Raw genomic sequence first — 72,089 nt, 5'->3', positions numbered from 1 at the left:
GTATAAGTGTATTGTTATGCTACATATTGTTTTGCTTTGATGATATCTTCATGTTCATAATGAGAAGTACACATGTTATTAAAAACCAAAAAATTAGGGGGGAATATAGCTCCTCCAGAATTTTACACTAAAAATTTTTTTTTGAAAGCAGATCAAATAGCATTAAATTGGATCCCTTACCCTCCTGAAACATCATTGGTGGAACCCCAAGAATTAGAATTCCCGGGTTCTGTGAAATTGGATTTTTGTGTTAATTTTATATACATGGGAAGGAATCAGTCTAAAAATGTTTCTACCTATCACCCTGTGTATAAGAATCAAAACTTTTGGTACAGTTACACTTCTGGCAGCCTTTCTAAATCCAGTCATGTGGCTACCATCAGGAATGTTTTTAGTTTATAAAGATCAAGCCTAAACCTTTTAGAGGCTAGAGTTTTTAGCTAAAAGATTCTTTTTGGGATAGGTATGTATTTGGTAATTTTGATAATAATTGTATTAATCATGATACCTTTCAATGTGTGCAGAGATTAATTATTAAAGCCATCAAAAGAGTATTTTTGGTCGAAAGGAAAGGGGGACATCTTGGAATGTTGGGGGACACAAGACAGATGATGGACTTTGGACCTGGTTAACGTAACAGATTTGATTACAGGATGCCTTGGCATAAACAAACGGAACTTTGAAAATTAGACCTAGATTGCAAGAAGATTAAATCAGACAGGTTTACCAGAAAAAGAAAATCCCATTAAACTCTGCAAGCAAGAGATATTGTTACATGCATAAGTTTGTGTATGTGATTTTAACCTAATCATTGTAGTACACATTACTGGTCTCCCTAAAATAGTATATAAGTGCTTGTCTAAAATAGTATATAAGTGCTCGTATCCCACAGTAAAATTGGATTCTGATCACCAAGTCAGTCTCCCCGTCTCTCTCCATCGCTGACAGTTTCCATCTCCAGACCTGTCCCGAGGTGATGAGGGCACAGGAACAGGGGGGTAGGAACACAATAACTGGGAACAGAACTTTTAGTTTTCTCAGAACCCTCTCCCAAACCCTGAATCACCTCACAGATAAAATGAAAAAGTGGATAGAACTTCCCACCCTGAAAATCCCCTTCAATTTGGAGATGAAGCAAGTTTTTCCCAACATCATCCCAAAACTTAACAGACAAAACTACCTCACATGTAACACTCGGAAAGAATTTGAAGACCCAAAGAAAAAGAACCTTTAAATCCCTATTAGAGAACCTAACATTATTTTTAACAAGGGCATTAGAAACTTGGGAATAAACTTCTTTCAGCTCAGTGGTTAGTTTAGAACCCATGAGCCCTCTCCCTCCTACAAGATAAAAAGAGGAAAAAATACCTAAAAAGCTGACCTTCACTAGAGTTCACTTACCACACTAGTGGATCAAAAGAAAAATCTCAGAGGAGTCTGACTGATTCGACCGGCCCTCAAGGGTTATCGGTCAGCCCCTGAGAAATTCCCCAGAAAATTGGGTTTTTTTTTCTAGAGGAACTGGAATACTTGACTTAAAATCCAGTGGCTGGCCAGTGGAGACGCTTTCAAAGGGCTAACTGGAAGCCCTACAGTCAAGGCCCTGTTGGTGCACCAATTGTAGCAGTGTGGGGTTTTAGATGGTGGTTGCTGCTACCTATTTCCCAATAAGCATCTGTGGAAATACTGCTTGGGTAAACATTCAGGCAAGGCAGTCAAGTCCACACACCACACTCACCACGGCAAGCTCAGCAAGGAGAGGCAGAAGGGCCTTTTATGCGGTCAGTTCCAGCAAGGTTTATTTGAACACACCAAAAGGGAACTAGAGACAAAAGACACACCACGTGCTCTGCACAAGGGTTAAGTAGGGGAGGCTATGGGGGAAGTACCAAGGGGCAGGGCAAAGGGGATTGGCTTTCAGGGAAGAAGGGACTGGCTACCAGGGGTACCACAACCAATGATGAAACAGGGAAAGGAGAAACCAGGGGAAGCTGGGACATATGGGGAAAGTGTGACCATGGTCACAAGGGTTTTCAGGATGAAGAAGAGACGAGAATGTTGACTCCATGATCAGAAGGCTTGATTTATTATTTTATGATATATGTTACATTAAGACTATACTAAAAAGAAATAGAAAGGAAAAGGTTTCTTCAGAAGATAGCTAAGCTAAGAATAGAAAAGAATGAATAACAAAGATCTGTGTCTCAGACAGAGAGCAAGAGCCAGCTCTGCCATGAGTGGTCAGGAAATCCAAACATCCACAGGAGACCAATCACAGGTCTACCTGTTGCATTCCACAGCAGCAGATAACCATTGTTTACTTTTGGTTGCTGAAACTGCAGCTTCTCACAAGGAAAAATCCTAAGAAAGGATTTTTCATGAAAGATGTCTGCGACAGGAAAGGAACTGGGATGGATCACTGTTATGCAAGAGTCCATGAGGAAGACCTTTCTGTCTGCCCAGGTGGGGAAAATTCTATGGTGGGTCTCTCCAGGGAAGGGCTCTGGGGAATTCCCTGAGAGGGAAAGATCCTGAGGATTCTCCATATTGCCACTATCCAGTTGCACGCCTGTACCCGTAAGGTCCCAAACCCGAAATAACCAGATTGCACAAGCCTTGTGCCTCCGTCACACAATGTCTTTTCACAGATTACGGAGAGTGTCGTACAACGGGGACTTGGTGATGATTTCAGGCTCCAGCTCCCCTGCTGGTGTTGAGGGCCCTGGTTCCCCCTCATCATTAACTGAGTACACTGATTTGGTTTTATACTTCCTCCTCTGCACAGGGGCCACTGCTGCTGGCTGTGACTGCCCTTGTGGTTCAGCTGGAACACGGATGGTTGTAACATCCATGGGTTCCACTGCTGCACCATCAGACTCTCCCTCTTTGAGGCAGGGACAGGGTTTGCCACCAGCTAGGGAGGTGCATTCCTCAACATATGGCTCATCTTCTCCACCAATACCTCCATCCAGTCTGGATGGTTCATTTCTGAATTGGGCTGTTGGGCAGGGTCAAGAAGTGGGGCAAGGTCAGGTTCTGGGGCAGCATCCCCAGTCTCTGGGCAGGGTCAGGCTCTGGGGCAACATCCCTAGTCTCTGGGGTAGGTGTCTGGGAGGTTATCCGAGTCGACCTCACCTTATCTCTGAATGCTAAATAGACTAGGCCTATCAGCAACACTTGGTTAGTATCTAGAGGAAATTTAAACCCTCCAAAAGCTGGTGGAGTAGGCTCAAAGAAGTGGTTGAAGGGTTGGGAGAAAACTTCCCCTGGTGTTATTTCCTTACAAAAGGTACCATTGCTAACGTAACACCAAAAACATACAGTTAGTATGTGATAGCCCTGTATCCATGTGCCTGCCTTCCAGAGGAAGTTAAAATTCCACAAATTCCTCACCTTAATGACCCATGGTGCAAATTGGTTAACAGCCACAGTAGCTTTAGTCATAGGACCCATGTTTAGATAAAGAGCTGCAAATGGGAGAAATATAGCTGTGAACAGGTGCCACCTGAACCAGGGTAAGTTAGACCTCATGGTGCTGCCTAACGAGGTTTCTATATTCAGCACACAAAAGTTACGTTACCCAGGAACCGTTATTCCTTTTTCACCCTTTTCTCTAGATGCCCTCAGGTCCCATATTGGGCACCAAAACCTGTCTTGGTTTGAAAAGACAGGTGTCTGCTAAGGAAGGCAGGAACCTCCCTTGGAATGGAAAATGTAACCCCCTTCACTCTGAATTATTATAATTATTTTGAAATTAAGGGGCTTTCAGGCAAAAATATGAGAATAGGAATAACAGTTCTTTTCTAGTATATATAACAAGGCAAACAAACAACAATAACTATGGCAGCAACAACAAACAGAACTAGAAATCCAGTAATGGCCTTCTTGGCTGAAGGCACTTTCCCCTTTGGTTTAGTTATGGTAACAGCCAGCAGGGGTGCTGGCGGGCTCCTGCTGGGCAGGTCTGGTTCAATGATTCCTGCAGGGCTGCAGGGGTGCTCTGGTGCGAGCTTGAGGACTGCATGGTAATGGCAGACTTGACCAAGATGGGAAGGAACGGGAGAAAGGCTTGCTTTACAAACCCCCCAGGGGCTGCTGATCCTGGTGCCCCAGTAGGACTCTCGAAAGCAGGAAGCTGCAATGGCAGGAATGAGCAAAATACAAAAATCCCAGGGTGGTGGATGAGATGTATCAGACGCTCTGCAGCTGTAGCAGGCAGGGGGTGCAGGGCTAGAGTGTAGTGAAAACCCAGAGCAGTGCTGAAGAAGCAGCAGCGGCAGGGCAGTGGCAGCTCGGATCCGAGCAGGGCAGGCAAAGGCGGGCTCGGGCTCCCCGGGACCCAAGCAGGTGGTGAAAAGTCCCTCTTAATGAGGTAGGGTGTTAATAAGGTCACAGTTCAGTGGCTGCTCTCACAAGCAGAGGCTCACCGCACAGCAGAAGAAGCAGGACCAGGTTGGGCTACGGTGGTGACAGTGAATTCCCTCCCCCAATGTGATAAACACATATTATAGTTTTGGCTTTTGCAAATATTAAAGTAGATGCTGTTATAAATGATCAATCGAAAAGCCAAATTATCAAAATGCGAAAAGTTTTTATTTTTCTGCGACCAAAATACGGTCCTCAAAAACCCACAGCCAAAGAAACAGTGTTGAGCCTGTCATCAGCGCTGGGTGAACCTAGATCTGACCTCTATCACACCGGATCTCCCTCTGTTCATGAATGCCGTTTTCCAGCGAGGCTAATTTATACAGTTTTTTATGCCTGAGGCAGAGGCGCCACAATTTCTTTTGTAACTCTGCATATGCATGAAAGTTTCTTTCACTGTGCAGGGCTGGACAATCGCTGTTTCCTGAGCAGTGGCCGGTGTTGATCTCGTCAGGGGAAGTCACGTATTCAGATGTATTTTTCTGGCGACTACTATCTCGATCGATGGTATCAGTTGGGCGATGATCGCTCTTGGGCGTCTTCCGATCACTCCAGAGAGTGACAATCATCACGCTGGCCATGTCTATTCCTTCAGGAATTTTGAAATTCCGAAGTAGACATCTGCCTCTGGGCTGCTTGTGGTCAGAGACTGGTTTGGATTTTACAATCTTATAAAATACATTCTCTCTATAAGCATGAATTATTTCATAACATGTATTACAATGCTATGTGTTGTGCATTATAATATAATGTTAACTTTTGCAGAAGTAGCTATAGTTGTGAAATAATAACTAATGCTTTTATTTTTGTACCTAACTGGCAATAATTAAAATAACTCAGACATATTTGTGAAGTAGCTGATGTTTATTTGGAGTACTTGTGGTTAACTTGCAATAACTGAAATACTGAAATAGCTAAAACATCTGCATGGTCAGATAACATTAGGACCCCTGCTACTGACACTTTGACTATCAACAACTGTCACCTGCTGAAACCACAGAACAGGGGGCCGATGGGGGGGGGGGGGGGGGGGGGTGACACATGACCCTCAAAACCACAACCAAGATAACTGCACATGCTCTAAAAAGGTGGATCAGATGAGGGGCCATGCTAAAAAGTTCCTGGAATATGCAAACAAGTTAAAAGAAATGTTTCGATATGTATAATTGTTTATGAATATGTATTTGACCGATGCAATAGAAAGGGTATATAAGAAGGGTTGCTATTTTTAGCTGGCGTGCCTCTGGCTACGGCTATGCACCCAGCGCTGTTACTTTTGCTTTATTGATTTTGTCCCCTATTGTCTGATAAAAACGAGAGCAGGCTCCCAGTACTAAAGTGATTTCAGCATTTATTATAAGAAAAAGAAAGGCCTAAAGCAAGTGGGCCCGCAGGCCGAGCAGGAGCGTTCCCATCGAGGATGCTGCAACACCGGCGCTGGGTCTTCTTTTCAGCAGTGATGTAGCAATGTCCCCGATGTCCCAGATGAAGCGGCACAGATTCAGTGGGTCAGAAGCCCCTTTTTATCCTTTCTTTTGTTCCTTTGGATTGGTTTCATTTTGGATCTTTCATTTGCATGATGGTTTAAGGTGCTTGATTTCCCCATAACAGTTCTGTCCAGGCTGGCTAGTTTTGCTTCGGGGGTGGTGCGCTTTACTTAGGTGTGTTATGGTACGTTGAGTACCATATTTCTTATAACTACCCTTTTAACCCCTTTTACAATAACCAAACTAACAGTACATGCTTAACGATCTATCAACTATTTTCCAACAGTTTCTAACCTATTTTTAACATTGTCCTTTATTCAATTTTTAAAAATTCAACTAAGGAGTGGGCTTCACTTCTCACACCCAAGCAGCAGATCCAACCGTCCTCCTCCAAAGCCGAAAGAGAGAGAGAGCGCTTGCAGCTGCCCCAGCCCCATCTTTTACCAGACAAAATCTCGCGGTATCTCTGCCCCTCCAAGAGAAACTCTCACATAAGAGAAGCGCAGCCAGATGCCCTCCTCCCCTGAGCTTGACCACTTCTTTTGTCACTCTTAAGTACCCACTCGATACTGTTTCCTAGAAATTTATGGGACAAAATTCCGTGAGGAAAAAGAAACAAAAGGAAAGATCCTAACCCACAAGAGTTCTCCTCGATGTTAAGACGTTTGCATCGAGTTACTTCCCTGGGATTGAGAGAAATTAAGGAGATTCTCTGCACATGGCTATAATTCTTTGGTAATTGACATTGATTCCTAATCCTAATCTATACTATTTCTTTGCTAGCTGTAACACAGGTACCGCTATAATCATGCACTGTATCTTTATCTACTAGTAGTTATTTTTGTTTTTCCTGTGTAGTGTCTGTTTAAGTCTTATGTCTGTTTTCCTTGATCTCCTCAATAAATAATTCATGTTGTAGTAGGCCTGATTGGTCATTATTAAGAACTCACGAGTGAGAGTGGGTATTGGGGTTGTGGCTACCTCAATAAAACTGCTATCTACTTCCAGAAACCTGGAAATGCAAGGATTTGTCTAAGGTCTTCCCTCTTCCATTTGTAACAGCGAGGGAGGGTTTTGAGAGCTCAGTGGGACAAATAAATTGGGGAGTACCATTCCTAAACCACTGCAAATGGATAGTGGTTTTTCAGGTGCATTCTGGGAAGGAATTTCAGGTAAAGAAGGTAGATGAAAGGGTGTCCTGGTTTAGGGCAAATTTGGAAGAGAATTTCCAAAGGATGGCCCCTCCAGTAAGCAAACCCACACAGCCCCTCCCCCCAACCGGTTCGCAAAGGATTCCTCAGAGACAAGTGGAAAGAACCTGTTTATTTAACAGGCACAGCACCCCCCAGCACACAAAATGAACAATACCGGATGACACCGCTCTGAAAAAGATGACAAATTCAGAAAGTCTCTCTTGGGGGGGTGGTCGCTCTGTTCTCAGTCCCTCCGGCACTGGGGCAGCTGCTGCAGGCCACGAGGTGCAAACTCTTGGTATTCCCAGGTCCCAGTCCGGAGCAGGTTCAAAATGGTCAGAAAAAGGAAAGGAGAAACAGTCCAGGAAGAAATTTGGACAGTTTAGCTAAACTAGCTAATGAGCAAAAGCAAAAGCAAGCAGAAGCGAAGCAAGCAAGAGCGAGAGAGAGCAAAAAGCGAAAAGCAAAAGCAGCAAAAGCAAAAGCTGCAGTCTCTGTGTCCTGCCAGGCTGATAAGAAAACCAAAACAAAACTTTCACTCTTCAGAGCCAGTCTTAAAGGTACAGAACATAATATCCAACATTAACAGAACACATGAATGGGGATACAAGCATCATAACGTCACCCTAGGACAAAGGGGTTTGTTGGAGGAAAACAAGCTTTATATTTGGCATTGCTGGTGGTATAAGATATAAAAGGAAATACAAACACAAAGGAAGTAGGATGTTTTTGAGCATTAAAAAGTTTGAATAAGATATTAAACAAAAGAAACATAGTTGGACTGGGTGAACTTCCTTCATAACAGCATGTACGATGCTGTGCTTTGCATTTGTGCCAAAAACAGTGTTGATAACACACCAATGTTTTGGCTACTGCTGAACAGTGCTCCTGCAGTCTCAAGGTTTTTCTCTTCCCCCTGCCCTGGCTAGGCTAGGGATGGGCCAGAGATTAGTAGGGGGAATAGCCAGGATTGCTGACCCAAACTGACCAAAGTGATATTCCATTCCATATGATGTGCCCAGCAATAAAAGCTCAGTGAAAGGAGGAGGAAGGAAGGATGTTCACGATTGTGGTGTTTGTCTTCCCATGCAACAACTATATGTGCTGTGGTTCTGCTGCCCAGGCAGTGGCTGGACATCTGCCTGCTGTTGGGAAATAGAGAATGAATTGCTCTTTTTGCTTTCCTTGCCCAGGGAGCTTTTGCTTTACACATTAAATTGTCATTAACTCGATCCATTAATCTTTTTGCCTTCCTTCTACTTCTTTCATCCCCCAGGAGAGAGGAGTGAGTGAGAGGTAGGGTGGATGTTTGGCTGCTGGCTGGGGTCAACCCACCACAACAGTGAAGGGATTAAGGGAAGATTGTTACCTTCTTTGAATTACTTTGAATTATAAAGGGGAAAAGAGGAAAAAAAATTGAAAGTAGAAAAGTAAACACAGTGATGTGATTTGAAAGTTCATTTCATTATATTGGTTTACTTCTGCATTGACCAGGTATTGTTTTCTTCATTTGCTTTCTTTCAGATGATAGCCTTATGTGGTACAACCAATTAATCACTATATTGCTTTAGAGGTATGAAAGTCTGTCACAATATATGGTGTCTGATGGATTAAAAAAGGGCCGTAGTAAAATTGTCTTTCCTGTCTTAAGTTACTAAGACTGATAAGAAGGCCATTTATATTTAGACAAAGCAACCAGAGAAGAAACATTACTGGATCTGGTGCTCACCAGTGCAGATGAGCTCATCAGAGAAATTAAGACTGGAAGCAGACTGGGATGTAGCAACCATGCCCTGGTTGAGTTCGTGATCTCAAAGAGCCTGGTGAGGACTAACTAGGACCCTGAGCTTTGGTAGAACTAACTCTCAGATGTTTAAGGAGTTGGTGAATGAGAACCCCTGGGTAACTGTCCTTAGGGACAGAGTTGCTGACCAGAGCTGGCAACTCTTTAAGGCCACTTTTGTTAGAGTGCAAGAGCTCTCCATCCCAGTGTGTAGGAAATCAAGCAGGGCAGGATGGAAACCAGCATGGTTGAGCAAGGATCTGCTCCTCAAACTGAGGAGTAAGAAGGAAATGCACAGCCAGTGGAAGCAGGGACCAGTGACCTGGGGAGAATATTGGGATATAGTTCAGATGTGTAGGAAGGTGGTTAGGAAAGCCGGATGGAACAGGACTTGGAAAGGCATGTGAAAGAATAACAAGAAGGGGATCTGTAAGTACATAGGTCAGAAAAGAAAGGCCAAGGCAAGTGTATCCCTGTGGAAGGGGCTGACAGCTGGTCTGTTAGCCAGAGAAAGTTAGTTGAAGAAGAGAAGCTCATAAGAGTCATCTTTGCCCCTGAAAGGAGTTCTACCAAGGTCGTCGGCATGGAAACAGAGGAGAAGAAAAGATAAACAAGGGGCCTGCAGTCCCCTCCTTGGCAGAAAACAGTGCTGGAGACCGCCTTGCACCAATGAACATTATGTTGATCTATTGTAGCCAATGAATAGGTATAAACTTTGTGAGAAGGTATAAAAGACAGCATGCTGCTAAATTAAACAGAGAGAAGCCTTCTCAAATACATGGTGTTCTTCTGTTTGTTATGACTGTCTCAACAGCAACATACCCCCTCTGATAAATGAGAAGGGAGAACTGGTATCAAAAGATACGGAGAAGACTGAGATACTCAATGAGTTCTTGTCCTCAGTCTTCACTGGCAATCAGTCTTCCCACTTCTCTCAAATCCCTGAACCTCCAGGTGGGGGCTGGAGGAGCAAAGTCCTTCCCACTGTAAGGGAAGGGATGGTTTGAGACCACTTTTCTATAGGGCCTGATGACATGCATCCCAGGGTCCTGAGGGAACTGGATGATATTGTTGCCAAGCCACTCTCCATCATATTTAAAAAGCCATGATGGTCAGGCGAAGTCCCTAGTGACTGGGAAAAGGGAAACATCACTCTTATTTTAGAAAGGGTAGAAAAGAAGAACTGGGGAACTACAGACTGGTGTCTCATCTCTGTGCCTGGGAAGATCATGGAGCAGACCCTCATGGAAGCAATGTTAAGGCACATGCAAGACAATGAGGTGATCGGAGACAGCCAGCATAGCTTACTAAGGACAAATTGTGCCTGACCAGTCTGGTGGCCTTCTATGATTGAGTGCCTGCAACAGTCAACAAGGAAAGAATGACCCATGTCACCTACCTAGACTTTTGTAAGGCCTGTAATACAGTCTCATATGACATCCCTATTTCCAAATTGGAGACACATGGATTCGAAGGGTGGACTATTTGGTGGATGTATGTTATGACCCATCCCAGGAGATGAGAATAACCCAGGTTCTTGTTAATAGATCCCTTGTGGTGGATTAGAGTGAAACAATACTGGATGATTGATGTGTGTGTAAATATATGTATATAGGGTCTATTTTATAGGGTTTATATGGTTGCAAAGGAAAGCAGGTATGTAGCCATTTTGATGATTATGATGATGATGATGATTATTGTCTATAACAATATGAAAGCATTACAATATGAAAGCACAAAAATATTACCCATGGACACATATAAGGGAAAAGAAAGAGAGATAGAACAAGAGTGTGAAAACTTCATCACCCTGTTGACCTTTGATGAGTCTCGATTGTTGCAGATTAGATGTCCTGTGATCGAAGTGATGGTCTGTCACAAGGGGGGAGGGGGGGGTGAGAAGTCTACAAAACACAAAGTCCGATGGGTTAAAATACACTGAGGCTAGGTGTACACTAGGTGACGCTAGGGAACACTCAGGTACCTCCCATCAGGTGGGGAACTTTCAGTCCTCTGGTGAAAGGCCTCAGAAATTAGTCAGGGGCCACTTTGAAAGTCTTTGATTGTTTATGACACCTTCTAAGACATGACAGCTGTCTCTGAGGCATTTGAGCCAGGGATGCCCCATCAGACCTTGGTGGGGGGGGGAAAGAAAGGGAGTTTTATAACCCAGTGGTTTGTACAAGGGAGGGCAATTTAGCATGACAAGAGGTTTCATCCTGTCTCCAGAGGTTCTTCTCTTATCTCACCCATAGCCCATGTTCACCCTCTGTCTTGGATGTTTAGCCATTACACACCCAAAAGCTTGGCTGCCTCACCTCCAAACACAGCTCCACAAAGCACCCTGGCTCCTTCACCAACTAAGGAATGTTTTGAGTCATTAACCCATAAAAGTCCAGTCTCTCACAATGAGGAATTGGCATCCAAAGCCAGAGACTTGTGGTTAATGGTTCTATGTCCAGGTGGAGGCCAGTGATAAATGGTGTCCCTCAGAGCTCTGTCTTAGGACTGGTGCTCTTTAATACCTTGATCAGTGACATAAACAGTGGAATTGAGTGCACCCTCAGCAAGTTTGCACATGACACGAAGCTGAGCGGTGCACCTGGCACAACAGAAGGAAAGGATGCCAGCCAGAGGCACCTGGTTAAACTTGAGAAGTGGGCCCATGGGAACCTCACTAAGTTCAACAAGTGCAAGGTGCTGCACTGGGGTTGGGGCAATCCCAGACATTAGTACAGACAGGGAGATGAACTCCTTTGGAGCAGCCCTGTGGAGAAGGACTTTGGGGGTCCTTGTGGATGAAAAGCTGGACATGAGCCACCAGTGTGCACTTGCAGCCCAGAAAGCTAACCATATCTTGGGCTGCACCAAAAGAGGCCCGGCCAGCAGGTCGAGGGAGGTGATTCTCCCTCTCTACTCTGCCCTTGTGAGACACCACCTGGAGTACCACGTACAGCTCTGGTGTCCTCAGCACAAGAAAGATGTAGACTTGTGTCTTGGGTAACCCAAAATGTTATTGTATTCCATATCTATCTGTGAAGGCTAACAGCTGGCCTGAAGGCCTCACAGATGCAAGTAACCTTGACCTTGACTTGATCAGCCTGTATCGGTGAGAAAAGGAAGTAAACATCTTTAAGGAAGAAAGCACTGAAAAGTGGAAGGACTTAACTGCAAGGAATGGATGCTGGCCAATCTTTGGCAAGTACATATGCAGGCAGCTATTGGCCAGTGAACTGGGTGGCAACAAGTTACTAGACAATTGGGATCGACTATGCAGTTTTTGAAAACCATATAAATATGATCTGTGAACCTTAAATATCACTATTGCCACTTGAAACTTGGAGTGTCATGTCCATCTCTGCTGCAACATATATCTGTGCCCAAAATTATTACTGTCTCTTTGAGACCCTGCTGCCAGAAAACGGACAGAGCGAGGGGTGCCCAGGTGTCAGGAAAATTAATCCACCAAGACCAGAGGTTTATGTCCAAAAAGGAGACAGAGGAGTCCTGTAACTTCATTCTAATAAAGGGAGAGGTCATGGGCATTTCCCCTGGGGTCTCTCAAATTGTTAGATGACGCAGACTCCTTTTTATCTTAATTTCCCAGCTGCGTGTCCCTCTCTCTTTCCCCATTGGCTGAGGTACTTGAGAGGTACAGACTTCACAAATTGCTTAATACAGACCTCTTTCTAATGTGTAACCCCCCCCCCCCCCTTTCTTTTTCCTTGGGTCTCTGTTCTTTTTCTCTAAATCAAGAGATTTAGCACAGTCTTGAGTAAGTAACAGTCTGTGTCAATTAGTGGAATTCCTATGGAATTTATGGTTCCCCCTACTGCTTCATTCACGTCTCAGTATCTGGCCTTATCTACCATCAGGCCCACAGTTTGTTCGTAAAGACACCTTCTTCTCATTCCTTTCAGTCTCTCTTCTTATTTTCTCAATAATTGTCTTTACAAACTTCAATTATCATTGACTTAATTTCTTGTTCCTGGGTCCTTTTTGGTTTTGCAATTATTTGCAGTGACATAATTTTTCTGTCCTTTTGTAGCTATTTCTGGATCTGTAAGCATGGCTACTACCTGCCTCCCCTGGATCACATGTTGAATAAGTTGCACTAAGCAAGGAATCATACATGGTAAAAAGATGAGAGTTGCTACAGCACATAAGAGGAAAAAAAGCATTCGTTTAATGTGACAGTGGTCACAGGGGTTTTCAGGATGAGGGAAGAGACGAGAATGTTGACTCCATGTTTCAGAAGGCTTGATTTATTATTTTATGATATATATATTACATTATAACTATACTAAAGAATAGAAGGAAAAGCTTCATCTCAGAAGGCTAGCTAAGCTAAGAATAGAATAGAAAAGAATGATAACAAAAGGCAGCTGTCTTGGACTCTCTCCGAGACTGCTCGGGCCTTGATTGGCCATTAATTATAAACATCCAAGATGGGCCAATCAAAAATCCACCTGATGCATTCCACAGCAGCAGATAACCATTGTTTACATTTTGTTCCTGGAGCCTCTCAGCTTCTCAGGAAGAAAAAATCCTAAGAAAGGATTTTCATAAAAAGATGTCTGTGACAGTTTAACTCATAGTCCACCAGGTAACCATGGAAACATGTCCCATTCCAATTATTTCCGCGTTTGGACTGGTACATGAGCTAACTTTCTTATTCCCTTTGTTCTTTGTTTCACTACTTTTCCATTGTCATCTATTTGCAAACAGCGGAGCAAATTAATTTTCCACACACTCCCCCTTCTTCTGCTAATAGATAATCTAATACCATCTGATGTTGAAATATTGCATTCCTCATCTGAGTGGATTGGTCAGCAAGAAGGTCAAGAGCTGTAGCTGTCTGGTTGGTTATTATTTCAAAGACAGCTTGTAACCTAATTATCTGATTGAAATTGTAAATGGGTTCTCTGGTACCTGATATCAATTATTTTGGATTCCCAGGAGCTGGTCCATACTGGTGCATGATTTGCTCAGGATTCACCTTTTCCCCACTTTTGGGAGCTCCCTCCATCCAGAGATCTATCAATTGACCACTTTTCTCTAATTAGATGGTCATATACCTTGATTCCTAACTGATTTCCCTGAAGTTGTGGTAGCAAAAAGAACAGTATAATATACCCTCCATAACATATTCCTGACCAGTTTGGCGGTGACCTGTGATAAGCATGTTGGCCACAAATCAAATAATGCCCTTTAAAGGCCCAGGTCCTGTTACCAAAGGGGCCTTCCTAATTTTCATCATCAATTGGTGAGTCAAAACACAGTTTACTTCCTGGGCCTAACGGTCCTCCAACAATAGTTGCCCCATCATAAGAATCACAGTACTTGTATTTCCAAGCTCCCACATGAGGTTTCCACCTAGAGTTACATCCCACAACTGTTTTGTTGGATCTGGACCAGAACCTATTAAAAAGGGTTCGAGTTCCATTCCAGTGTTGCCACTTCCACTGATAGTCATGGACAACTGTCACTCTAGGACACGAAACAGAAAGACGCGGACACTGGATTTTCCAAGGCAAAAAAGAGTGAAGTTTAATTCTGACTCCAACATTTATAGATTTCCAAAAGTGACAGTGGATTGGAGGGTGAGGAGGGTGAAAGTGCCACCTCTCCAATGACACTGGACAAACCAACAGTCCATCAAATTTCTCCTCCTCCATAAAAGAATGCAAAACAATAAGTTATTTACATAAAGTGTGTGAGAAAGTTCGTTACAAAAATGTAAACATCACAAGGCTTAGAAAAACTTAAAAAAATGGGGCAACAGACAACATGTGTCCTACTTGTGGAATTATCTCGGGAGCAGCTTAAAAATAAGTGGTCAAAAAACCTGCCCTTCCCCACTGCTTTACAGCTTTCAAAATCCCTTCAGTAATTATGGTAGGAACACCTTACCCAGCTACCATTAGAGAGCTTAACATGTGTTTGATTCCATCTGCCTTGATATTTGGAACAGTCGTAAGGAGGGCAGTTGGGGGTCCAACAATCTAAACCCAAAGACAAAATCCACTCACAAACACTTTTCCCCACGTATACACCTCCTGTTCTATTTAGACAATAAATGCCTCTTTCAGAAGAATGAACCTGCCATGGACTTCCTTCCTCATCCCAAAATCCTGATCCATTATGGACCTCACTCAGAATGCTGACCCATCATTTAGGTTCGACTGGGCTGGCCATCCATGGCCAGTCTTCAGATCTTCCTGGCCCTCCGCAGACCCAACAATTGCTAAGGTTAAAGGCTTTTGCTACTTCTTCTCCTAGGAGTAAAGAATGATTGTCCCACCTCTGGCCCAAACCTAACTGACAATATAAAGGTATGATTATTAAGAAAAACATTCTAATGGTGTAATCTAATCACTTAATCTAATTCTCACAGTCTTCCATACCACCTGTGGCAAGTGAAGGCACAGAAACAACTTAAAATAAAGAAAACAATGACAGCAAGGATCAGCCCCCCAGTGACTAGAGATGTGAAAGGAGGGATGCACATTCAGACTATTTCAGCAGGCAGTCTGTGGGTAGGCACACAGGGCTTCCCCCAATGTCCACACACTGGCTACTGCTCTGGTGCACTCCTGTGGAGTGTCATTCACGGTCTCCTGTCCTTCTCCTCCAGCTGAGATGTCCAAATCTCCGGGGCTTCAGACACCTTGACCTGAGTGTGATGGGTCTACCCATGTTCAGCTGTCTTGATGGCTGTTTCTGTGATCAGTAGCACTTCCAAAGGTCCACGCCACTTCACCATCAGTGGTGCTTCTTTCCAATCCTTAACTAGAACCCAGTCTCCTGGTTGGATGTTATGAACAGCAAAGTCCAAACACAGGGTCTGTGCCAGCTGAGCTTCCTGTCGAGAAGATTTCACAAGACACAGTATCCTGACCACGTATTGTTTTGAATATGCATCACTTATTTCTACCCAACTACTGATTGAGAATTACAAGGGTAAGGAATTCCAAACAGCAATTCAAAGGGAGATAGTTTGTTTTCTCGGTCTGGCCCTTATTCTTGCTAAAGCCAGTGGCAAGAGCCGTACCCATGGCATGTTAGCTTCTATCACCAGCTTCAAAAGGTGTTTCTTTATTTCTCCATTCATTCTTTCAACCCGGCCTGAGCTCTGGGGGTGCCAGGGGGTATTGAGGTTCCATTATATTCCTAAAGCAGTCATAACCCCTTGAAGAATTTTTCCTGTAGAATGAGTTTCCCTCTCTGTAGTAGTAAGGGACAGGCGTTCAGAAGATTTCGGGCTGTGACGGAAAATTACAGGAATCCTTCTGCCCCCCTCCCCATAGATAAAGATCACCCTTGGAATGTAGCCAAAGAGGTAGCCCCCCTAACCTATGGATGCCAGTAACTTTCCACTCCATACTAACACTAGAAAGTATAGCCAAACCCCCGTCTGACGTAGAGAAACCCCTTAGTCCATAAATACCCTCGAGACCCCTCAATAAACACCTTTAACCGTCCACCACATTGGTGTTAGCGTCTGTTATTGGTCACGAAGGATCCCAAGGAGGAGATCGCAGTGCTGGACTCCGAAACCAGGTCGCCGTGGCCTTCGCAAGAAGGCAACACCTCTCTGAGTCTATTGCTTCCACAATCCCATATTTTGGAATTATTAGTTCCAAAACTAATAACTGATCCTGTAGTTGCTGAAACAGTTGGAAATGCTTCTGGCCACCCTGTTAGCTGACATACTATTACCAGAAGATATTTAAACCTTGATGGTCGGGGCATTTTGGTAAAATCCAACCAGCATCTTTGGAAAGGACATACAGCCCAAGGCCTCTCTGCCTTGCCAATTTTCTTTGCAACCCTGTTATTGGTTTTAGCACAAATCAAACAACCCTTAATAGTTTGCTTTGCCAAAGTAAAAAGACCCACAGCAACATACATTTTGAGGAAGGCTTCTGCCAGTCCTTGAGAGCCCCAATGACTCCCTTCATGGAGTTGTTTTAATATCTGTAAGGCCAGAGCTTTTGATATCCACTGCTTACCATTCCTTGTAAACCAATTATCGCCTTTCCTCTGCCCCACTCTTTTTAATTAGCTCAAGCTCCTCTGGTGGAAAAGACAGTTTCTCTGGCAGTGGTGGGGTTACTGGGAGAAAGGGGAGGATCTTAGAGATTTCTAGCAACAGTGCAGCTTTCCAAGCTTCTTCATCAGCCAGTCAGTTACCTATTGCCTGCTCTGAGCACCCTGCCTGGTGTCCCCTAACATGCATTATTGGCACCCCCCATTTTGGTAAATTCACCACCTCCAATAGGCAAGAAATTAGGCTCTCAAGAGCTAATGTTTTTTCCCCTGAGGATTAATAAAACTCTTTCTTCCCATAATTTCCCAAATGCATGTATCACCCCATATGCATACTATATATTATAATATATTATTATATAATATATTATATAGTATATTATATTCACTATCTTGTCCCGATATAATTCACAGGCTCTCATAAGTGCATACAGCTCCACTGTCTGAGCTGACCATGTGGGCGGTAACCTCCCTCCTTCCTTTAATTCCCTTCCATTAATGTGTCCTGTAAATCACTTCCCTCCTACGACCCTTGAAGACCCATCAATAAACATTTTCTCCCTCAGGCCAGGGAGTGTCTCGTAAATCTTCCCTAGGCTGGGTCTGGAGATCGATCACCTGAATGCAGTCATGGGTTTCTTCCTGGCCCCCCTCTTCTGGGCCATTCAGACAGGAGGCTGGGTTAAACCCTTCCTGGCTTCTCAATTCTAAATCCTCCTGTTCCATTAAACAAGATTCATACATGTCATAGTTTGACATGGGAGGAATTTAGGGAAGTGATGCAAAAGCTTTTTGTGTAACTCACAGTCTGTTAAACCACTGAGAAGCTGAACGCGCCTCTGTGAAAAACACATATTAAAGACGAAAATCCCGGGAAAGTTCTCCTTCTCTTCCGGTCAGCAAGAAGGTAGCGTCCCGAGCCCCTGTCTCGGCCAGGCCGGACCGGGCAGCCCTGCCACGGGCCCGTTGTCCCCCTCCGCCCCCCTTTCTGGGGTGCCCGCTGGGTCCCGTCCTAGCTTGGCCCCGGCCCAGGCCGGCCCAGGCAGGCTCTGCCGCGGGGGTCCAGGGGACTCCGAGCCTGTTCTGGCCGCCAGCTGCCAGGCAGGAAAGTGGGGAAGGCTGCAGAGCCCTGACCGGAGCAGGGCCGACCATCAAGTCCCCTCCCCCCAGCGCTACTGCAGCATGAGATCATGTGGCTGAAACCAGAGGGCCGGTGAGATGTTAATCCTTTCAATACTTCAATCCTCCCTCGAGTGAGAGAAAGGAACGAGATTTGAGATTTCCTTTTTGAGATTTCCAGTAGATGGGAAATCTCAAGGTTAGTGAAATCCAAAATTGGCAAACCAAACCACTACAATACTGTAGTAACCGAGCGCTGGTCATCCACTTAGAGGGTCTTTCACTTAACAAAGGGTTAACTTGATGTGAAACTTTAATAATCAGATATCCTCCTATTGTCAGTTTTTGGGCTTCAGTTACCATCAAAGCTATGGCTGCACAGTTTTGCAGACAATGAGGCCAGCCTTTGGCCACTCAAACAGCTTAGAAAAATAAGCAACAGGCCACTGTGTTCTCCCATGTTCTTGTACCAAAATTCCTTTAGCATGGCCCTGTTTAACATCCACATATAACTCAAATTCCTTTTCTGAGTCTGGAAGAGCTAAGACTGGGGCATTAACCAATTTGTCTTTGAATTTTCTAAAGCTTTGCTTTCCTTCTGGTGTCCATACTACAACATTAGGGCTGTCTTGGCTTAAAAAGTCATCTATAGTGTAATATATGTTATGAAATAATTCATGCTTATAGAGAGAATGTATTTTATAAGATTGTGAAATCCAAACGAGTCTCTGACCACAAGCAGCCCAGAGGCAGATGTCTACTTGGAATCTCGAGATTCCTGAAGGCTGCAGGAGAACAATACCCAGTTTACTTATGAATAGACATGGCCAGTGCAATGATTGCCGCTCTCCAGAGTGATCAGAAGATGCCCAAGGATGATCATTGCCCAACTGATACCATTGATTGAGATAGCAGTAGTCGCCAGAAAAATACATCTGAATACACAACTTCCCCTGACCCGATCAACACCGGCTACCGCTCAGGAAACAGCAATTGTCCAGCTCTGCACAGTGAATGAAACTGTCTTGAATATGCAGAGTTACAAAAGAAATTGGGGCGCCTCTGCCTCAAGCATAAAAAACTGTATAAAACAGCCCCGCAAGAAGCGACACTCGTGAACAGAGGAAGGTCTGATGCAATAGAGGTCAGATCTAGGTTCACCCAGCACCGATCCTGGGCTCAATGCTGTCTCTTTGGCTGTGGAGCTTTTGAGGACCGTATTTTGGTCGCGGAGAAAAATAAAAACTTTTCGCATTTTGATAAATTTGGCTTTTCGATTGATCATTTATAACAATTCTGGTGACCCCAATGTGATCTGAATTTGGGGTTCAGGGACCCCTCTCTGGTCAGGAGGCACCCCGCTGATTACTGCGGTCTGACAGGATTGGGAGTCAGCGAAACCAATCAGACACCGAACCGAAGCCAGAATCACAGCCAAAGAGGGATAAAATGGGCCCAGATCTCTCGGGAAACTCAGAGCGATCCAGAGAGGCATCTCTGAGGCCGCGGTGCTTTTTCACTCGGAAAATCTACGTGCACCAAGAATCCACACAGGAAAAGGAACTGTGAGTACCGTGTGGTTGAGTGGGGTGTGATCGAGCGTGTGTGAGTGAGACGTGATTCTATCACGAAGCAAGTGTGGACCCCAAGATCACAGTTCCACTCTCCCGTGAGGGAAGTGGTTGCGGGGAAGTGTGCGCTTTTGCTTGCCACGCACGTGGGACCTGAGACTCGTAGGGAGTTTAGGGGTTCGATCACGGTTTGGATCAGGAGGGAAGAGATGTTCCCAAAAGGTTTGGGAGCTGGTAAACCTTCTGATCCCAAAAAATCAGATAAGAGAGCTCTTTACCAGTCGAAAAGCCCACTGAACAGTTCTCTGTGTGGCCAAGTAAACTGGTGGTTTTTCACAGACTAAGAAACCGGTACAGGACAGAGACTCAGGATTCACACTGAGAATCCCACCCAAAAGGACTTGAGGTGAGAAAAATAGCGAAAGGGTTTTTTTTTTTTCAAAAGATGGTACTGAAAAAGAGCAAGTGCCCAACAAAACCGCAGGGAAACCCTCCCCAGGTTCCCGAAAAGGTTTTGCCAGAAATCCCAAGGGGAAGCCCGTTGGGGTGGATGTTAGAACATTGGGAAGACAGCCCCAGGAGGGTGGGGAAATCCAAGGAAAAGATGATCCATTTTTGTATGGAAAAGTGGGGAGGAAAGGAGATCGCAAAGTACGTGGTCTGGCCAGTTTTCGGCACCTTTGAAATATGGATGTGCGAGACCTTGTACAACCACATAGTCGATCAGTACCCACAGAATTTTGAAGAGATTGAGTATGCCGAGATGTGGAAATCTGCTTGCTTGGGATTGTTCCCGATAAGAGCCCACAGGCACTCAGCAACTCGGGGCAGGGAATGGGAGCCACTGGAGAACCTTCCACCTCCCTATCTAGTCACTCCACCCCAGCCCATGCAAGCCCAAGTACCTCAGGTATCCGCGCTGCTCCCAGAGGCATCGCTCCCGCAGGGACAGGCTTCAGCACCTCCGCTCCCACCAGAGCTGGCTATGGTGCCTCCAAGTCCGCCAGAGCAGGCGACAGCTCCTCCCTTCCCATGTGAATGGGCATTGGCACCTCTACTCCCATGCAAGCAGCCCCAGCCCCTGCCACCGCCCAAATCTGAGGAGAAACAGATCCTTCCCACGAACCAAGCTAACTCTCCTCCGGCCCATCAAACGGGGTGAAGGACGAGGAAAGTGACCACTGGCGATAGTGGAGACGAGGAGGAAAAGCCCAATCTCTTCCCTTTACGGGAGGTACCAACTGCTCCGGGAGTCATTGGCTTCGTACACGTGCCAATCGACACCGGAGATGTGAGGGCTTTCAAGAAAGAAATGGGAAAACTGATGGACAATCCATTGGGGGTGGCAGACAGATTAGATGAGTTCCTGGGGACCAGCATCTACACTTATGAGGATCTCAATGCAATCTTGAGATTGCTGTTCAACAATGAGGAAAGGGAGATGATCAGGCAAGCCGTGATCAGAGACTGGGAACACAGGAACCCACAGGGGGAGTGAGGGGATCAGAGGTGGCCGGACCAGAAGCCGTCTTGGAATGCCCAGACAGAAGAAGGTAGACAGAAAATGATAAATCTTAGAAATATGATGATACAAGGTATTCAGGAGGAGGTGCCAAAAGGGCAAAATATGAGTAAGGTGCTCAGAGAATGCCAGGGAAAGGATGAGACACCCACAGAATGGCTGGAAAGGCTCCGGAAAAGCCTCAGAATGTATTCTGGGAAGGACCCTGAATCCCCGATTGGGGCGGTCCTGTTGAAAACCCAATTTGTGGCGAAATAATCGGAAGACATAAGGAAGAAATTAGTAAAGACAGATGGATGGCAGGATAGGGAATTGCAGGAATTACTCCAGGAAGCCCAGAAAATCTACATGAGGAGAGATGAAGAAAAGCAGAAAATCCAGGCAAAAGTGTTAGTGGCTGCAGTAAGGGAGGCACAAAAACAGGAACAGGTCTGAGACTTGGCAAAGTCAGTGCCATTGAAGAAACAGAACCCTTCCCAAGGTAAGGGCTCAAACAACCAGAAAAAGGACTTTGTGTGCTATTACTGCAAGCAGAAGGAACACATTCGGTGGAATTGTCCCAAGAAGGACAAATATGAGAAAATGTTTCAGGAAGATTAGAGGTGTCAGGGGCTTTTTAGTTTGGGGTCCAGAACACCGAAGGAGCCCTTGATAAAATTGAGACTAGGACCCCACCGGCAGGAGGTATGATTTTTAGTAGATTCTGGAGCTGAACGGACCACAGTGCAATGATTACCACAAGGGTGTTCTATAAGCAATGATACAGTGATGGTAGTCGGGGCAAAGGGGGAACCATTTAAGGTCCCGCTCATAAAAGATGTTTAAATAGAATCAGAAAACAAGTGATGCATTCGAAATATGTTGTTAATAGAAGAGACAGAATTCAATCTGCTGGGAAGGGATTTGATGGTGGCACTGGAAATCGGTCTAGTGGTGCAGAATTCCCAGCTCACAGTGAAATTGTATCAACTCACTGCCTAGGACGAGGAGAAAATTGACCCAAAGGTTTGGTACATCCAAGGGGAGGCCGGGAGATTGGACATTGAGCCAATTCACATTGAAATTGAGAGGCCAGAAGACCCCATTCGGGTCAAACAGTACCCAATCCCTATGGAGGGAAGGAAGCGGCTGAAACCGGTGATTGATGAACTAGTGAAAAAAGGAATGCTGGAGCCGTGCATGTCCAGACACAACACCCCAATTTTGGCAATGCGAAAAACGGACGGTAGCTACAGGCTAGTGCAAGATTTGAGGGCTGTGAATCAGAGGACTAAGACACTGTTCCCCATGGTTTCAAATCCTTACACTTTGTTGAATAACGTCTCTCCCGAGGACACATGGTACAGTGTGATTGACCTGAAAGATGCTTTTTGGACTTGTCCTTTAGCAAAGGACAGCAGAGATTACTTTGCATTTCAATGGGAAGACCCAGAAAGGAACAGAAAGCAGCAATTTAGGTGTACGTCGTTGCCTCAAGGCTTCATGGATTCCCCAAACTTGCTCAGGCAAGCCCTTGAACAAGTGCTGAGTCACTTTGTGCCAGTGGAAAGAACCAAATTGTTACAATATGTGGATGATTTGTTGATTGCAGGTCCAAGGGAGGAGGATGTAAGGAAGAGCACCATAGGGCTCTTGAATTTCTTGGGGGAAAAAGGATTAAAAGTGTCAAAATCAAAGCTGCAGTTCACAGAACCCAAGGTCAGGTATTTGGGACATTGGTTAACCAAGGGAAAGAAGAAACTAGATCCTGAAAGGGTGACAGGGATTATCGCTCTGCCTCCCCCATGGACAAAGAGAGAGGTGAGACAGTTACTGGGGTTTTTGGGATGTTGCCGGCAATGGATTGAAGGATACAGTGGAAAGGTGAAGCTTTTATACAAAAAACTAACCACGGACAAAATTAAATGGACAGAAAAGGATGAGGATGAATTTAAGGGAGTGAAGGAAGCACTCGTGGCAGCACCAGTGCTGAGCCTCCCTGATGTGAAACGGCCATTTCAGCTGTTTGTGGATGTCAGCAGTCACACAGCCCATGGCATGCTAACGCAGGACTGGGCTGAGGCCAGGAAACCGGTCGGTTACTTGTCTAAGCTTCTGGACCCTGTAAGCAGGGGTTGGCCCACGTGCTTGCAAGTGATTGTAGCTGCAGCATTGTTGCTGGAGGAGGCAAAGAAAGTAACTTTTGGGGCCCCGTTGGTAGTATTTGCATGGCATAACATGCAGGGTATACTACAACAAAAGGCAGATAAATGGCTCATGGATGCTAGGTTGCTGAAGTATGAGGCCATTTTGATCTGCTCACTGGATTTGGAATTACGATCGAGAGGAGATGTGTTTCCTGGTAGACATGAGGGCCTTTTGATCCACCTTCAATTTTATCAATAAGGGGGGAAAATCGTCAAAAAGATCTTTGATTATTCAAGGGGTCGTGGAAATTGTAGTTTCTTCTGTAGGCTTAGAAGTTTAAAGGTATCTTTCTGTGAGGTAATTGTGGAAATTGTGGTAAATGAATTTGGGGATTTGATTCCTTTGTCTATGTTTGGTTTTGTGCAGAACCTAAAGTTCCTGTTTGGAGGGGACTCATGCTCCTGTGCTTTTTGTGGTTTTTGTTGTGAAAAGCAAGAATTGTCAGGTTTCAGTCCTGAAGACAATTCTGCAACTCCTATCTTGTGGGGAACCTTCCCCCCACCAGTCTGTGGTCTGTTGTGGAGAACTAAAATTGGCAGGTTCTAATTTGGAGGCCAGTTCTGTAGCTGCTGTCTGGTGGGGATGGTGTTGTCCCTATGCAAGCCTTGGTATTTATCATGCAGCTTCCTCTGTGGGGGAAAACTTTAGGGGAAAATATTTTGTTATCCTTCCTTGTGTGAAAAACGAGGTTCACTTTCCTGGTAAAATTTAAAAGTTTAATATAGGACAATAGGAGACAAAGACAATAAAGCAAAGATTTATGGCTGGGTGCTTGGCATTCTGCCAAGAGCACACCTGCTATTTTGGAGATGCCCTTTACATACCCTTTGTATTGCATCAGCCTACTACATATTCAAAAACAATTATGCATATTTAAACTTTTCCCCAAATGATTTTACACGTTCTAAGAACTATTTAGCATGTCTCCTCCTTGGGTCCTCCTTTTTAGAGCATGCACATTTCTTGGCTGTGGTTTTAGTCCGTTCTTGTTATCACCTCCAGTTTGGGCTTTGGTCCATGTTTTCTACAGACAGTGGGTGCTGATAATTGGCATGTAAGTAGTAGGGGTCTCTATCATATGTTCATTGAATGTTATCCCAATGAAGCAGGCAGTTTAACACAAGCATACTATATCAGCTATTTCACTACTATGTCTAAGCTTAGTTAACAACGGAAATAAAAAACTATCTTTATAGCAAAGTTATTTAAACATTATACATATAGCATTCAAAAGGCCAATATTATAATATGTATTTATAACACTTGGTTAATTTATTAGTCGCCTTCCTACCTCTGGGGTGGACTTGATTAAAAAAAAAAAGAAATTGGGATAGGGAGCAATTGGTTACTAAAAGATGATTGACTGCTATAAAAGTGATTAGTTATTAAGAAAAGCTTTAGGCAGTGGCATTGCTTGCCGCCAAACTCGATCATGTCTGAAAGGAAAACCACTGGAACAAAAGAAGCAAACTGATACGGCGAACTGCTCCAGGGCAAAAAGCAGAATCCTGCTAAAACCTTGAAATAAAAGCAACTCAAATGCCTAATTTACAGGCTGCAACCATTGCAAAACTTTTTATAAGCAGTCTCATTCCCACGGCTGAACAATCAATCAGAGGAAATCCCACTGAAAACGTGTGGGAAACAACAAAAGTGGTGCAACAAGCACTTCATAGAATAAAAGCTAAAACTCCACCTGAATAAGTTAATGCAATTAGCAACTTGCTTTGTTCAGGCATATTTTGCCAGGGAAGTTTGTTTCTTTTTTCTTTTCTTGGAATCTCAAACATCCCTGCATTGAAGATATGGAAAACAGTTTGAGAGCACAGAACTTGCCAGTAGCAAAATCACACCTAAAAGTGATAACCATTTCTTCACATGGACCCTGTCACTTTCTGTTAGCCACAAGAAGTTTTTACTTCCTTTTAATAATCACTCTAGTGGGCCAAATTTTCACTTTTCTTTTACAGGAACCTACCAACACATGCAATGGAGCTGTGTGAAAATCGATTAAATTTAAAGTGCCACCATAATTGCTTGCATTGTCAGTTTGTTAATGTTTGTGATTTGTTCGTGTTTTCATTGCAAGTGACTTGGTGGGATGTCAGGGGTACCAGTTGTAGGTTTACTCTGGGTCTGGATTGAAAGCTCTTGAAACAGTAGCTCATGTTCGGACTCAAGTGTTTATTATTTCTTATCAGTAAAACAGTCTCACAACCATGAGTTCGGCAGCTTTTCATTAGAAGTTACAAAATGGCTAACAATCTCTTTTCACAAGATCTTTTAAGACTAAACTATCCAATTAAGAACTGACACCTAGATTATTTTCCCTTTTAACCCAATAACTGATCCCAAAGAGCCCGCAATGCAGACTTTTCTGCTCAATTACAAAATGCCACCCAAACCCATGAAGAAGAAGGAAGAAGCATGAAGAAGAAACTCAGGACGACACCCTGTGCCCTCCATCTTGCTTCCATCCACAACATACTAAAAATCCCAAAACCTAAATTTCTCACCAAGTGATACACCTACACTACTCTCTATAATCTATTTCCCACTTTTGTGGATTCTAGTCTATCTAAAGTCTAGGAAACTTTCTCCATGAATGACGGTCAAAGTCAGTGCTCCCCTGGGGATCAGGGCACCCCAGAGCAGACAGAGAAATATTCCCAGTGCTCTGGGTTTCCACAGTGGGAGATCTAATATTAATTAAAGCATTCTACATAATCTTGAGTTTGATTTTTGTCTGACTTGTTTTGTCTTTTTACTGAAAAATGGTGTGGCTAAAGGTTTTATGGATGTATAATTTGTCTCAAACATTTTTATCCTGAAAGTTGGTATAATAATTTATATATATTTGAAATCATACAAATATGTAGTAAGCTTCCCAGTTCTGCCTCAGAAAGCTTTAAAATTATTATGATTTGGCTAAATTTTTCGGATTTACTATTTAGTGAATTAAAGAATTTTAACAAAACCTAAGCAAATTTTACATGAGAAATTATTGAATCCCCCTTCCTAAACCAGGGGGTATAGCAATGGACTGCAAATAGGACATGAATAAAGTACAGAAAAGCCCTCTACCAGTTCTCAAACTAATGTACTGTTGAATTTCATGCCATATGTCTTAAGAAAATATTTTAACTTTGCCTCACTTCTCCTATTTATGCCAATCAGTGTAGTGACTATAGCACATTCTGCAATACACATGCTTCTCAGTTGTGGGTGCAGAATGTGATGAGGGCAATTTGCTCACTGAAATTCAAGAGGAAAAAAAAAGCTACTTGGGATAATACAATTGATTTTGAAAGGGAATTAATTTCATTTTTTATCCCACTGATAATAAAGCCACAGTTTCTAGTTTGTGTCAAGATTATATTACAACAGTGCTATAATCTGTCTCCTGGAAAACAGAGCACAGCCCTGATGTAAGGATATGTTTCCACGAGAAAATTTTGTATGAAAATGTTTTGTGTGCTAATTTTTGTTAAAAATGCCAATCACTTGTGTTAAAATTTTAGAAGTTCAATAGTAACAAAATAGTAATAAAAATTAGGACAATAAGAATTTGGACAATCAAAGTTAGGACAACAAAAGACAATAAAAAACAAAGAATTACAGACATCCGGGTGTTCTGCTCTGCCACAGAACATGTTTTGCTAACAAAGGATTAACCCTTAAAAGCAATAGCCTGTTGCATATTCATATATCTCATACACGATGCAGACATTCCTTTCAAACTAGGTATTTTTCTGTTTATTGTCAACTTCCCCCTTCATCTTGTAAATCAATCACCTTGGTCCCCATGAAGTCTGGCTTTTCCCAATAAGGAGGTAATAATTCTTCTCTTGGAGATTTTGGTGTCTTGTTGCTGTTATCTCTATGTGAAGAATTTCTTGATTATCTTATTCATTCCTTGAGCTAGTTACAAAAAGTATCTCACATCACATAGTTTCTATTTTAATGTTTTGTTATAGCCTAAAACTATATTTACCACACTACTCAAAAGGATTAATACAGCACTACAAAAAAATTAATACAACATAACTTTCCAACATAACATATATAGTATTCCTTTTAATATTTGCAAAAAGCCAATAATATAATATGCATTTTTCACAATTTTGTATCATAAAAACTAATCCTTCATAATGTTTATAATTATCCAGCAGAGTAGGAATGTCACTGATTTGCAGAAAAAACCACCACAACTTGTAAAAGTTGTAAAGCCGGTATGATTTATTTCAGCTGTGGACGCATGTGGGATAGCTCACCCAAAGGACATGTGCGGCCCCAAAAATTCCCAAGTCTATTTTGTCCCCTAACCTATTGCATATGCATAAAAGACATATGCATATGTATTAAACTGTCTTAATCAATTTTATGAGCCTGCGCAGTTCTTCAGTCACGTAGTTGTAACGTGGTGCTTGTAACCCAGATTGTGAGAGACAACTGCTCACTTATAAAATTTTAAAGAGGTTTATTAAACCTTAACAAAAATTCACCAAAAGGACTAAATAAGGAAAAATTGCAACACTGGGAACCACCCTCGTAGCTGCCTACCACATGGCCAGTTCATCTTCAAGATGGATGCTCAGTCTTTTATACCCCTGGGGGTTGCATCAGCCAACCCTGGCCCCTCCCAAAGTCTGTCAGTCAGCTCTTCTTTGCCATTTATTGGTGGAGACTGCTTTCTTGTAACTTGATTGGAGGGTCAGGTGTTGTAATGTCACGCCCCCTTAGCAACAAGCTTTTTTATTCCCAACTGCCCCATGTAAGGGGCACATGTGCACGCCTTCTTTCTACCTGTCCTAGACAACCCAGGCTGTCTGATGGCAACAATACAGAGGGGTTGGGGGGGAAGGGAACTATGGGGAGAACAGAGGACACCTAAACTACAATAACATAACTATACATCAATAAAACTTCTCTTAATATTCACACAATATCATCCTTTAATTGCAAGAGCAAATAATCTCATTATGCCTCTATAACACAGATTCAGTTTTTCCGTCTGCTTCAGCCCCAAGGTCGGTGGGGGGGGGCCCTCTCCTTATTTTTCTTCAGCTTGGATGCTTGCATTCCTTTCTAAGTAGCCAACAAAACATCCAAAATTGGTTTCTACCCCGAGTTAAATTTCCACCCCCCTTTTTCACCAAGAGGGAAGGGGGGAGAGAAGAAGGGCAGTTTGTTTTCAGAAACTGCACTTGCTCCCCCGCATCCTGCTCCTGGACTGTGTGGTCTGCAGACAGACAGACAGCGGGACAGAGCTCTCCTTTGCTTTTAGTTAGTGTTTAGCTAGCTGAGGCAGAGAAGTTCCCTGGACTGTGGTTTTTCTTATTCTTTGGACCTGTTTAAACTTGCTCTGGACTGAACACCCAGAGGAGAACTGGCAGCTCGCACCTGTGGCCCACCAGGCTGGGCCTGGGCTGAGGCATTTCCAGTGCCGGAGGGACTGATAAGAGACTGAGTGAGCCAGGCTACAGCCCACAAAGGGGACTTTTTCTGAGTTTGTCATCTCCCTTGGAGTGGCAAGAGGTTTTATTGTTTAATATTGTTCATTTTTTGTGCTGGTGAATGCTGTGCCTGTTAAATAAACAGTTTTTTCCACTTTTCTCCAAGGAAATATTTTTCCCAAACCAGTTGGGGGAGGGGCCACTTGAAATTGTTTTTCTAGAGGAAACCCCTTTAGAGGTTTTTCTCCCAAAATTGCCCTAAACCAGGACAATCACCTATGAAATTCTTTAACTAGATGTGAATGAAGTCAAGAAGTTTCCTGGATTGATAAGGAAGTGAGTTTTTCAGAAAGTTGTGGTCAAACCAATCAGTGCTCAGATTTGAATATTGGCAGCTGGTGTGGCCACTGAGGACATGGATACGCCTCTTAGAACACATGGGGTTAAAAGCAGAGAACTCCCAGGGGAACTCTCTTGGTTCAGGTGGGTGAAAGAGTGAAAGAGGTCAGACCTTCCCCCGCCCATCTGCGGGCTGGGTGGGGGAGGGGAAGCCATGTGGCCTGGGGTGAGGTAGGCCAGAGCCCCTGCAGGACAGAGTGGTGGAGGAACACTGAGAGGCATCGGGCAGCACCCCCCCCCCCCCGCCCCCCGCGCGGGGGAGACAGAGAGAGAGCCTGTGCCTGTGCTTGTGCCAGCTTGAAATTTGATATCATGTGCCGAGAAGGTGCCAGCAGCTGTGGGAGTTCTGGGCAGGCAGAGCCCAAGATTTTTAACCCTTTTCTTGGATGATGGAAACCTTGCAAATACTGATCCTCCTGGACCTGAATGAGAAGAGAGATAGAGATGAAATAGAAAGAAATGGGCAAGTGTGACGAAAGTTCGTGCAAGTGAAAGATGTCAGAAGAAGTTTAGAAGAATCCTAGGTGGGAGGAGATGATGGAGTGGCCTTTGGCTGGACTTTTCTTGTATAGCCATGGACAGAACCATTTTTACTGTAACACAGAGACTGCATTTAGGGGGACGCAATTGCTTGGAGCCAAGAGAGTTCAGTGATGTTATGTGAAGCAGTGACATGAACAGAGGCAGATGAGGAGGGTGTGGTGGTGCCCTCTGTCTTCAGTGAAGAAGATCTCTGTTCTTAAGACCCCTAGGCCCTAGGGGGTGAATTTGGGGGGGACTGGTGTCCCAAAAGTGAGAGACTGTTGCTTTTTTAGAACTGGGCAAAGCATCCTTAAAAGGGGAACCCTAGAAGCAGTTCTGGTCCATGCGCAGTGGTGAGAGCACTGGACATGAAAGGAAGAGGTCATGAGGGCAAATGTTCTCTGGGCGGTGCCATGTGTGACATGGAAACACAAGAGGTTTCAACTGTGTTTCCTGGGGAAGCCTATGGTACAAGAAGGACTCCTCTCTCCTTAATGAACTGAGAGTTGATTATCTGAGGGGTGATGATGAACTGAGAGTTGATTATCTGAGGGGTGGTGTCAGGTTCGGCTGTCTGTCTCTGCCCCGACACGGGTAGAGTGGTTCTTGGGTGGCACGCGATGCAAAGGACGAGTCTGGACTCTTCAGCTTTTCGATCTTCAGGTTGTTTATTATTTCTTATCTACAAAATTTTCTGTCTGCCCAACAGAGGTCTGATCTGCAAGCAGTCACAGGCACTCTCTGACCACCCACAGGGCGGTCATGTCTTTTTATACGAAAATCTACGTACACAATATTTACCTTTATTTCCCAATGCTTTTCACCCATGTTAGCAAGTGCACCTTCATGAGAAACCAATCCCCAAGTGCCAACATCATCACAGGAGATGGAGGACAAGAAGAAGAAAGAAGAAGGACGAGACACGCCCTGATCCCTCCATCTTGTCTCCATAACCCCCCTGTACCAAAAACCTTAAAGTTTGTATTTCACCCTCTAAATGTGTCCCTTTTACACCCTTCACTCTAAAGTGATTCTCATGCCCTCAAATTGCTGTCACTTCTGTGGATGGATCAAAATCAAGCCACCAAACACTCTTGGCAACATTCTAGGATTTCCGAGACCCCCAAGGGTTCTCCTGGCATCTCTGGACATCGGGAACGATGTGCTGAGATCCCACAGGGTGGTAACTTGATTGAGAATCTAAGGTTTTATCTCATTGTGCTGTGGTGGAAATTGGGGGGAGGAGGAGGAATGTTTTGGAAGGTTTCCATTCTGAGTTCTGTGTGTGTTCCTTTTTACATATTGTAAGTTAATAAAGTTTTTTCCTTTATTCCTAAGCTGGAGCCTGCTTTGGTCTATTTCTGGTCACATCTCACAGTAGCCACTGGGGAGAATATATTTTCATGGGGGCAATGGCATTGCGCCAGCCTCAAACCATGACAAGAAAACACACATCCTCAATAAATCCATTCACATTTATTCCAGGGTGCAACGTTAATCAATTATACTACAAGAGCTGGGAATCCTCTTGAAACTTGGCTGATTCACACATGTTAACACATGTACCTGTTGAGGATACCCCTTTATGGAATTTAAAAATTAAGATACACTGTATAATTCTAAAACTAATGTCAAAACATATTGAACCAACATCTAAGAGATACAATATTGTGATATCCCTCACACCTACTACCCATTAAAAAACTACTTATTCCTGGGATTCATGGGGTGGGGGCACCGACTAATGAAAATTGGGTTGATAATTACAATTGAATTTTCATTTTGAACTACTGGACACTGTATGATTACTTATGTCATTGCTTCAGCTGTTTCAATCTTTTCTCCTTTTATCTTACTTCATCATCTCTGTGGACAACCCATAAACTGAAGAAGATTGCTAGGAAAAAGACATTTCTTACAATGTTTGAGTCTCGGGGTGGATGTCAGAGACTGAAATAGTTCATGCCTCAAACACTGATATAAAGTTTTGCTCATTTTAGCAAAAACTGTATAAAGAAGTGTCTTGGGGTATTCACCCCAAGACAAGAAGCTACAACCAAAGAAGACTCCCTGAAGATACCTAACTGGGACTTTGGACTGTAAATGAAACCACTAAGATTAGATAAACGGAAAACCCATTCTTCAATCATCTCATGCCTAGAACAAACAAGGCTGAAATAGAGGGAGGCATCCACAAGAAAGCCAAACACAGCAGAGATTCTTCCCTGGCTGAGTTTTGGGTGGAGGAGACCACAGCCTGCAGAAGCCAGTTTTACACAGCCTCCTGCCCAAAACGAGGCGGGGGTGGAAATAAGTGATGTATATTGAAAACAATATGTGGCCAGGATTCTGTCTCTTGTGAAATTTCTTCGTCAGGAAGCTCAGCTGGCATAGATCCTGCCTTTAGACTTTGCTGTTCATAACATCCAACTAGGGGATTTAGTCCTGGTTAAGGATTGGAAAGAAGCACCACTGATGGTGAAGTGGCGTGGACCTTTGGAAGTGCTACTGATCACAGAAACAGCCATCAAGACAGCTGAACATGGGTAGACCCATCACACTCAGGTCAAGGTGTCTGAAGCCCCGGAGATTTGGACATCTCAGCTGGAGGAGAAGGACAGGAGACCGTGAATGACACTCCACAGGAGTGCACCAGAGCAGTAGCCAGTGTGTGGACATTGGGGGAAGCCCTGTGTGCCTACCCACAGACTGCCTGCTGAAATAGTCTGAATGTGCATCCCTCCTTTCACATCTCTAGTCACTGGGGGGCAAATCCTTGCTGTCATTGTTTTCTTTATTTTAAGTTGTTTCTGTGCCTTCACTTGCCACAGGTGGTATGGAAGACAATGTGAGAATTAGATTAAGTGATTAGATTACACCATTAGAATGTTTTTCTTAATAATCATACCTTTATATTGTCAGTTAGGTTTGGGCCAGAGGTGGGAGAATCGTTCTTTGGTCCTAGGAGAAGAAGCCTCAAAAATCTTTACCCTTAGCAATTCTTGGGCCTGTGGAGGACCAATAGGATCTGAAGACTGGCCATGGGTGGCCAGCCCAGTCAAACCTAAATGATGGGTCAGCACCCTGAGTGAGTTCCATAATGGAATGGGATTTTGGGATGAAGAAGGAAGTCCATGGTGACTTACTGAGATATTGGGATACACAAGACATGATGGACTTTGGACCTGGTTAGCATAGGAGATTTGATAACAGGATGCCTTGGCAAGAGCAAACAGAACTTTGAGGATTAAATCAAATTGCAAGAAGATTCAGACTGACTTATCAGAAAAAGAAAATTACATCAAGACTTCTGCAAGCAAAAGATGCTTAAAATGCATACGTTTGTTTATGTGATTTTTAACCCAATCATTGTAGTAGAACATTACTAGCCCCCCTAAAATAGTATATAAGCATTTGTATCCTACAATGAAATCAGATTCTTTGATCATCACACCGAGTCCCCATCTCTCTTTTCATCACCGATAATTGGTGCCTCCATGTGAGGAAAGAACCAGCCTGACTGGCGGCAGTCGGCAAGCACCTGGAACTGATAGTGACAGTGAGAGAACTGCGTTTTGGGTCCATAATCGCCTGTCTGTTGTGACTGACAGGTGAGCCAGGGGAACTAATATGGGACAGGACATGTCCAATGAGAGAGATGTCTATGAAACCATGCTTGCCCTCCTGGGCAAGCATGGCTCCCCCATCCTAAAGCAGGACCTTAAGTCACTTTTACAATGGGTGTCACTCATGCTCCCCAATGCTACCCTTTCTTCTATATTTACTCTCCGTTTCGGGGACAAGGTCAGTGTAAAGTGCTACAACCGGGCCACGCTGCCTGGCCACGAGCCAGAGCTCTGAATGCTTCCTGATTGGAGGGCAGTCACAGATGCAATTAAAAAAGAGGGAGGGAGAGGGGAAGTCTGCGAGGCTACTGCTGAGACGGCCCCGGCAACTGCCCCGAATCGAAACCTGCCCAGGTCCCACTCCCTATCCCCCGTCTACACACCCTCCCCGATGCACGCCAGGGATAGAGCCCAGTCGCCACCTCCAATCCCACTGCCACACCACCAGCAATCCCAGAGCTGCCAGAGGCTTATTGCCTATGCGGCAGACACTGACTCTAGCAGTGAAAGGGAGCTGGGCCCTTTCAACCCCGGCCCTGAAAAAGATCCAGACTTATTCCCTTTGGAAACGCATAATAATTGGTTGTGGATGAAAAAGAAAGCCCTTAAGGACAGAGACTTTGATACTGTGGCAGAAATCTTTTTGGCCCCCATGCAAGTTGGCCTGAGGTGGCGGAATCAGCAGCATACTCCTGGAAAAACTGGCAGCCCACAGCTTGGACAGGAGCACTCTTTGCTTGGTTAAGAACTGGCTGGATGGCCAGGCCCAGAGAGAGATGGTGAATGGTGCTGCATCCAGCTGGTGGCCAGCCACTAGTGGTGTCCCTCAGGGGTCTGTGCTGGAGCCAGTTCTGTTCAATATCTTTATTGATGACATGGATGAGGGGATTGAGTCTTTCATTAGTAAGTTTGCGGATGACACTAAGCTGGGATCGTGTGTTGATCTGTTGGAAGGTAGGAGGGTTCTGCAGAGAGACTTGGAACAATTGAATGGATGGGCAGAGTCTAATAAGAAGAAGTTTAATAAATCCAAGTGCTGAGTACTGCATTTTGGCCACAATAACCCCCTGCAACATTATAGGCTGGGCACCGTGTGGCTGGACAGTGCCCAGGTGGAAAAGAACCTGGGGGTACTGGTTGACAGCCGGCTGAACATGAAGCAGCAGTGTGCCCTGATGGCCAAGAAGGCCAATGGCATCCTGGCCCGTATCAGGAATAGTGTGGCCAACAGGACCAGGGAGGTTATCCTTCCCCTATACTCAGCACTGGTGAGGCCGCACCTTGAGTACTGTGTCCAGTTCTGGGCCCCTCATTTTAGGTAGGATGTTGAGATGCTTGAGCGTGTCCAGAGGAGGGCAACTAGGTTGGTGAGGGTTTTGGAACACAAGCCCTATGAGGAACGACTGAGGGAGCTGGGGTTGTTTAGCCTGGAGAAAAGGAGACTCAGGGGTGACCTTATCGCTCTCTACAAGTTCCTGAAAGGTGGTTGTAGTCAGGTGGGAGTGGGTATCCTTCACCAGGCAGCAACTGACAGAATGAGAGGACACAGTCTCAAGATGCGTCAAGGGAAATATAGGTTGGATATAAGGAAAAAGTTTTTCATGGAAAGAGTCATAAAGTTCTGGAATGGTCTGCCTGGGGATGTGGTGGAGTCACCATCCCTGGATGTGTTTAAAAAAAGACTGGATATGGCACTTGATGCCATGGTTTAGTTGAGGTGTTAGGGCATGTGTTTGACTCAATGATCTTTAAGGTCTCTTCCAACCTAGTGATTCTGTAAATTCTGTGAATTCTGTGACTCCACAATGGGAGCCCCTAGGTCATTCAGAAATTAAGGAACTGCGTCGTACCACGGCAGAATATGGGCTGGGGTCCCCTTACTTTAGTAATTTATTAAGAGCAACTTTTACTACTCACCTCATGACTCCTCATGATGTTAAGTTTTTGGCAAATCTGTTGCTCACACTGACACAATATGCAATATTCATGGCACAATGGAAAAATGGACTGGAGAATTCAATTACAACGTATGCAGGGCATGCAAACCAAGCCCTGGCTGCCTTAACTATTGACCACCTTGTGGGGAAGGGGGCGCATACGGGGCCTAATGGCCAAGCCGCCTTACTGACAGAAGCCCTAGAGGGTATCTCAGAGGCAGCTAGTTTGGCATTTCTTAAGGTTCCTGATGCCAAAACCTCACAACAGTCCTTCATAAATATCAAACAAGGTCCATAAGAGCCCTATATGCAGTTTGTGGACAGAGTAAAACAAACACTAGAGAGACAAATAGATAGTGATCAGGCCAGGGAGATTATACTCCTTAAATTTGCCATAAGAAAATGCTAATGAGGATTCTAAACGCCTTTTGAAATCTCTGCCCTTTGAACCTGAACCCACTTTACTTCAGATGATACAAGCGTACAACCACTTGGGGACATTACAACATACCACGGCAATCACATATCAAGCCACGGGGCAAGGTATAGTGGACACTTTTGCCACCCTGAAATTAACTCCTGGGAAACAGCTGGTTTGTTTTGGCTGTGGGAAATCTGGACCCATTAAAAGAGACTGCCAAAAAAACGAAAAACCCTAAAGCCCTGGGTATATGCCCTCGCTGTTGGAAAGGCCCTCACTTTGCTAATCTATGCCGCTCTAAGTTTCACCAGAATGGCCAGTCTTTACAGGGAAACTTATCCTGGAGCACAGAATAGCACCGTGCAACAACACAAATCCCACACCTGATGGAGCAACCAGGAGCAATCGTCAACTTCCAGCCACCCCTGCCTCCACCCGCCGGACAACTGTTGCTGACTTACATGCAGCCACAACAGGGAGCGCCGGACTAGACATATCAAACAATATCACAGTAACATTACTTGATTCATCTATTCATTTGCTTCCCACAGGAGTTTCCGGACCACCAGGACAGTGTATGCATGCTTTGATTATAGGCAGATCTTCCACCTTGATAACAGGGTTGTTTGTTCTCCCTGGAGCTATTGACTCCAACACGATGGGGGAAATAAAGATAATGGCATGGACCCCCCCCCCCCCGCCCCGCCCATCTGCCCTGTGTAGTCCCATCTGGGAGCCATATAGCCAAACTTATACTTTTTCCAGCAGCACCCTTATCTGCACCCCTGATAGCAGAACGGGGGGGTGTTTGGTTTCACAGGAGTTCTGCAGATTTTTTGGACACAGGTATTATTACATCTCAGCGTCCCACATGCCAATGCAAAGTTACTCTGAAAGGCAGGCACATAATTTCAACAAGACTCCTCAATACTGGAGCCGATGTGACCATTATCTCAAGAAGCCAGTGGCCCAGTGATTGGCCATTAACGACTCAGGTACTCTCTGGCGTGGGTGGAAATTGCCGAAAGCCTGCAAAGCTAACACTTGGTGCAAATAACAGGGCCTGATGGGCAGATAGCCACAGTTAAACTATTTGTGTTTTCAGTTGTCATGCTTTGGAATGGGAGGATATTTATGGAAGTGATGCAAAGCTTTTTGTATAATTGACTGGTGAACCACTGAGAAGCTGGACATGCCTCTGTGAAAGACACATGTTAAAGACGAAAAACCCGGGAACTTCCTTTTCTTTCCTGGCCAACAAGAAGGTTACACACCCCGGGCCCCCATCCTGGCCAGGCCTGAGAAGCCTGCCGGGCCCTGTCCCAGGCCGGGCTGGCCAGCTGGCTCTCCACGGGGCTGGGCCCCCTTTCCCTGGGCCACCTGCCGGCTCCCCCCCCTTCTCCCATCTGCTCCCGGGTAGGGAGAGGGGAGTGCTGCGGGGCTGGATAGAGCCGGCCTTGCTAACATCTACCTGCTTGTTACAACCCCCCCCCGCCCGGGGCTAAGCCGCACCCACCGAGCCCCGGGAGCAGCCCTGGGTCGGTGCTGGGATTTTACCCCCGTGGCAGTTGCCCGGAACCATCGGGCAGGGGGAAGGAGAACGCCCCCCCCCCCCCCCCCCCAATCCCAGCGTGCTGCTGCTGCGTTCTGGCCTGGCTGATTAGATCTGAGCCGCCTCCCTCAGCTGCCATCTGAAGCACCCAGCCCAACTGGGGTCAGGTGGCCATTTGAAGAGCCCAGACGACGTGTTAACCCTTTCAGTGCTTCAATCCTCCCTCGAGAGAGAGAAAGGAACAAGATGCAAGCATGTAAAGGAACAACATGAAAACATCAAGGTCAGTCAGGAAGAAGTTAAGTTCCAGATGGGAGGGGTGAGGAAATGCCTTGGTCTTGGGGCTGAAATACTCTTGTAAACTATGGAGAAAAACTCTTTTTCCCTATAATGCATGAAACTATGGGGAGATGAAGGGTTCTATTAATATCAAGCAAAGGCCTCCATGTTAAAGTAAGCAGATGTTAAAGTAGCTGTGATCCCATAAGAAGTTTGAATATAGAAAGAGAGAAGGGTGCCTTCTCCCATGCCCCCAGGAGAAGTCTAAGAAGATCTCTTTTCCCAGGGATGAAGAAGATTTTAGAGATAAATAATGATAACTTTTGCCTTTGAACAGCTCATCTTTAAAACTGTTAAAAACGCCAATGACTTGTTTTTACAATTTTTAAAAGTTTAATAGTAATAAAATGGTTATAAAAACAGTAATACAATTAGAGTAATAATTGTCCCAGTCTCTCTGCAAGCCTCTCAAGTCCCTGGGCCTTACCCGGGTCGGCAGAGAGTGGGGGGTGCAGCCCCACCACGGCCGACTGCGGGGAGACACTCTCTGTGCCCCGAGGGTGCTGAGGGCACTCAGGCTGGTTGCCTTCGCTGCAGCAGAGACGACCGAGACGTCGGTGGAAGAGGAAAGGGGCCGTCTCCCAGCAGGGGGTATTCCAAGGTTTTATTAAGGAGTCCCGAGGGAGCTCCTATACCTCAGGGGGTCCTCCTGCCGAGAGCACTGGGGGATGTTCGGGGCTCACATTTAAAGGGGGGAGGAAACTAACATAGATAAAATCCTACTGACCAATAGGTATCTCTGGGGGATGGGTGCTGGGGGGATAGACATACAAAACAGCGTATGGGGCAGGACTTGGGGGGTTGACCCTTGGCCCCTGGCTAATCACTCGACAACTTGGACCGAAACTTCTAGGTAGGGGGCTGGGATGTCGAGGTGACTGGCAGAGAGCCAGGGTGGGGGTTTTGGAGATCTTATCCCGGGAAAGGGATAACACAAGTAGAGGGAGAAGGAGGGGGAGGGGTACAGTCTGGGATAAACCATTTGGGGAAAACATGGGGATACAAAACAAACTACTTCAAGGTATTACAAAATATAAGAACGCACTACAACAAATAATAATTAGGACAAATTGAATTAGGACAATATGAGACAATAAAGACAAAGAGTTACGGACGTCCGGGTACCTTTTTCTGGGCAGCACAAGCCCAAAAAAGGACACCTGTTAACAAAGGATTAACCCTTAAAAAAAATAGCCTGTTGCATAGTCATACACTTCATACATGATTCATAAATTCCATTCAAATACAGGATTCTGTCTGGTCATCAGTCAACTTCTTCCTCCGAATCCTAACAGCGCCTTCGAGGCGGGAAGAAGTTCGTTTCTTCTGATAAGAGGGCCATAAATTCTTCTTCTCTGCAAGATTCAGGTGTCCTGTGGCTGCTATCTCGCTGCGAGTCCTTTCTTTTTAAAAAAAGTATCCTACATAGCATCGTTTCTATTTTAACAATTTTTATAACCTAAAACTATATTTAACACACTACTTAAGAGAATTAATACAGCATTACTTTCTAACACAACACATACAACATTCATTTCAATATTTGCGAAAAGCCAATCATAAAATACATGCATTTTTCACAAAAACAATACCCCTAAGTCAACATGGCCCATCGACAAGCTGTGGGAAGGCTTGAGGAAAATGGGAAGGGCTTCATGATAGCAGATTTTCCCCATGGCAGCTGCTAGTCATGAGAGAGCCACGAGAGAACTGATTTTTTTCCTCTTGTGGAGAAGTCTCCATAACCTTAATAAGAGGGACTTCTCTCCCTAAGTGAACTGAAAAAAAGACTATTTTAGAGGTGGTAAACTGACTGGAAATTTTAGGTTTGGTTTCTTAACATTGTCAGTAGAAAAGGTTGTGGGGAGAGGAGAAGTGGTCTGAAGGGTTTGTTTTGATTCTTACTACTTTTTCCCTTTTAGTTACTGTTAATAAAGTTTTTGTTTATACCCTTTTAAAGTTTTGAGCCTGCTTTGCCTTTGTCCTAATCCTATCTCACAGCAGGAAGTGAGTACATGGATGACTGGCCAGCACTGAAACCCACCACACTCATCAGTGCATTGGTTGGGAAATCTCAAAATTGGGGAAATCTGAACTTGGCAAACCAAAACCACTACATCAGTCCACCTGTTTTTGTGGGGGAGGGATGTGTTGACACAGTGGGGAATTTTTATGCATTCAAATTTTGTATAGGAGTCATTGGGACACCCCCACAATGGTCCCTGGCTAAAGTGCTTCAGGCACTTTCAAGCATTGGAAGAGACCCCAGAGGAGCACTGCTACACTAGGTAAACCCCGAGTATGCGGCATTGATGGTCACCTCACAAGTGACCACAGAAGTGGATTCTAGCCAGGAGCTGAAGAACTGAAGATCCTGATTTGGACATAGCTCACGGCAAGGCTGACCACAAAGAGAACCTTTTGAAAAGCCTCCAGGGAAGATGTTCGGAAAGCCTAGCAGCACCAAGCAGCTGGCCAGAGCGTGCTGGACACTGTCACAAGGTACTGTTAGCTTTTCCCTTCCTGACAATGATGCCCTTTGCAGATTGTGGCTGCACATGTGGGGGAGGGTGCCCACAGAGGCGGAAGTTCCTTTCTCCCCCTCAGAGAAGAAACTTATTGCCCTCTGGAAAAAATGGGGTGAAGAGGACAATGTTCCTATGGTGAAGAGACATTTCTATGAGTTTTTTCGATGGGCAAAGTTCTATGGGTTTTGGCCAGATTTTGCCCGCAGCCGAAGAAGTTTTTTTTCCTGCGTCTTTGGAGCACGTTCAGACGGACCTACTTTTCCCCCCCCCCTCATTGCTCTCAGGGGGGGTCTGAGTGGGCTGCGCCGCCCCTGGCAGCCCTGCAGGCACCGCCCTGTCCAGCCTCTGGGACCCCGCCCTGCCCAGAGCTGCGGGCGGCATCGGTCTCCGAGGTCCTGCCTTCCGGGCCTGCAGGGCTGCCTCCCGAGCCCGTGGGGCTGCCCCAACATGCCCCGTGGCCGTGTCTCCGGGCAGCCCCGCCCACAGCTCGGCTGCTTTCTGCCCCTGCATGGCCGACCTCCGAAACACCGCTTCCCGCGGCTGCGCCTGTGTTGCTAGGCAATGCACTCGGTGACAACAGTGACCTAGCGCTGCACCCGCCGCTACCCCTGGCTGTCCCGCCGCCTTCCGTGATTGCGCCTCTGAGGCCGATCTCAGAGCCAAGGGCAGGAGATGCTGCCGACCCCGTGCCATCCCCACCAGCCCCTCCCTCGGAGACAGAGCTCGCGCCTGCGCTGCTGATCCCGGAAATCGGAGTCGACGCGGCTGCTGCTCCCGGGCCAGCAGGGGATGCACTCCCTCCAGCATCGCCGCCCCCACCTGCCCCCCCGGCGGCCTTGCCGCCTTCCGCCGAACCGATCCCGGTTTGGGATGACTCTGACAACGGCACCAAGCCTGCGGGACCCTCAGAGCCCCCCGCGGTCCCGCCGCCCCCAGCGGCACTTTCTGCAATGAGCGTGACTTCCCCCCGAGTTTTTTGGGCTGTCCCGGGGCTGCCCCTGCGGGGGAAGCTGGGACAGGGGGAGGGGGTGTCGGCCTGTCCTTCCGTGGAGGAGGCATGGCTCGGCAGCTGAGTGCAGGCGCAGCCCAGCTGCCTGCTTTTAAACTCAGTGTTTGTGGTGGGTTGGTTCACGTTTGGCGGGGATTCCCATTGGGGGTTGCAAAGCTCTCTGCTGCCCCTTGCGCGCCCCAGCAGCGAGGGGGAGGTGGCTCCCCAAAGTTCTGCCTCTGGTCCCCAGCCCAGAGGGGGTTGGGGTGGTGCCGGGAGGCAGATGGGAGGAACACCTTTTGCATTTGCATTGCAGAGGCAGAGGGCACAGCGGGAAGCGATCATGGCTTGCTTGCTGTGGGGAAAAAACATTCCCAGACCCGAGATGAAGATTCTCGGGACAGTTTCTGTTCCCCCACTGCTGGCATGCCTCAGTGGTTCAGGGGGAAGGAAGCGTTTGGTCACTCGTGCTGCCATTGCACTGGCAGCAGGGTGCAGGTTTGTGAGAACACAGAGCCTGCCTTGCGGGCTGTGCCTGGCCTGTTTGGATCAGGTCCCATCGGCCAGCCTCCTGTTTAGTTTGGGTGTTTCGCTGCCCCCGTCAGGTCCTGGGCCACCGTTTTGTGGGCCAGGTCTGGGGTTCCTGATCCTTCCAAGAGGGCCAGGGGCCCCAGGGCGTCTCAGGCTGTCTGCTGCTGCTGCTCTTTCCGAAAAAAAAAAAAAAAAAATTAAATTAAATAAAAAGGGTTGAAAGAGCTGGTAGCAGCTCAAAAGCATTGAAGAGCCAAAAATTAGCTTCAGCCCAAGTTGTTCAATAAAGGTCTGTGGCCAAGACATTCCAGAAATTTTCTCAAAATTGTTTGAAATTGTTTGATGACTGTCAATGGATTTTTGATAACTACTGATGGATTTTTCTGTAGCAATTTGTTGTTTCAGGATTCTGCAAGCCTGTTTCAGGACCAAAAGGGACTTTCAGAGATCTCAAAGAGGAACATCTTCAGTCCATGGACTTTTCCTGAAACTCAGCTGTTTGGATTTGGACTTTCTTTGCATTGTTTTCATATTTTCTTATGCTGTAAGATTGTTTTAGTGATATGATAGAATTTTATGTTTTACAGGTGAAGAATTTACCTGTTCCTTCCACATCAGCACTTGACTGAGGTTTTGATTGGCAACACATAACCTGTCAAGTGTTTGTTCTTTCCTCTGCATGAGTCCAGCAGAGAAAATTACAAACATTTTTCTTTTTAATTTAACTAAATAAAAAAAGGTGACATGTCGCTGACATTTTTTTATGAAAATCCTTTCTTAGGATATTTTCTTCCTGAGAAGCTGAGAGGCTCCAGGAACAAAATGTAAACAATGGTTATCTGCTGCTGTGGAATGCAACAGGTGGACCTGTGATTGGTCTCATGTGGATGTTTGGATTTAGTGACCAGTCACGGCAGAGCTGGCTCTCTCTGTCTGTCCGAGCCAGCTGCCTTTGTTATCATTCTTTCCTTTCTATTCTTAGCTTAGCTAGCCTTCTGAGAGAAACCTTTTCTTCTATTCTTTTAGTATAGCTATAATGTAATATATATATAATAAAATAATAAATCAAGCCTTCTGAAACATGGAGTCAACATTCTCATCTCTTCCCTCATCCAAGAACCCCTGTGAACACTGTCACAACCCAGCTAACACCACCTTTGGCTGCTTGTAATATTACACCTGTTATAAATGATCAATCGAAAAGCCAAATTATCAAAATGCGAAAGATTTTTTTTTCGCGACCAAAATACAGTCCTCAAAAACCCACAGCCAAAGAGACAGCATTGAGCCCGGGATTGGCCCTGGGTGAACATTCATCTGACCTCTATCGCATTGGATTCCCCTCTGTTCATGAATGCCGTTTCCAGTGAGGCTGTTTTATACAGTTTTTTCTGCCTGAGGCAGAGGTGCCCTGATTTCTTTTGTAACCCCCGCATATGTATGAAAGTTTCTTTCACTGTGCAGGGCTGGGCAATTGCTGTTTCCTGAGTAGTGGCAGGCACCCGATCATATCAGGGGAAGTCATGTATTCAGATGTATCTTTCTGTCGACTTCTGTTATCTTGATCGATGGTATCAATCAAGTGATGATCACCCTTGGGTGTCTCCTGATTGCCCTGGAGGACGACAATCATCACCCTGGCCACGTCTATTCATGGGTAAATGGAGGTATTGTTCTCCTGCTGCCTTCAGGAATTTCGAAATTCTGAAGTAGACAGCTGTCCTTGGGCTGCTTGTGGTCAGAGACTCATTTGGATTTTACAATCTTGTAAAATACATTCACTCTTTAAGCATGAATTATTTCATAACATATATTCCACACCAGAGGAGAGGGAGGGAGCTGAGCCCTGAGGGGGAAGGGTGACTCCCTCGACCTTATGTGCAAATATAACAGCGTCGGGAATAAGAGTCCTGAAAAAGGCAGCAGCCTCACTGAAGTTTTAACTGAAGATTCAGGTGAAAAACCGGGTGTATAGGTCTCAAAACCCGGAAGGCTGTGCCAAGATCTCTAACATCACTATTGGGTATGCTCTGTTGGGACAAAATGGCGGTGCCTTACAGGCAGTTGCCGTACAACAAAATGGCAGTCCCCAGCAGAAAGTTGCTGTACAAGAAGGCAGCTCCCGATGCTGAGCATTCACAGTGCAGCAGACGCAATTTTGTAACCATCGAGACTACCAAACTCCAACTACATTGCCACCTCTGGCTGCTTCTATTATTGCAAGGAAAAAGGACGACAAAAACTTCTATACAGGAGCACCGACAGAAAAACAAATCTATAGAATGCAGCTCAACCATATCTAAAGAAAGAAACCAATTTATTTCCTCCAGATACCAGAGACTTTTCGAATTTTAATTCAAGTGCTCATTCAGAAAAAGCAATTCTGCAAACCCAAACAGCAGGAAACCTAGTGAGCACAGATACAGAAATAAGACCAGGGATATCTGAGTCATTAATTTCATCCATAGACCACCTCACACAAGCCATTGCCGCAATGCTAACCAGAAGCCATCAAAAAATGCTTCAGAGATGAAGAAGCCTGGCAAATATCGCTCAGAGCCCACAAAAAATATAAACTAACCTAATCAATGTCTTAGATGCAAAAAGGGAAAACACCATGCAAATCAGTGACGTTCTAAATATGACAGAGATTGAAATCTTCTACTGAGAAAAGTATTTTCCAGTGACACAACCATCTGAAATTTCTCCATAGACAGAACACTTAGGGAACTTCAATGTTTATAGATAATAACTTTCAATAAGTTGAGCGTTGATAAGATCAAGCAAAGTTAAGTTTCACTACATTTAAGTCTAAGTATTCTTAAGTTACATCTTGTCACTTTAATATTCTGTTAAAATTAGGTTTATTATTCCTTGCTATCAGAATTCATTTATTCCAAGTTTAAGTGTTGTTTAATATAACTTATCTGAAGTTTTATTAAAAGTTATTTGACTACAAGATATGTAGTTATTTTGCTAGAGAGATAAGATAGCTCTTGTGGGAGTGACGGGGGGGTCAGCACGGTCGGGACAGACGGAGACGAGAGATCTCCGAAGCCAGGTTGTGGAACTTGTGGTTTATTACAAAGGGCGTGGGTGCAGGGCCCTGCTGGGAGCTGCCAGCCGCAGCTCAGAGCAGGCCCGAGAGAAGAGAGGGGGAGAGAAGATGAGAGGATAAGAGCGTAAAAGCATAAGAGAGTAAAAGGGGTAAGAGCTAAGAGACAAGAGTAAGAGTAAGAGCTAAGAGCATAGAAAAGTAAGTAAGCAAGTGAAGTTCCCGTTACAATACAATAAATCATCTTCTGTGTTGAATATTCTGATTCTCACTAACCAATCTAGTACAACATACAAATCCTATAGCATTTCCATACAGACTATAAGAATCACTACATTACCATACTGTGCTACATTTTAAACCCTAAAAACTACTCTTTGGACCCCTTCTGCCAAGCTGGCAGGGTCTGCTCGGACCCTTGAACCTGCCTGCTTGCAGAGGGTCTTGTTTCGTCAAAAGGGGATTACCTTCAGTGGCCACATCGTTTTCCCGTTGTTCAGTAACTAAGGTATCTCAAAGCTTGCTTTCATTTCAATCTCGCTTATAGTTTCCATATTCTCAAAATCTTTTGCCAGGCAATCATATTTATAAGGCTTTCCTGTTTCATCCTCCCCAACAGCTCTGATTGAAATGGCTGAGATGGGATGCTGACAAACACCTGTTCATGAGTCAAAGAAGATGCAGTTTGTTACACCATCAATTTCATCAAAAGTTCTATTCTTCATTACAGTCTCTGCTGTTTTTGTCTTTTATAGGTGATTTTGATAACTACTAACTCTTATTAATATTACATGTATGTTTTAAAAATGTTGTCTTAACTACTTCAACCATTTGCTGCTGATATATTGATTGTATAATGTGAATTCACTGATTTTTGTGATAAGAATTATTTACAAGGTACTGTTATAGTATTTACAGTTGGCTTCCATCAGCCAGCCGGCTTTGCCATCTCTTTGTGTGATCACCTATAAGACCTGTCGTTTCAGGATCCTACCTTTTTTTTTTTGTTCTCTAGCTGTGAAAGCATCTCTTAGACCAGGTTAACTCTCTGGCTGGTCCCTACACTAACTTTATGGTTTGATCTAATGTTGACACATAATTTTAAGTATTTTTCAGAGTTCTAACAAAAGATATGAAAGCTTCACTGAAAGCCTCCTCCAGACTGCAAGTCTTGTAGCTTTCCTCAGTTATTATTACATAAGCACTCCAGTACAAAGTCCAGCTGTAACATTAACTTCTTTCTCTGGGTTTTGTACTGGGTAATCAGTCTCTCACGTAGCTGCATTTCCTCCACCTTCACACTCTTGGTGTCCAGATCCAGATTCGCAGTCCTGTCTGTGACCACTTTCAGATCTTTGAAGAAGAGGTTTGCTTGTTTGAAGCATCTTTATCCTGAAGGAAACTGCAGAGGGATTCAATTAAGGTCTTTACTCATAACTGTCATTCTTAAGAGCCTTGTTTTAAAATGAGTTAAGTGACATCCACCAATTAGAGTTTGGGCTGTGGCCAGGCCCTAATTCTACTTGGATGGGATGTTTGACAACAAACCCTGGTGTTTTCTGCATCAAAACTAGAGTTAAGTGTGACTGTGGTCACAAGGGTTTTCAGGATGAAGAAGAGACGAGAATGTTGACTCCATGATCAGAAGGCTTGATTTATTATTTTATGATATATGTTACATTAAGACTATACTAAAAAGCAATAGAAAGGAAAAGGTTTCTTCAGAAGCTAGCTAAGCTAAGAATAGAAAAGAATGAATAACAAAGATCTGTGTCTCAGACAGAGCAAGAGCCAGCTCTGCCATGAGTGGTCAAGAAATCCAAACACCCACAGGAGACCAATCACGGGTCTGCCTGTTGCATTCCACAGCAGCAGATAACCATTGTTTACTTTGGTTGCTGAAACTGCAGCTTCTCACAAGGAAAAATCCTAAGAAAGGATTTTTCATGAAAGATGTCTGCGACATTTAAGTTGCTTTGACTTGACAATTTGACCTTGTTAATATGACAGCTGAACCTACTTAAAAAGCGAGCTTGGAGAATCGTCATTTGGACATGATTTTCCAATTCTCCACTGCTTTGAGGTTTATCAGCTGTTGCAGACTCTGGGATGAAGGTTCAGTGTTATAATGCTTAGTAATTATAAAATTTCACATGTGTTATTGATGAGGTGTATTGTCTGATTAATTCATAATTGCTGTCAGTTTCTTCTTCACTACATGCATTGTTTTGCTCTAGTGTTTCCTCATGCTAATAATCAAAGGATGTTAGTGGTGACAACTCATGTCATTATCTTACCTATCTCTATATAATTTTGCAAAGCAGAACTAATCAATATTTTGTTTCTTGTATTAGAACCCATTTTTCACTTCTAAGATTTTAAGAAAACTCTCCAGTCCCTGCGAGGGTGTGGGTTTGCTTGTGTTTCAGCTGGTACAGAGTCTGGGTAAATTTCCACGAAGAGCATGAGACCCTATCAAATGCAAGATAATGCTGACCACTCCCTAAGCAGAGAGGAGAACACACAGATGTGAATTGCAGGGAGATTCTGACTTGCACCTGACTTCTTGTGCTTCACCCACAGAAAATTGTGGACTTTGGGCTTCTTTATGAGTGTGAGAATCAGTAGGGTTGTAGAATTTTTGTTAGTTGATTGCTTAAGGACAATATGGGGTTCAATCAAATGTTATACTTCTGCTTTTTTGCCCTATTTGCTTTTAGCAGCGCAACTTTACTGGTTAGCCAGCCTAGAACAAATGTTTGGATGACTTTAGCTAATGTTTCAGGTTTAGATACTTTGTGTTTCTCTACTGCTACTCCAGAAAATCCATTCTCTGCTTGCTTGGTCAGTGTACCAGTAGAAATTTGGCCTATACCAGAAAAGATCAACAAAGCTATGTAAGACACCTTGCAATGGGCATTGTTGAACTTTCCAGGTCATATTAGCACTCATTTTCCCCTTCATAAGCCTTTTTCTTTGCATCAACAGGTGGAAGAACTGCTTTGGCTATCAAAGCAACCTGTAGAAGGCCTCATGGTTTTTACTGATGCCAGTCAAAAAACTTTTAAAGCAGGCCTTACTTGACAGGGCAAAGGCAAATGGCTCAGCGAAATCCTTGAGGTGAAGGGACACATCAGGTACTGAAAGGATTGCTTGATAAACAAGAAACGGGGGAGGATGGGCTGAGCCCACAGAATAGAGTGCTGAAAGCAGTTCATGTTATGAATCATCTACGGTTAGTAGGTAATTGTAGTGAACTAATCAATCAGCGCCACCTGAAAACATCCATTGCCCTCAGAACTGTGGACGCTTTTGCTATCCTTGGGTGAGATTAGAATATGTGGAGCATGGATCAGATAGCTGTGAGTTTAGAGGAGGAAGTTTCCCAAGGTGTGGAGAGTGCAGACATGGGCACACCCAAAAGTTCAATACCTGGGTGGTGTTATTCCAAGTAACAGGAATAACAGTTAATTCCCCATAAACCTCAAGAAGCGTTGGGCTTGTTTCCTTTTTGTGCATTCTGGTGCCTGTGGGTTGTGGCCCTGCAGGTTGTGCGGGAGGCAGGGTTGTTTGGGCTTTTTGGTGTTTTCTAGGGGTCTTTGTTCTGGATGGTGGATGAACTCTCTGGTCTTTTTCTTCATGGAGTGCTGTGTATCCTTGTTGTGGGGTGCTGTGTTTCTTCTCAGCTTTGGATTGGGTTTGTCAGTGCTGTCTCTTTTTGCTTCCATCTTGCTTTTCAGACTCCGGCTCATTTGGTGGAGGAGCTCATGGTTTTGCCTCCTTGCTGGGGCTGGTCTTTTCACGTTGGTCGGCTTTAGGGGTCAGAGTGCTGGGTGCTTCTCTAAATTAACCCGTCAGGATGGCATCGACAGAATATGTAGCTTACTTGAGCCAATGCTACTGGAGTGGATCCTTTTTTTATCCTTAGCCATGCCCGGAGGTCCCTTTTGCACATGTCTAATTGGTATGCCAGTAAGTAATTTTACCGGTTTTGCAAAGTGGGTAGGAGCTAGAGGAAAGTCATATGTGGAAGCAAATAGATCAAGCGCAGGGAATCGTTGGTGTAACATCACCAAAGGTGGTACAAAATTGGACATATGCTAAAGGTTGGGGATTAAGCCAAACAGCAAGGGCTTCCAAGCAGGTATGACAACAGTTACTGAATGAAGGCGGACTAGAGCCTCAAGAACTAGACTTACTAGGATCGGTACCTGGAAATTATTACTTGTTTTTTAACTACTTTTTAAACCCAAAATCAACTAATATGAGCAATGTTCTAGTCCCATGTCCCAAAAATAAGTGTCATTCTTAATCTCAATTCTCCATGGTATAAGAATGTGACCAAATACTGCCACGATTAGATTTATCTTGGCAGTGCCAGTGCAGATGCAACTGTAAGAAAGCTTCCACCAGGTATCTTTTTAATCTGTGAGGAGTTTGAAGGAATGTGTTGTATGAACCTCTCTGACCATTCTGCATCCATTCACAGGAAACTCAAACAACTACAAGATAACATGAAGAAATTGACTGTGAATGACTGGGATGAATGGTTTAAGGGATGGGGAATAACTGGATGGTTGAAAGATATTGTAACGGGAACTCTGTTAGTTTTGGTAGCCATTATTTTATTGCTTTGTGTTATTCCATGTAAAATTAAGTTGGTGACCTGTAGAGAGCTTTTTGGATAATTGGTTAGCTGAGAAAGGACATTTCGATGTGATACCGATGGATAAGGATAGGGGAAACAAGCTGGGAACTAAGCAACCAGTGTCCAATCACTGACAAAGGTCACAGTGACCTTCTCTGAAACGGGAAGACGGGGGAGAAAATCGCTTGCCAGAAAATGTAGTTATCTTAGGTAGAGAAGTTAGAAGAATGCAAACATAGAAGCAAAATAATTGTTAGAAGATAGAAGTAGGTGTGGTTGATCTAAGTGTGCTTTAACCAATAATGAGCTCAGCTTTTGCAATATGTATAAGCTTCATTAACACCAATATAAATATGGGTGAGCTTTCAATAAACTTCGGGATTTGCTATTCACGCATATGGTGTGTCGCATTTCTCCCGCCGTTCACGACAGTGACACGCTTAGTATAGAATACAGTAAAGAGGGTTTGGCTGGTGCAAGAAGAAGAAGGGAAAATTGTAGTAATGTATCTGTACAACTTAGGCCTCAGTGTGCACCAGCCATAATGTCTGTAACTGTTCTTATCAGAATTTTCTCAGGGCACTGTGTAATTCATCGAGGTTCCTAAGACATAAACTGTGCTAAAATAAGAATGAAGAAGCTGAGAAACTGCAGACCAGAATCACAAGAACTAGATAACTGAGGACTGTAGAACACCTGCACAATAACCAATCACGGACGCTGAGAAATGGAGGCAGAGAACGAGGGAACAAGACAAAGGCACCAATCAAGTAGTGTGTTCTTAGTAGTTTGTAGAATCTATAAGTGTGTGTAATGTAAACAATAAACGGCTTCTGCTTGATTGTATTGGTCAGTTGTTCAGGAGTCCTGGATTTCCCCCAATAGGTGGTGGTGTTGGGCACCTCCCGGACCTGAGCTCCAGCTGTCCCACAGCCTCGACTTGGTCTTGCACCTCCCCCACAGGTCCCTCAGCCCATGCTGCCAGTTGTACCCAGCCTCAGACAGAAACCCCCTTAAGTCCTGAATAGAAAGTGGACAAATCCAAATCCTTCACACTGACTCCATAATTACCTGGGGAGAGGTGGGGGTGTAGGAATAATACCTCCCTGTTTTCCCTATCCTGGAAGCCAGGAATACAAAAGACTTGCAGCTGGCCATGCATTAGACTGCAGATTTTAAAGATAAGGCAGAGAACTTCCCAGTCTTTCCTTATCACATAGCCTCCCACTGCTATTTGCCTTAACCATATTTGTCCACACTCTACTTTGACCAATCCTTTCCCAAACCAGCACCATATTTTCCCTCTGGGCATGGATTGCCAAGACCCTATCTCGATGCCTCCTATTGCCCCCTCTTGGTGTCCATGTTCCCCATATTGACCCCCCTGGGCATACATCATATTGCCTGCTCCAGGTGCCTATGTGTGTAGCAGGCTCTGGGCTTGCTAGGGCCCCATGGAGAGCAGAGGCCTAAAGATAGGAAATGCCAAGTCATGGCACGCCTCTGTCTTCCGCCTTTCGGACCCCTGCTTATGTCTCTGTAACCCCATAGGTCACTTTCCCTTAACCCTTGCTACCGGACAATTTTGGATCCCCCTATACCCTATATAATGGGCTGCTTTAGCCCATTCTGGTTAGAAGAGCCGTCGCTGGAACCCTTCACAGACCCCCAATAAAGACATTGCTGTGGAACTCCAGAGCAGCCTTCTCTCTCTCTCTGCATCTGCCAGCCAGCCTGCGGTGCCTTAGCAAGCAAAAGAGCTGAACTCAAAAGAGCTGATAATCACCAAAGAGCTGATATCCCTTATGCTTGCTAAAGGTTGCCAGCGGCTGAGAGCTGCTTGGGTTTTGGGCAGTCTGTCCCCGAAAGAGGACTGAGCTATCCGGCCCGTGCAGCCTGCTCGGGGGCAAACCTGGTCTCAGCAGGAGGCCGGAACATATGTCCTTAACTACCTCTAGGAGAATGTGCAAACCATCTCAACATTCTCCTAAAAGACCCTTTGGAGGTATTTTGGGATCGTCATCCCTATAGTCAAGACTCTTTTTTCAACTTTCTTTTGTTGCCCACACTGGGCATCTTGCCATGTTTTACTCCCTGAAGTTGCACTCACCAGTGAGATTTGCTCAGACCCTTGTCAACTTTCCCTTACTGCCCCCTCTGGACATCCATGTTCAGCAGTCCTTCCCTATGGACTCTTCATGGACCCTCCCCAGTCTGCCTCTCCCTGCAGACCCCTTCATGGATCCCCCAGGCCTGCTTCTCATCTGTCTCCTGGACAGTCTCGGCAACCCAATCAATTGCCTGGTGCCAGTCAGCACCAAAGGGGGCTGGTCACCAAAACTGGGTGAGGCGGGCCTCCAGCTCCTCTTGCCGTGTGCCAGAGCCATACGGTGGAAGGATCCTGGATGAAGCCCCCACTTGTCAGCAAAATCCACAAACGCCAGAGGTTTATGTCTAAAAAAGAAACAGGAGTCCTTCAACTTTATTTGAATAAAGGGAGAGAGTCCACTGGGGCACATACCTGCGGGGTTTTTCCCTGTTGAGGTTTTGGAGGGTGCAGCCTCCTGTCACCATTGAGTCAGAGATGACACGGAGTCATATCAGAAGGCAAAATGGCAAAAAGCCTCGCGTTTATTGAGATGTCTTTTTTCATATCCTTGTCTGACACAGGTAGACCTGATTGGTCAAGTAATCAATACATTTCACATAATTGGCTAATTAAAAAACCACCCTTAGGTAAACATATTTTCATAACACATTCCACATGTTCACAAACACCAGGTACATCAACTTAAGATAAGAATTGCTTATAATTCTTTTCTCTGAGCTTCTCACAGCTTTTCTCAGAACGATGCCTGGGAAACTATCTGTTTCTCTCTCTCAGCATCCACAGCCTCCTTTTATCCTAAACTCCCGGCTGCATGTTGTCCTCTTCCCTTCCCCATTGGCTGAAGTACTAGGAAGGTACAGCCTTCCTGAACCACCTACCACATATCCCCCCTTGAACCTGTCATTTCCCCCCAAAGTTCAGAAGTTCAGACTTGTGCAGATCCTTGTCTATTCCAAGAGCCAAGCTGTCTGGACTCTGCAACAAACCTGCTGCCCAAAGCCAGTAGAAACATTAAGACCCATTTCAAAGATGTTACCCATCAAATAATTTGTAAAGACATCAGCACACATCTTTCTTCTCAGTCCCATTTTCTCCATGTGGACCTGCATCTTGACTGTGAAGGAACTGACCAAAACATTGTCCAAGCAAGCTGAGGATAGGTCTTCCTCACACACGTCAACCAAAGTCTCAGCTGTTAGGAGTCAGCCTTTTTCTGTTCAAGGCAGAGGGTACCAGTGGCATGCACCAAGTGCAACCTTCCTGCATAACCAAGGGGAGGACATGAGAAAGTGGGATGGTGATCTGACCTGGAGACTAGAAGCTCTGGTACAGGAACTTCAAGGAAAAACAACAGCCTAAAAGCACTCATTCAGGAAAATTACTGCTCCATTGTTTGTCAGACAGAGTAGAAAGGCTGATCATACTTTTCACCCTGATGAAGGGACTTCTGCTTTGCAGTTACAAAAATCAAATAAAGAAGATTCTTGTCGTGAACGGCGGAAGAAATGCCTCACACAATATGCGTGGATGGCAAATCCCCAAAGTTTATTGAAAGCTCACCCATATTTATATTGGTGTTAATGAAGCTTATACATATTGCAAAAGCTGAGCTCATTATTGGTTAAAGCACACTTAGATCAACCACACCTACTTCTATGCTCTAATGATTATTTTGTTTCTATGTTTGCATTCTTCTAGCTTCTCTACCTAAGATAACTACATTTTCTGGCAAGCGATTTTCTCCCCCATCTTCCCGTTTCAGCGAAGGTCACTATGACCTTTGTCAGTGATTGGACACTGGTTTCACAATCCCCAGCTTGTTTCCCCTATCCTTATCCATCGGTATCACATCGAAGTGGCTTTTCTCAGCTAGCTAATTATCCAAAAAGCTCTCTACAGATTCTTACTAGGAATAGAGGCTGCCTTCAGCCTGATGGAGGAAAGAGACAACTGGGTTTAATGAACCATGTGGGTTTGATGGCCTGGCACATCCTCATGTGAGTATAAAGCTCTAGTGGACACCAGTGCGCAGTCTACTCTAATCCCATCATCCCACAAAGGGGCAGTAATCATCTGTATTTCTGAAGTGACAAGATGTGGCAGGACCTTTCAACCCTTGATACAGCAGAAACTTATCTCCCTGTCATATATGGCTAAATCAGGCCAGAATGGTTTGTCATGTGATGAATTATCTCAGCTGAAAACACCCTTATCCAGCAATAAACATCCTTCATTGAATGATGAGAAAGGATACGCCAAAATTAGTGACGACAGACACAAGCAGTTTCACAAACTATAAAAGATCACTAAGATTTTCATAAAATCAGAAATCTCTTCTACACTCTCTGAGTGTGTGGAGACTTTGCCTCGATGCTAAGACATTGGCATTGTGAAAAACGCCAATCACTTGTTTTTAACATTTTAAAACTTTAATAGTAATAAAATGGTTATAAAAATAGTAATAGAATTAAAGTAATAAAAATTTGAACAATTGAGATTAGCACAATACGAGACAATAAAAACCAAAGTGTTACGGACAGTCCAGGTAGCTCTTTCTGGGCAAAATAAGCCCGAAAAAGGACACTCGTTAGCAGAGGATTAACCCTTAAAGGCAATAGCCTGTTGCATATTCATACACCTCACACATGATGCATAAATTCCATTCAAACAAAGGATTCTGTCTGGTCAGTGTCAGCTTCTTCCTCTGAATCCTAACGGCATCTTCAGGGCTGAGTGAGGTGGGAAGAACGCAATAAGAGAGCAATAAATTCTTTTTCTCTGAAAGATTTAGGTGTCCTGTGGCTGCTATCTTGGTGCGAGTCCTTTCTTTTAAAAAAGTATCTCACATAGCATAGTTTCTACTTTAACATTATGTTATAATCTAAAACTGTATTTAACACACTACTTAAGAAAATTAATACAGCATAACTTTCTAACATAACACATATAATATTCATTTTAATATTTGCGAAAAGCCAATCATAAAATATGCATTTTTCACAGAGACCAAAGCTCAGTTAGAACTTAATTTGGCAACTTTTGTGAAGGACAATAAAAAATGTTTCTACAAATATATTAACGGCAAAAGGAAGGGTAAGACCAACCTTTGTGCTCTACTGGATGTGGGAGGGAACTTAGTAACTGCAGATGAGGAGAGGGCGGAAGTGCTTAACGCCTTCTTTGCCTCAGTCTTTAGTGGAAAGATGACTTGTCCTCAGGACAGCTGTCCTCCTGGGTTGGTAGATGGCGTCAGGGAGCAGAACAGTCCCCTTGTTATCCAGGAGGAGGCAATCAGAGAACTGCTGAGCCACTTAGATGTTCAAAAATCTATGGGACCAGATGGGATCCATCCCAGGGTGATGAGGGAGCTGGCAGATGAGCTTGTGAAGCTGCTCTCCATAATTTACCAACAGTCCTGGCTCACTGGTGAGGTTCCAGATGACTGGAAGCTGGCCAATGTGACGCCCATTCACAAAAAGGGTGGGAAGGAGGATCCTGGTAATTATAGGCCAGTTAGCCTGACCTCAGTACCCAGTAAGGTAATGGAACAGTTTTTATTGAGTGCCATCACGCAGCACTTGCAGGATAGCCAGGGTATCAGACCCAGCCAGCATGGGTTTAGGAGGGGTGGGTCATGCTTGACCAACCTGATTTCCTTTTATGACCAGATGACTTGCCTGGTGGATGCAGGAAAGCCTGTGGATGTTGTCTACTAGGACTTCAGTGTGAAAAATGCCAATCGCTTGTTTTAAAATTTTAAAAGTTTAATAGTAATAAAATGGTTATAAAAATAGTAATAAAAATTAGAGCAATAAGAATTTGGACAATCAGTTAGGACAATAGAGGACAATAAAAAGCAAAGAAATACAGACATCCAGATGTTTTCCTAGGGTAATTAAGCCCCAAAAGCACACCCACTAATAAAGGATTAACCCTTCAAAGCAATAGCCTGTTGCATATTCATATATCTCATACATGATGCAAACATTCCTTTCAAACAAAGGATGTTCTCTGGTTATTGTCAACTTCTCCTTATTAATCCTGTTGTCTCCTCAGAGGTGGGAAGGAGATGGAAGAAAGTTGGTCTTTTCCAATAAGGAGGCAATAATTCTTCTCTTGGGGATTTAGATGTCTTGTTGCTGTTATCTCTGTGACAAGAATTTCTTGATTATCTCATCCTTTTCTTGAACTGGTTAAAAAAATATCTTACATTGCTTAGTTTCTATTTTAACATTATGTTATAACCTAAAACTATATTTACCACACTACTTAAAAAAATACAGTACTACTACTTAATACAACATAACACATATAGTATTCCTTTTTAATATCTGCAAAGAGCCAATCATGTAATATGTATTTTCACATTCAGCAAAGCCTTTGACACTGTCTCCCACAGCATACTCCTGGAAAATCTGGCAGCCCACAGCTTGGACAGGAGCACTCTTTGCTGGGTTAAGAACTGACTGGATGGCCAGGCCCAGACAGTGGTGGTGAACAGTGCTGCATCCAGCTGGTGGCCAGTCACCAGTGATGTTCCTCAGGTGTGTGATTTCAGCTAGAGAGCAGGGCTAAAACCAACATAGATGTGCTAACCTTGGTGGGACGGAGACCATGGAAACAATAGATAGGAGTGGGGGGGGGGAAGCAAAAAAGAATATTATGCTTTGTTTTAGAGTAGCCAGGTAGAACTGCACCTGCAGAGCTGTGGTTAAGCAACATAGTTAAGAGACACGAGTGATGTAGTTATTGTTTAGTAGTGGAAAAAAAATTTAGCTGATGCTGTAAAACTATATAAACTCCGCTACAAAAAGAATAAATGAATTCTTCTTGCATATGACCCAAGTGAAGCCCCATTGCTTTATCAATTGCTGTCACTCAGGGTCTGTGCTGGGGCCAGTTGTGTTCAATATCTTTATTGGCAACATAGATGAGGGTATTGAGTCTTTCATTAGTAAATTTGCCGATGACACCAAGCTGGGATCGTCTGTTGATCTGTTGGAAGGTAGGAGGGCTCTGCAGAGAGACCTAGAATGGTTGGAGGGATGAGCAGAGTCCAATAAGATGAAGTTTAATAAGACCAAGTGCCAAGTCCTGCATTTTTGCTACAATAACCCCCTGCAATGGTATAGGCTGGGGACGGTGTGGCTGGACAGTGCCCAGGTGGAAAGGGACCTGGGCGTACTGGTCAACAGCCAACTGAACATGAGGCAGCAGTGTGCCCTGGTGGCCAAGAAGGCCAACAGCATCCTGGTCCATATCAGGAATAGTGTGGCCAGCAGGACCAGGGAGGTTATCCTTCCCCTATACTCGGAACTGGTGAGGCCATAGCTTGAGTACTGTGTCCAGTTCTGGGCCTCTCATTTTAGGAAGGACGTTGAGATGCTTGAACGTGCCCAAAGGAGGGCAGCAAGGCTGGTGAAGGGCTTGGAACACAAGCCCTATGAGGAATGACTGAGGGAGCTGGGGTTGTTTAGCCTGGAGAGGAGACTCAGGGGTGACTTTATCACTCTCTACAACTTCCTGAAAGGTGGTTGTAGCCAGGTGGGGGTTGGTCTCTTTCTCCAGACAGTAACTGACAGAATGAGAGGACAGAGTCTTAAGCTGCGCCAAGGGAAAGAGAGGTTGGATAGTAGGAAAAAATTTACTGAAAGAGTGATAAAGTACTGGAATTGTCTGCCCGGGGAGGTGATGGAGTCACCATCCCTGGATGTGTTTAAAAAAAGATTGGATGTGGCACCTGATGCCATGGTTTAGTTGAGGTGTTGGTCATGGGTTGGACTCAATGACCTTTAAGGTCTCTTCCTACCTAGTGATTCTGTGTGATTCTGTGATTCTCTGAATCAAAATGGCTACATACCTGCTTCCACTTGCAACCAAATTGTTCTAAAATAAACCTGATGTACATATATTTACACACATCGATCATTCAGTGTCGTTTCACTCTAATCCACTCTAAGTGATAGTAAAAGGTTTTAAAATCATTAAATTTGGGGAATTAGAAAGAAGCTAGACTTAGTGGGGCCCTGGAAAAATGTTAAAAATAGACTCTGAAAATGTTAGGCTTTGTGTTTGCCAGATCATGTGAAATTGCAACTGCGTAAGCAGTATATGATAAATGATATGATAAATGACCACCTCTGCCGCTCACAACATCCCCGGGAGAGAGGTAAGGTGCTTTTACTTTGGTTTGGTTGCCTGTCAATAAGACGCAGTGAAAGCTATGCTTGGTTGGGCTAAGGAATTCCTTGTGGTATTGCCTAGGCGCCATCCCTAAGACAATCGTGAAAGCGTTGCAGGTTTGGCATTTGTAGTGTATTTTGGATGGAGAAGCTCAAAGGGATTTTGGGCAGCAATGCCTCCATTCCGCAAACTTCTCCTTTGGGGTGCTTATTAGCACATTGGAAACAGAGTAATTTTGGGGAAGAATTACGTAAGGCTAAGTTGATTGATTATTGTAATACATGGTGGCCAGAATATGTCTTGGAGAATGGCGAAAAATGGCCAAAGTACGGGTCTTTGCAATATAACACTATTTCACAGTTAATGTCGTTTAGTAAGCAAGAAGGAAAATGGGATGAGGTTCCATATGTTGATTTGTTTTTCTATTTACGGGGAAAGCCAGAATGGCAGGATGAATGTGGATTAATGGTAGTTAGAGCATCTGAAAGTGATAAGTGTGGGGTTTGTGAGGAACGTTGTTCAGAACACTTGGCGTTGAAAGAAAGTCTGAGTAGAGAAAATTATACAGATATTGATTTACACGTAGCGCCAATAAGACCAAGAGAACCTAGCCCTATCCCACCTGCTTCACCTGTCCCTATCCCACCATCTGCCCCTACCTCACCTAAACCTATCTCGTCTAGTACACCCTTCTCTCTTTATCCTTCTCTCCCACCATCACCTGATACCTCTTCCTTGGAAGATGAGCAAAACCTAACTGTGATAGAAAAGAGGGGGAGGGATGCAAGTGAAAAAGATAGCAATAGTAATGAATCAGTGACACCGGTATCTCACAGAACTCGATAGTCAGTCAAAGCTTGCCCCAGTCATGGGTAGATAAGACCTAGGCAGACAAAAACGGACTGTGATCACTCCCTTGCGACAAGGTGTAAGAGTGGAAGGGCCAGTGTTTGTAAAGGTGCCTTTTTCTCCTGCAGATTTAGTTATTTGGAAACAATCAGCCGGAACTTATAGAGAAAATCCTGATAAGGTGGCACGAGTAGTAAAACTGGTTATGAAAACTCAGAATCCTGACTAGGATGACATACAAGTAATATTTGATACTTTGATAGATTCTACTGAGAAAGAGATGGTACTTAAGGCAGCCAAAGAAAAGGCAAGGGAGGATATCAGAAACAGGCGCGTAACAGGAACTCTAGATGAAAATTTTCCAATTGAGGTTCCAAAATGAGACCCTAATTTGTCTTAGAGTATGAGGAGACTAGAGAAATATCAGGAGTGGACCCAAATAGGAGTTCAGAATGCTGTGCCCAAAACTATGAATTGGTCTAAACTATATGAGGTTCAACAGGAAAAGAAAGAATCTTCTACTGCGTTTTTGGAGAGGCTTAAGGAGGTAGCAAGGAAATATACAGATCTCCAAATAGACACAGAACAAGCAAAGGTTCGGCTCGCTCTCATATTCTTGGGCCAGTCACAGGATGATATCAGGAAGAAACTGCAAAAATTAGAAGGAGAGGAATTAAAGAATCTAGATAAACTACTTAAGGTAGCCTGGAAGGTATATAATAATCGAAAAAGAGAAGCTAGTAAAAGGCAGCAGCAAAATCTTTTGGCAGTAATACAAAGAAAGGGGAACCCAGATTTCAGAGGACGTGGCAGAAGTAGTCGTGGTAGAGGACCAGTTATGCAAGGGTTAAGCCTAAATCAATGTGCATATTGCAAGTGGGAGAGGCATTAGTAGAGAGAGTGCCCAAGCAACCCAAACAACCAGTTTCACCAAGGCAATCAGTTCCAGCAAGAAAACGTTGCCAAGGCGATGGTGTTAGGCGAATATAACAGCTGACTAGATGTGGAACCTGTAAAACAGGTTCAAGAATCTGTCATAAATATACAGTTAGGGCATAAGGAAGTTAAATTTCTAGTGGATACCGGAGCTACATATTCCGTGCTGAATGATCTGCAAGGACAAATTGGGGACAAGCAAACAATAGTTGGGGCTACAGGGAAAGAGGCAAAATGACCATTCTTGCAACCCCTAGATTTGTGTTTTAGGAACAAGGTTTTAATGCATGAATTCTTATATGTACCTGAGTGTCTAATTCCACTTTTAGAGAGAGATTTGCTAGTGAAACTTGATGCAGTAATAACCTTTGAAAATGGAGAGCTTATAATGAAAATACCTGAATCAAAGACGGGACAGATATTAATGATCAAAGAAAAACCTGTTCCCTCTATCCCTAGGGAGGAAGAAGATGCAGTGATTCCCTCTGTATGGGAGACAGATATACCAGGAAAATCTAAATTGGCACAGCCAGCGCATGTAGAGTTAAAAGAAGGGGTGAAGGCTGTACAAGTCAAACAGTATCCCATGAAACCAGAAGCACGGCAAGGAATAGTAAAGATTATTGAAAAGTTCTTGAAATACCAAATTTTAGAAGAATGTGAATCAGAATTTAATACGCCAATATTTCCAGTAAAGAAACCAAATGGTGAATATAGATTAGTGCAGGATTTGAAAGCAATAATAAAATAACAAAGGACATTTATCCAGTGGTAACAAATCCCTACACATTGCTGACATCCGTAAAGGAGATATATAGGTGGTTTACTGTAATTGATCTAAAAGATGCCTTTTTCTGCATCCCCCTTGACAAAGAAAGTAGGAAACTGTTTGCTTTGAGTGGGAAAACCCAGGGAACGGAAGAAAGACCCAGCTCACCTAGACACAACTTTCAAAAGAATACAGAATACAAGAACTCGCCCACCCTATTTGGAAACCAACTGGCAAAGGAGCTGGTGATTTGGACCGAGAATGGGCAAGTACCAAGAGACCAGTACCTGTTGTTGCAGTATGTTGATGATATACTAATAGCTACAGAAAAAAAGCAACCTGTATAAAAGTAACCATTGAGATTTTAAATTCACTGGGAATGGGAGGTTATAAAGTATCCAGAGAAAAGGCAAAAATTGCCCAACAGACTGTAATCTACCTGAGATATGAAATTTCACAAAGACAACGAAAACTAGGTACTAACCGTATCCAAGCTATCTGGGTTATTCCAGAGCCCCAGAATCTACATGAGCTGCGAGTCTTCCTCGAGATGGCAGGATGGTGTCGCCTGTGGATCATGGACTATGGACTGATTGTGAAACCCCTGTATGAAGCTCAGAAGACGCAGCCATTCACCTGGGGCAAGCCACAGAAAGAAGCCTTCCTAAAATTAAAAGAAGCACTGACAACTGCTCCAGCATTAGGGTTACCTGACCTGTCTAAAGATTTTCAGCTGTTTGTACATGAAAGGCTGCGCCTAGCACTAGGAGTCCTGACCCAACGTCTGGGAAGCTGGAAAAGGCCGGTGGGCTACTTTTCCAAACAACTTGACAACATAAGTGCCGGGTGGCCTCCATGTCTGCGGGCAGTTGCAGCCACTGTGATGCTGATACAAGAAGCCAGGAAGCTTACTATGGGAAGGCACATAGATGTCTATGTACCACACATGGCAACCACTGTCTTAGAACAGAAAGGGGGCCATTGGCTATCTCCAAGCAGGATGATAAAATTCCAGGTAGTCCTGACTGAGAAGGATGATGTCACATTAAAAACAACTAACCTTTTGAATCCAGCTTTGTTCCTAGGTACCACAACTGAAGAAGGCCCATTAGAGCATGACTGTGTAGAGGTAATAGAGTACACCTATTCAGCAAGAGAAGACCCGAAAGACGTCCCACAAGAGCAACCAGATTGGGAGCTATTTACAGATGAGAGCAGCTTCGTGGAAAACTGTGACTGTGGTCACAAGGGTTTTCAGGGTGAAGAAGAGACGAGAATGTTGACTTTATGATCAGAAGGCTTGATTTATTATTTTATATGTTACATTAGACTATATAAAAAGCAATAGAAAGGAAAAGGTTTCTTTAGCAGCTAGCTAAGCTAAGAATAGAAAAGGAATGAATAACAAAGATCTGTGTCTCAGACAGAGCAAGAGCTAGCTCTGCCATGAGTGGTCAAGAAATCTAAACACTCACAGGAGACTAATCACTTGTTGCATTCCACAGCAGCAGATAACCATTGTTTACTTTGGTTGCTGAAAACTGCAGCTTCTCACAAGGAAAAATCCTAAGAAAGGATTTTTCATGAAAGATGTCTGCGACAGAAAACGGAACCAGATACGCTGGATATGCGGTAACAACAATCAGTACAGTAGTGGAGGCAAAAGCATTACCACCAAATACATCTGCCCAGAAGGCAGAACTAGTTGCCTTAACCAGGGCACTAGAATTAAGTGAAGGGAAAAGGGTAAATATATGGACTGACTCAAAATATACTTTTGGAGTGGTGCATGTACACGGAGCACTGTAGAAAGAAAGAGGACTATTGTCTTCTCAAGGTACGCACATTACACATCAAGATGCAGTCCTGCAATTGATAAAAGCAGTACAAAAACCTGAACAAGTGGCAATTATACACTGTAAAGCACACCAATCAGGAAACTCCAAAATCTGTGAGGGAAATTGAAAAGCAGACTGGGCAGTCCGACAGGTTGCTCAAAGGGTGCAAACAACAATGGCATTGATACCTTTAAAGCTTAATGTATCCCAATTCAATTTGCCTCCAAAACCAAAATATTCAGTAGAAGATGAGAAACTGGCAGGTTTGCTAAATGCACAAAAGACTTCAGAAAGATGGTATGTAACTGCACAATGACAGATAGTGGTATCCCCCTTGATAATGAGAGAAGTTCTACAAATTAAACATAACGAATGTCATTGGGGTGCAGAGGCATTGGTAAAATTGCTAAAGCAGAGTTTAATTTCAGTACGGATGTTAACGATGGCAAAATCAGTGTTGTCAAAATGTGATATCTGCTTGAAAAACAACCCGGTGGCTAGGCGACAGGCACAGCTAGGAAGAATTCAGATAGGAATAGAGCCAGGAGACTATTGGCAAGTAGATTTTGTAGAATTGCCAAGAACTCGAGGATAAAAATACCTGTTAGTGAGAGTTGCCACATTCTCTGGATGGCCAGAAGCCCTTCACTGTCACACAAACCAAGCAAAGGAAACAGTTAAGTGGTTACTACAAGAGATTATTCCCAGGTTCGGGGTACCCCTAGGGATATCATCAGATAGGGGGCCCCATTTCGTAGCTACAGTAGTAAGAGAGGTAAGTAAATTGCTGAGCATAACTTGGGACCTCCACACACTGTGGAGACCCCAGTCAAGTGGACAGGTAGAGAGGATGAATCAGACACTAAAAAGGCAAATCAGTAAAATATGCCAAGAAGCCAAATTGCAGTGGCCCCAGGCTTTGCCAATACCACTGTTGAAGATTCAGATAAAGCCTAGGAGTGGGATGTCAGTCAGTCCTTATGAGATATTGTATGGGAAACCATATGAATCTCCTGAGCCTAACCCTAATGTACATGTCACAGGAAAGCAGGAAGTGTATAATTATGTTCTGTCTCTCGGGAAAACTTTAGCTTGGCTCCGGAGCATCCTCATGTAGAATGAAACGCTGACTCTCAAGAATCCAGTTCATAACGTACATCCAGGAGACGAAGTGTACATCAAGAACTGGAACGAAGAACCGCTGAAAGAAAAGTGGAGTAGACCCCATCAGGTACTACTGACCAACTTTACAGCAGTCAAAGTAGCCGGCGTGGACCCCTGGATTCATTACACCCAAGTGAAGAAAATCCATCCTGAATCACGGACTGTGTAAACTGTGGAACCAACAAGGCTGCAGATAAGATGTGTTTAATTAATTTGAGAATGCTATAAGTAATTGTGCCAATGTTATGGTCATTAATGTCTTTGGGATATGGAATGCAAAATGATCAACTAATCACTCTTCATTCTAGAATGAAGAGAGAGGTACAAGCAGAAACACAGGTTGTCTCTGTCTCTCTGCGAGCCTCTCAGGAGCCCTGGGCCAGTCCCGAGTCGGCAGACCCCGGGGAGGGCAGCCCCGGCACGGCCGACAGCAGGGAGACACTCTCTGTGCCCCGAGGGTACTGAGGGCACCTGGGCTGGGCGCCTGTGCAGCACAAGAGACACCAGAGACATCGGTAGAAGAGAAAAGGGCCGACTCTTAGCAGGGGTTAATCCAAGGTTTTATTAGGATTCCCAAAGGAGCTCCTGCGCCTCAGGGGGCCTCCTGCCGAGAGCCCCGAGAGATGTCCCAAGGTCACATTTAAAGGGAGGTGGAAACCAAAAGTAGATAACATTTTACCAACCAATGAGTGACCCTAAGGGATGGATGCTGGGGGACAGACATTTAGGACAGCGTATGAGGCAAGGCTTGGGGGGCTGACCCCTGGCCTCTGGCTAATCACTCGACGACTTGGACCGAAACTTCTGGATGGAGGGGATGGGATGCTGAGTGATTGACAGAGAGCCAGGGTGGGGGTTTGGGGATGATCTCATCCTGGGAGAGGAATTACACAGGTAAAGGGAGGGGGGTACAGTCTGGGATAAACCATTTGGGAAAAATATGGGAATACAAAACAAAACTACTTCAAAGTATTACAAAATATAAAAACGCACTACAACAACAGGTGATAAAGGTTTCTAATGCAGTTCGGGCTGAGAATGTAATGATTGGATTAGTCAAAGATTTTGCCAAAATGCAAAATACCAGTAGAATAACTGCCTGTCTGCCAATACCAAAGGCAGCAGGAGACCCAGTAAATTGGGGAATCATAACATCAAAACTACCTGAAATACAAAAGAACAAAACAATTGCATGCAAAGAGGTACCCAAGTCGAGGCAAGTAGTCAAGGAAACTTGGGAGAAAATAGGAACATGGATGAAACCTATGAGCCAGAAAGACTGTATTCTAAGTGATGGCATACTAGGAACCCCTATGGGAGAATCAGGAGGCATCACACAATGGCAATGCTATTTGCCACACTATAAAAAGATTATAGAAAATGTTACAGAAACCACTCTGGTATGGAAGTGTGAGGCCAAGGATCAGAAAGATCAGATAGAGCCTTGGGACAGTGCGTGGTCTGTGAGTATTCTTCAAAAATTCCAATATATAGCAAATACCCCTTGGTGTATTAAGTGGGAAGGCTCCGAGAATGAAACAGACCTAGCAGTAACAAACACTGCCACTAGTAGCAGAACGAGGGCAGACAAAGTAAGTTGGTGGGCATGTAATAAAACGTATGACTGCACTTCTAAAGATGCAGAGATAAAACAGATGCCACCCCTGGCAATAGCCCTACAGATGGGTTGTGCTTGCAGAGGGATCAAACATAAACAAGGCAGAGTGAATTATAAAGCAGTTATAGGATGTACCAGAATTACAGTCCAAGGTCCAGGATAATTTGTATGGGCAACAAGCGATGGTACCTGGACAACACATCTGCCTGTAGACAGGAAAGTAAAGGAAATTACTTTGGGCCTCCCAACCTTATGTCCAATTTGGAAAAAGTCCCCATTTAATGGAAAACATGAACTTCTGCAGATAAGAGCAAGACGAGAAGTTCTAGACAATGAACATCCAGATGACACTTGTCAAGAACCCTCTAGTGGAGAGAAATTTGGGTGGGCCCTAGAGTCATTACTTGGTCCTATAGCAAACTATCGGAGTAGGGAGATGCTGTACAAACTTACAGGTCAGGTAGATAGACTGGCAAGAGTCACCCGGGAAACATTTAAAGAATTAAACGTACAATTACAAGCCACCACAAAAATGACTTTACAAAATCGATTGGCCTTAGATTTGTTACTCCTGAAAGAGCATGGAGTATGTGGATTTTTAAAGGGACGGATTGATCATTGCTGCGTCCACATTCCAAATGTAACTGCAGATGTAGAATATGACATCAATCAGTTGAAACAAATAGAGCATGAAGCACAAGAAGAGTAAAAGGATTTGACTATGAGCTGGATAGGCAAAATCTTTAAAGGGTTAGGGTGGAATGTGACTTCATGGATTATATCTGTCATTGAGAGTGTGATAATCTTACTAATTGTATTCTTAGCAATTTGGTTAGTTTACAGCATCTTAAAAGGAGAGATACAGAAGAAAACGTCCTGGAACCAGAAGATAATAAAGGCACTGACACGAGATCCACGCCCACCATCTTCTGGTTCTCCAGTTCGTGATAGCATCCACGACAACGTTTACATCAACCATGGATTTGAAGAACGTCAAGCATAAATTGAGGAATAAAGGACTGTATCAAGTGAAAACATTTACACCTATAGTGAAGTGAAAATGCTTTAAAAGGGGGGAGAATGATAGTAAAGGGTTTTAAAATCATAAAATTCGGGGAATTAGGAAGAAGCTAGACTTAGTGGGGCCCTGGAAAAATGTTAAAAATAGACTCTGAAAATGTTAGGCTTTGTGTTAGCCAGATCATGTGAAATTGCAACTGCGTAAGCAGTATATGATAAATGATATAATTGTTAGATGTGATGATTGTTTAGTAATTAAATATAATTATTGTTTAATCGTAGGAAGAATCATGAGAAACTATGTTAGAAGTTTGAGGGGGGCCATGAGGACCCCATGCTTGGATGAAATCAATGTATACAATAGAACAATATAAGTTTAATAATTAACTTGAAAGTTATATAACGATAGAATATAAAAACATGTTCATCCCGAACCCATGTCGGAGTCAGATTTGGGGTTGTACCCCTGACACCCAGAGCTCTTCAATAAAAGCACCTACATATAATCATTCTCATGATTCTGTGTTTCTGAACGCTAACACAAGGGGTTTCTTAACAAGAGCCTGGGTCACTCTTGTCTCCTGGAACGGATTATAACTTAGGGTCAAGGCAAAAGAATCCAAAGGAAAAGTAGAATTGCATTTAAATATACACTTGTACTAGTAGGAGTACTGAGATACAGTAGCTCATGGCTGTGGCCCAGGCTCTAAGGCTGGGATGTGTTTGTAGAAATTATTCTACCTTTCTTAATGTCACCTGGTCTTAAGACATGGGGTTAGGAATTCACTTGGTTAGAAATCCATTTCAGATTTAGGTGAAGTGTGCTGTTTTGAATTGTTTAACTTGTTTAGTCTATTAATTTGATGTGCTCATAAAAAAGCCTGTAGCTCACAAAATTGCCTCAAACAAGGTGAAAGGAATGTGAACTTCCAAGCTAGAGGAAGATAAGAGGGGCCCCACGGACCTTGAAACAGGAAGCAAGCCAAAACTGAGGCTGCAGGAGACAAACAGACAACCAGAGAGCTCTCTGCACAAGGACTAATAAGAACTAACTGTAATGCAATGAATATGCATGAACCTGTTTCGAAACTTAATGCATATGCAACAGGTTGGGGGACAAAGGGGAGTTTGGACTCTCGGGGGTGAACATGTTCTTTAAGGAGCTGTCCTGCATGCTTCCGGCACTGAATGAAGATACATACCTACTTCACAACTTTTACTAGTTGTGGAGTTTGTTTTTTTTTCCATAAATCAGTCTCACTTAACAAACAGCAAGACGTGGAGAGATATAGACTGTCAGCAGGACATGGAAAAAGCATTAGGACCCACAGTATGGGTAGGAAGTAATGGAATTTGGACCACACATTTGCCCTTAGGAGAATCAAGAGTACAATGGACACTGGGAGTATTAAAGTTATGTCCCTTGTGGAAGGAGTCACCATTGGGACCCCAACTATGGGGAAAAGTTAAAGGTGATGAAACTTGGAAACATCCCCGTACAGGAACCATAATTGGATGGATTTTAGGATCTATCTTCACTCTGCAAATATCTACCTTCAGGAATAGACTAGCCATACACAATTTGATTCTGCAAATCAAAACTTTAGCAAATGCATGTGTCCTGGTTCAGGGCAAATTTGGGAGAGAACCCCCAAAGAGGTTCCTCTAGAAAGCAGATTCAATTGGCCCCTCCCCACAACCGGTTCAGGAAAAAAATACCTCCTTGGAGAAAAGTGGAAAAAAATGTTTATTAAACAATAAAACCTAAACAATATTAAACAATAAAACCTCTTGCTGCTTCACAAGAGAGACAAACTCAGAAAGTCCCCTCCGTGGGCTGTAGCTGAGCTCACTCAATCTCTGATGAGTCCCTCCAGTGCTGAAAATGTCATGGCCCAGACCTGGCCCGGTGGGCCAAAGGTGCGAGCTGCTGGTGCTCTTCTGGTGTTCAGTCCAGAGCAGGTTTAAACAGGTCCAAAGAAAAGGAAAGAAAAAGTCCAGGGAACTTCTTTGCCTCATCTAGCTAAAACTAACTAAAAACCAAGGAGAGCTCTATCCCGCTGTCTATCCATCCACAAACAACACAGTCCAGGAGCAGGAATGTGGAGGAGTAAGTGCAATTTTCTGAAAACAAACTGCACACTTCTTCTCTCCCCCCTTCACTCTCGGAACAAGTCTTAAAGGTGCAAAACTTATTATTCAGCATAAACAGAACAGACGATTGGGGATAAAAGCATTATATAGTCAACCTAGGACCGCATGTCAGTTGGGGTTTACTGACATAAAGAACAATTGCAAGCCAAGACTAAAATGACCTTACAAAACAGATTGGCTTTAGACCGATTGCTGTAACATGAACATGGATTGAGTAGATACTTGAATTTTAACAAGAAGACTTGTCATGTGCACATTCTGAATGCGACTGCTAAATTGGATGATCAGATAGAGAGGATAAAATCGGTTGCTGCATCTAGCAGAGAATTAAGGGCACGATTATAAAGTAACTGGTTAAACAAAATATTTAAAGGATTTGGATTTTCTCTGGTTGGTTGGCCTCACTTTCACAAAGAATAATTGTGATTATAGTACTAATTGTAATTATGATACTTGCTTTAAGCTGCATAAAAACCATTTTTGCTAATGCAATGTGAAGAACTTATATGATGTTAATAAAGAAGCAAAGTGAGGCTTATGAAGGCTTGAAGGGAAGACAAGCTTTACAAGCCTCAAAGGGGGGATGTTGCCAGATGAAAAATTGTTTACACCTGGTGGGTTAATACAATGCTTATTCTTCAAAAACCACTGGCCTATGAAACCACACAATGCTTATTCTGTAGCAAGAAGAAATGGAAAGCAACCAGCCCAGTTATGCCAACTTTTACCAGTTCACTCAGTGGTCAGATATGACACTGGGGTTGCCAACCACCAGGGACCACCAAAGGGATCCCCAGGACAGAAGAATGCATGTGCAGAGGGGAGGAAAAATATGTTAATGATTTCAAGGAAATTATTATCATATGTATGTTTATTCTGGGAAAATCAATGAATATGTGTGTAAAATAGAGTATATAGGATTTTTTTCTATATTCAGCATGTATGCTAGGTGGAGTTATCCCCCTTACATCCAGCTGAATAAAGAATGCCTGCTTTGTAATGCTACATTGGTGTTAAGGAGTTTTATTTTTACCAATTTTGGCAACACTGGGAAATTCTGATTTATCAATAACATCTATTTTTGGTACTATTGAGAGGAATGATGGATTTGTCTTTATAAACAAGCTGTGGGTCTGCTGGTAGATAAAACTAGCATTGAGAGATAAAAGAAACAATGGGAAGGATTCCACCGATTGATGAATGGAAAAAGATGTTTGTTTTTACAAATACACTATAGGTTTGTTGATAAATGAAATTGGACATTGAAAGATGAAAGAAACAATGGGGAAAACCCCTAAATTCCATAAGAATTAAAAATTAAAAGGGAGGGTTATACATTAGAGGGAAATCTCTGGTATCAGGCGATTCAGGAAGTCTGTACCTCTCAAGTACCTCAGCCAATGGGGAAAGAGAGAAGGGAAATGCAGCCGGGAAATTAGGATAAAAAGGAGGCTGTGTCCTCCAAAAATTTGAGAGACCCCAGGGGAATGCCCCATGGCCTCTCCCTTTATTCAAATAAAGACAAAGGACTCCTCTGTCTCCTTTTTGGACATAAACCTCTGATGTTTGTGAATTAATTTTCCTGACACTACAGTTCCAATGGTGCATATTCCCTGCCATTCAGGAGGTAGAGCCTTTCTAGCCTGGTTTTCATAAAGTCAGTAGTATCCCATATTATGTGGAATAGATCACCAACGTGTATTTAAAATACTCATTCCTGCTACATCTAAATACAAATGACACTTGCAATCATCTCCTACCATCATTCCTTGGTTACAATTAGATAACTCCATTTTCTGGTGATGGGCTGCTCCTGGTTGTTTTAGGCATCCTTGAACAGAGAAGGTCTCAATGACTACTACTTCTACCACCAGAATTTGTTGATCTATAGGGGGTTGGGCTGTTTCTCCCTCCAAAAGAGCATCACACTAGTTGAAGGAAAAGCATTGGAGATTACATTTTGTGTTTCAAGTCCTATCATCTGAATACTTTCATCTGAATGAGTAGGAAATTGAGAACAAATCCAACAATTACTACTATTTTTCATCAGTGTTATGGCTAGCAATAGTTTTAGGTATGAATTTTTCTTCCAAGGGTCAGGTAGTATTTGTTGCCTTTGTGTCATGTTAGAGGGGTCTTTGGGGAAAAGGACATTGCTCCCTTTCCCTTCTTGCCAATTGTACCTCACACACTTGAAGCCATACTTGTCATTATGATCATTATTTTCAAGGTCTTTCTAGGATGGTTGACTAAACCAGGAACAAATAACCATGTTGTAATACTGGAAACATTGTTTGGTAAACACAAAAAGATAAACTACTTAATGTATCTCAGTCTCTGGTTCTGTTGCAGCTTTATCTGCAGCGGATTTGCTGTTTGCTGTACTGTCCAGTACAGTTCTGGGTTCAAAGCTGGCTTGATTTGGCTGTAATGGATCCACGAATCTACTCCTTGCACCTTCACAGCAGTATTGACAGTTAGCAGCACTTGATATGTTCCCTTCCATCTTTCTCGGAGAGGTTCTTCAGTTTTTGATGTATGCCTTGTCTCCAGGTTGGTATGGATGGGTGGTGATGTCCAACATCATGGGTGCTGCCAGCATAGCGTATCTGTGGAGAGAAGACAACACTTTCCCTAGGGATAAGTTGCAATAAAGCAGACAGGACTCAGTTTCTTCATGCAGAAAAGCCCCTTCTTTATTCACATAGTTCATATTTACAGGAAATATTAGAAGGCACTGTGTTAAACCTAATTGGTCAGCAATACACTGACACTCAGTTTATTGGTCAGTAAATGGCTAGGGTGTACGTCTGTCAAATCTCTCTATATTTGGTTAGTTTACTTATTTTCTTCACTGATTCTCATGGGACATATTTCTTGTTTAGAACAGGTGAAAACAGTTTTCTTACCAGAATAGCTTGTTGTGTTAACTGCTTTCATTCTTATGATTTTTCACATGGGAAGTTAGCTAGCCGCCCTTAGAAGAAGTAACAGGCCAGCTGGTAATTTAGCAGAGCAAGGCCTGATTTTATAAGGCCTTTCTTTTATAATATATCTACTTGTATGCAACAGGGATATAATATATTCAGTTAGACACTGATCCCCACTGATTTGGATATTCCCTTTGCTTTCTGTAACCTGATACAGTCGCCTGTACAGTATTTCCTATGAGCTCACCTTTTTCTTTTGACGTAGGTCTAATTTGTACATTCAGTAAGGCCAAAGGAAGGGCATCTGGCCATTTTAAATATGATTCCTGGCAAATCTTACTAATTTGTCTCTTTATACTCTGATTCATTCTTTCTACTTCCCCACTCGACTGAGGTCTCCATAGGGTATGCAAGCCCCATTTCACCCCTAACATTTTAGCTGGGCTTTGCACTATTTCAGCAATAAAGTGTGAACCTCTGACTGATGACATTCACACTGGCACTCCAAACCTTGGGATAATTTCTTTCAACAAAACCTTTACCATCTCTCCAGCTTTGTTGGTGCAACAAGGAAAAGCTTCTGGCCATCCTGAAAAAGTATCTACCAGTACCAATAAATACCTGTACCTGTTTGGCCATGGAAGCTCTGCTAAGTCTATTTGCCAATAGCCTCCTGGACAATTTCCTTTCTTAACAGTCCCAGGTGTAGGCTTTCTAATTTGATGTGGATTGTTCTTTAAACAGGTTTGGCACCTTTTAACAATGCTTTTTATGATACTAGTCATTTATATGCTCAAAACTTGAGGCTTCAATGCTTCTACCATAGACTCTGTTCCCCAGTGAGTTACCTTATGTTGTTCCTCTGCAATTTTCCGCATAAGGTGTTTGAGTTGACATACATAGGTGGCCAGAACAACCTCAAAACCACAGCTGAAATGCAAAGAGTAAATTTATTTCATTAGCTACTTAACTGGAGGATCCCAAAGCAGCACCTGGGCAGAGGCACACAAGCAGAAACACAAGCACTGTTAAGCTTAGTCCATGGTAGCAGGTGGGGGCTGCTGTTTGCACCCATTTATCAAGGAAAAAAAGAAATAAACATATAATTCTCTATGGTAAATGTGGCAGCAGTTCTCTGGCCACAGAGAGAAACAATTTTCCCAGGCATTGTCCTAGG

This window comes from Agelaius phoeniceus, chromosome W (genome assembly GCF_051311805.1).
Source record: "Agelaius phoeniceus isolate bAgePho1 chromosome W, bAgePho1.hap1, whole genome shotgun sequence".
NCBI classification, from domain to species: Eukaryota; Metazoa; Chordata; class Aves; order Passeriformes; family Icteridae; genus Agelaius; species Agelaius phoeniceus.
Note: the sequence above shows the minus strand (reverse complement) of the source record.